The 69,793-nt window shown below is 43.3% G+C and overlaps 2 protein-coding genes across 2 annotated transcripts; both read left to right on the top strand.

The window, feature by feature from the left end:
- The first annotated feature begins 17,439 nt into the window (after positions 1–17,439).
- On the top strand, positions 17,440–58,694 carry itga1 (integrin, alpha 1). Its single transcript, XM_079734967.1, has 30 exons — positions 17,440–17,904; positions 34,035–34,155; positions 36,286–36,395; positions 37,696–37,784; positions 39,397–39,511; positions 39,785–39,912; positions 40,801–40,949; positions 41,934–42,084; positions 42,242–42,416; positions 42,966–43,039; positions 44,846–44,993; positions 45,594–45,739; positions 46,026–46,169; positions 46,838–47,092; positions 47,457–47,587; positions 48,711–48,889; positions 49,256–49,395; positions 49,740–49,850; positions 50,845–50,921; positions 51,248–51,374; positions 51,706–51,786; positions 51,873–51,949; positions 52,123–52,212; positions 52,350–52,452; positions 53,776–53,892; positions 54,209–54,307; positions 54,393–54,497; positions 55,379–55,471; positions 55,663–55,776; positions 56,058–58,694. The coding sequence occupies exons 1-30, from the start codon at positions 17,856–17,858 to the stop codon at positions 56,112–56,114; spliced, it is 3,555 nt and encodes a 1,184-aa protein (XP_079591093.1). The 5' UTR covers positions 17,440–17,855; the 3' UTR covers positions 56,115–58,694.
- Positions 58,695–59,144: 450 nt separating this feature from the next.
- LOC307074634 (E3 ubiquitin-protein ligase KCMF1-like) lies at positions 59,145–66,592 on the top strand. The gene is given in 8 exon segments (XM_079734875.1): positions 59,145–59,285; positions 60,973–61,140; positions 61,921–62,060; positions 62,515–62,616; positions 62,994–63,180; positions 64,230–64,611; positions 64,970–65,125; positions 65,127–66,592. Coding segments are annotated over 8 exon segments (1,302 nt in total). The 5' UTR covers positions 59,145–59,269; the 3' UTR covers positions 65,278–66,592.
- The last annotated feature ends 3,201 nt before the right edge of the window (positions 66,593–69,793 follow it).

Genomic DNA, 69,793 nt, shown 5'->3' with positions numbered 1-69,793 from the left:
CACGCCTGCACTTTCCATGACGCGCTTGGATGGCTCTGAAAAGTGAGGTGACTGGGGTCAACCCCAAATATTTGAAATTATGGTTAAAAATCATAGTTTTATGCAAGTTACATTCTGTTTAAACGTAATGTTTATTTGGGTTTGATTGAATTGACAAACCCAGACTGGTATTATACAATTCCATATTCTGTGCAGAATAAACATCGTATTTTGGTCAATATAGTCATGCTTTGTTGCTTTTGTTTATTATATATAATTTAAATAAATAATTTATAAATAATTTATGTTTATTTGCGCTATAATGGACTCTTATCATTAATTGCTTTTTTTACTGTCTCACCGAGTGTGTTTCCATCAGCAACTTTGCTAGATTCAGGAAATTATTTTGGCAAAGCTACAAATGGCCTTTTGCCAATTTCTTTCTTCCTTTCCTTGTTTTTATCAAATAGGGAGTGACAGTACATACATGCATTCTTTGCCTTTAAGCCTTTTACCCCTTAAACATCGCTGATGCTTCTCGATTTGCACGACTTAACCTTCCTTCTGGTTAATTCCTCTTCCTTGTGGCTATAAAACCACTAGAGCCATGCCCCCCCCCCCCCTCTCCCTCTTGCATCACAGCCAAGTGGAACAAACCAACTTTAAGACCTTGTATGTAGAATATTTGCAAGCCATCCAAGAAAGAGACAAGATACACAAGGTGCCTTCAAAACGACTCTGGAAACAATCCATGAGGAAATATCTTCCTACTGACTTCTGTGTTTGGATTTTCAGAAGTAAGGCTAAATGTTTGGAAAATTGTGGTGCAGTTGTTGATTTTGTATGTTATATATATTACATTTATTATATTTATATTTTTGTTGATTACAATTCCTTTTTATGGAAAAATCTGATAAAAATGACAAATATGTGAGCCTATTTATTTTAATTAGTCCAATGGATTTCCTCCACTTTCGATGCTTTTGTTTGTTTGGTTTGCAGTCGGAATGACGTTCATATTGTTTACCGAAACTAAAACAAAATAAGTAGCTACTTTCTTTTGCCCAAAAAATAAAAGCCTAGAACTCAGTCAAATATTGACACAGTCTGTCAGTGCATTATTTAGCGACGCTAATAATAGACTCAAACATCTGTACGATCTTGCAGGCTCCTCCTACAGTCCCTCCAGAGCAGTACATCTTCGTCGGTGTGTTTCACTTAACTTCATTTCTGCTCAATGAACCTGGTTTTCCAGCGCTGAGAGGAGGCCTGAATCAGCCCCTGGGGATTCAATAAGGCCTCACTCACAGCCACGTTGGAGCCATTTCCTGTCTCTGGAGTGGACACGGGGGTGACCCGTAGCGCCTGTTCTCCTCTGCCTGTGGAAATGTTCAGGACTGGAACACACACACGCACACACAAATTCACACACGCACGCACATGCACACGCATGCACGCATGCACACACACAAACACACACACACACATACACATGCATGCGCACACCCTCAGTCACACACAAACACACAAACACACACAATCACACCCACACCCACGCACACTCATGTAAACACACTCACACACACACACACATGTACGTGCACATGCACAAAAACACATGGACATACACACGCATGCCAACACACACAAACACAGACGTAAACATAAACACACATAAACACACACATACACACAGAAACATACACAGAAATACAAACACATGCACATACACATACACACATATACATAGACACACACACACAGGGTAACACAAAATGTGCACGGAAATGTACTCAAAGGGCTTTTTGTTATGGGAACTATCCTTTCGGTGATTGACCTTAGCCTGTGTCTTTCCAGGAGGATTACAGAAAAAACTCAGAATTGGTTATAGTTTGAATTTATTTCCAGGTTTGTTCGTATTCACGGCATATGACCCAGTTTTAGCATCTTATTTTCCAAATAATGAAAGGAAATTAAGTCTAAACTCTGAAATCTAAGGAAGGGGGCCTGAGTTGGATGGTGATGATGGGGGAGATAAGTGGCCACATCTGGGGTGTTCTGCAGGCTACCCGGCCCCCTCAGAGAGGAGCTGTTATGGAGGCTGAACTCAAAGGTCGACATGGAAGCAAAGCTTGTGTGGTTCTGAAATTTGAGGATAAGAGAGGGCATTAGGATATCCATTTCTTGTCCTTTACCTTGAATATGAGTACCTATGTTGTGTGTGTGTGTGTGTGTGTGTGTGTGTGTGTGTGTGTGTGAGTGAGTGAGTCTAATTGGGCTATGGGGCTGAGGGAGGCTGCACACCTGTTGCACAGGTTAAACCAGCCATCCACACACACTCGGAGATGGAGCTCCTGCCTTGCAACAGCGAGTGCCACATATCATTATCTACAAACTTCTTCAATAAACTGGCTTTCAACAGCACCACCCTGTGTCCTTTGTCTGGAGCAGCCCAGTAAAAGTCACCTTAGTGGAGTGAGGCTATGTGGCCTGAAGCAATTGACATGGCTACACAGTGAAACAACAATATAGCAACGGAGACTAAGAACAAAGATACATCTAAAGATTGTGGGTTTGTTCCCTGGTGCATCCTAATCTGTAGGAATCCAAGGCCAAGATGCCATAACCTCTTACCTAACTCCTTAATGGAATATAGCAGAATTCACGGTAAGACACTTTGGATAAAAGTGTCCCGTTTATGGCTGAAGTGTGAAGAAAGAATGACTGTGATGTCAGACTGTTCTACCGCTGTACAATCAGAGGAAGTACCACTTCATTGTCCCCCACACTATGTGGCCTAAATGATATCCAAAGAATTGAGGTCACACATGGCTCTAATAGAACTGTACACATCATGGAGAAAACGTTCTGAAAACGTACTGAACGCCCTCTACTGTGTGTAGATGAATGTTAGACATGCGTAAAATGCATTAGTTTGAATGACATATGTGTCTTTCATTTCTAGACTTGGTCCTGTTTAATACAAATTGAAAAATTAGTAATGCTTCTCCCTTAATTAGTATGTTTAAGTAGAATGTTAATTTATTTTGTAAATAATGTATCATAACAATTCTTCTAACCATAAAGTAATCCAGACTTGCTAGGGTAGTTCTTGGGTAGAATGCTTATTGTAACTTATTACGTTTATTTTTTTACTTTGTGTAATTTATGGTAACTTATTGAAACTTACTGTAATTTATGGTATCTTTCAAGCAAACAAGAATATAAACAGAGAGCCTCCCCTTCCTCTTCTGTCCCCCAGCCTATAGCTGCAGGAAGCATTTAACAATGGGACCTCTTCAACACACAAACACACACACACACACACACACACACACACACACACACACACCCACACACACACACAAACCCCAGAGTATTCTGAAGTTCAAGCTGTCAAAATGTGGGCATATTTTGGTCTATGCAACAAACCACAACACAATATGACACACACATAGCACAAAGAAAAGTAAAGTGAAATGTTTAAAATCGAACACTACATTACACTGTGGGATCAGTCAAGAAGGTATGAAGAACAAATGATTGGTCTTAGAGAAAACTCATATGGTACACTAGTATATGAACATATATAAAAGATGAGACAAAAGTTCAGTGACTAAAATAACTAAACAAAACATACCACAATATTATTCGGGTCGCAGAGACCCACCCTGATTCTTTCACTGCTCCACCAGAAGTCGTATTAACAAATTGAGCGGAGAGGTCAGCAATGTCTCTGAACACAAAGCAAGTGAGGATCAAGCAGATCACAGGGCATTGACCTCTGGCTGTGGTGTATTTTCTTTAGCAGCGTGGGTGGGGCTAGCAGGGGTGCTAACCGAAGCTAACTGGAAACATTTGATTCGGGTCAGAAGAGGTCAAAGTCATGGCCATTGATAGACACGCCATGTTCTCCGGAATGAAGAAAGGTGGTAAACGCACACATGGAACACTACATGCCCACACGCATGCACACACTCACACAAACACGCCACACACACACACACACACACATTCACTGTGTTCCTCATTAGCCATAGTGGAGACACCCAAGGAGATGCACCCATTTGTTTACTTTTTTATTTTGTGTGTGTGTGTGTGTGTGTGTGTGTGTATGTGGAGGGGGGGGCATGCAGAGACCCTGCATTCAAGATTTGAGAAAGCCCAACACAGACATGTAAACCAACCACCAAGGTTGGTAAGTTAGAGTACGGCTCATAAAGATCCCCAGGCACTAGAATTTATTGTAGTATATTCAGATACACTACAATATCTCACTTCATGTTTCATGTTCTCTCACATTAATACTCTATTTTAGGCTTTCTTTTATGTACTTATGTATTTATGCTCTGTGAATGCCCCTGAAAGGAGAACTTATTTTAAAGGTTATATTGCACAATAATAACATGTACTGTACATCATTTCAGGTATTGTACAGAAGATATATTATTTTGAATATATATTTTATTTTATTTTGCTGTTATTTGACAGAGTTGTTGTACAATCATGGCCCATGCCCAGTACTAAATAATCATCATACATTTTGAGTATTTCAGGTTAGGAAAGTTAATGCTCATACTGTCCATAATCATCAATGGAAGCAAATGGGGAGGTTTCCAGGTTTTAGAGCTGAAATTGTCCAAACTCAATGAAAGATAAACACGTCTTTTATGGATTTCGCCAATAGTTGGGGGACAACAGAGAGACAGAGAACATATATTTGAACAACTATTCTCTTGGCTTAACATACTATCTCTGGTGCAGGTGATATACACAATTCATCATTGCACTTTTATTGCAACAAAAATAAATAAATCAAATAAACTTAACACACACCATGAGATCATAAGCGTATCGCCGTGCATGACGGGGGAGAAACCAAACAAATCAACCCAGGCCCTTGTTACGGTGAATGGGAATGACATGACCACATGACCGCATCAGTATTAAGGATTCTTCCCCCACATACATCTTTTGCAGAAAAAAAGACAGGGCATCAGAGGTGCCCCCCCCAGCTTGCCTTTAGGGGACACAGAGAACTCAGTCGCCGGGGGTTGAAACCCCAATATCATGAAGGGCTTTGTTGACTGAGTCAGGAGTCATGACCTCTGTGGTAGACCTCAGGAGACAGGCAATGGGGAAGGTGGTGGTGGTGGTGGTGGTTGTGGGGTCAAGCTTCAGAGCTGAAGGCACTAAAGAGGTCTCTAATTGTCCTCCATGTTTCGGATTAGCTGCCCTGTCTTGGGGATGTGCATGTGAGTTATATTGAAAACAGGCTCTGCCAAGCTAAACGCTAACGCTGCAGCCTTATTTGGAATTAGAGAGGGGGCACACACACGACACACGGATTTGTGCGTGTGTGCACGTGTCTAGCATTAAGTGAATTGGTAAATACTCTAGCATGTGAGTCTAGCCCCATAAATTATAAGGCCTGTGTCAAACAAGCATCCACTATTTACGAACCTAAAGGTCGTTAGTCTTGATATGTATTATAGGATATATTATGACACATGACCACTTATTTGGTTCAGAATATACATATGAAAAGCAAAGGGCTGATGGAGAATTTAGTTGGGGTTGTTAGGTTAGGATGCAGCGCTTTTTTAGATTGACTGCTACGGCTGAAACTCTCAAACTAAATGTTCTCACCCCTTCAGTGCTGAGGGTATGTTACCAATTTCTAGATAACAAAAAGGGGATATGATCAAAAAGATAAAAGGGAACAAGACTGTGAAGAGAAGGCTTAGCTATATACTTTTGATCTGAATATTTCCGAAGAGTCTGGTTAATGTTAGAGCGTGATCCCTATAGTCGGGAGCTGTTCTCTTCAAACAGGAATAAGCAGGGATGGATCTGTTTTACCTCAGACTTGACAGCAGAGCTAAAATACAGCAGAAATGCGTGGTGGTAACGCAAGGTCAATTCTACGGCACACAACTGTAAGGCTTTAGCTCATCATGCTACGGTATCATTTTATACATGAAGGGCAGTTTTTTATATTTTGTCAACAACTTCCGTGTCAGGATGCATGAAGGAAGTTGTAAGCCAATGTTAAAGATGTCCTTATTTGGCAAGCAAAGCAGCTTTTTATTGGTCAGAAAAGATGCTCTTCTCTTCCGTAAAAATAGATTGTTTATATTTATATTGCCTGACATGGAATTTTTAACGTTATATCTCGATATAAACATTACATTTATTTAAAAGAGCTTCAATGTAACAATTTCTAGAAGTCTTAAAATATTTGTTTGTGTATATGACTATGATAACCTATAATTATGACCAAAATGTAAACTTAATAAATGTTATACAGTCAGTTACTCTTGAAATATGAACTGATTTCTTTCAAGGGAAAAGGGAATGGCATCAAGTTGATTTGGTTGACATGTTTATCAATTGAATAAAAACTAAATGGAGAAAATCATTTAAAGTACACTGGAAAAAGGTTTTTAAGCCGTACTTCATCTGATTATTATTTTGTAATTCAATTCAAATAAAGATTTTTTGTTTTATTTTTAAAATAACTTTTTGTTATTTCGAAATGCTGTTAAATATAGATATTTTTAATTAGGAGCGCAATTAAGAAATATCCATTTTGACAAATGTAAAATTGTAAGGTTGTGTATTCAACTGATTAATAATTAGTCAATCAATCCAAATAAACATTATTTGTTTTCTTTCTAAAATACTGTTAAATATAAATATATTTGATTAGGAGCCCAATTATGAAATATTTGTTTGGACAAATGTACAATTTCAAGGTTACGTACAAGCCTGCGCATGCGCATTAAACACAATGACGCTTGACTACTGGACCAAACCGGATTTCTTTTATGGAACTTGAGGGATTTATGGAATTTGAGGGAATCAAGTTCCATAACGGATACATTCTAGTAAGTTAAATCAACAATAATGCTGCTGTGTATGTAACCTGTTAATTGTATACAATATATTGTCTCAATACTGACTTTCTCTTGTAGATAAGTGTAGTTTGAAACATTACACTAGGTGTTTGCTAGCTAAGTTTGCACTAGGTACCACGTGAGGTCGGAGTTAATAGGCCTAAATGTCTAACCTGTTCCAAAAATGACCGCATAAGTTAATTCATTTGACACATGAATTATTTAACATGGGTTATTAAAGGACAATTCCGGTATTATGCAAATTGAGCCCCCTTTCTCGTTTGTTTAGGATGAAATAGAGTGGTTAAGACCGAAATTTCGAATATTGGTCCTGCCTGCTTCACTATGGGCATAGAAAAAAACACCCCTAAACGTTCGTTTTCAGAAATGTGAAACTCGTCGAGTGGTTAGTGGTGTTCATTGATGTTCCTTATCAAGTATCGTAGAGAAATACAGTTTCTGTCGTGTTTTATTTAGCATTTTGTAAATCGGCATTTTGAAACGGAAGTGTAGGTTGGTTGTAGTCTTTTCGCTCGGTTCTCCCTATCAACAGTAGGGCTAGAACCGAGCGAAAAGACTACCATACATTACAATACACTATAATACATCCGTTTCCGGTTCCGGTTGGCATTTTGTAAATCCCATTGAAACGGACGGCTTCGGTGGGGGGGCAGAAAGGGGGCTCAATGTTCAAAATACCTGTAATTGTCCTGTTTCTTTACCGTTGTCTTTAAATGTAGACGTTTTTTGTGTCTACACAGTAGGCTGAGATGAAAAGTTACATTCTTGCCTGAAGTAATATTGACACTGGGATACCACCTGTCTAATAGTGGACAATTTACATACAGTCTGTAATTCCTTTGCAGCTTGCCACAACAATTATTTAAAAAAAAATTAACTGTCTTCAATGTGAGTGTAATGTAAATCAACTGCCATTAGTCAGAAACGTAGAGTAACATTAGGGGGTGAAATTGGTGAGATGGGTCTGCTCTGATCTGAGCATCTCCAAATAATAAAAACAATGATGCACAAAGCTATTTATAATGTGATATTAATTGGACGAATGTGATATGAAATTGTATTAATATTTTTTTATATATAAATGTATTTTGCCATTGATTTGAGCATTTTAATTGCTGATGTTTGTTAAGAATATGAGATAATCTTTCTCTCTTTTTTTCTGTCCCTCTCATTCCCTCACTTCTCTCCCTCTTATGCAGAATATCGGATACCTGTCAGGTGGAAGCATCTCTTCAGCCTCAAGCTTGTCATAGCAGCTGTTACGGTGGGACACAAACAAAGAGAAACCCTAACCCTAACTATCGCACATACCTGAAATCATACAGTTCGTCATCTGACGAGCTGACTGTCAATTCCGTTAAATGAAAGTCCCCGATGGATTCCCACACGGCAAAGAGCATAAAGAAACCCAGGCGAGCTGAGTCTAACCATTATCCCTCTCAACGAGACCCCAGACTCCATGAAGCAAGAGAGAATTGTCCTCTTGTCTGAGGTAAAGAAAAAGAACAATGTCAAAGCAATAAGAGAGAAGATGGCTCAGACGTTCGCCTTTCGGAGGCAAGAAAACATCTTTGCTCACTATCATTGAGAGATGGCCAGCACTTTTCGACATTCAAGAGGTATAAGAGCATTATTCATCATATGGATAAAACATTTAATTGAATATATGTCAATCTAAATCACATGCTTTACTTGAAACACATCACCCATACCTTTACCACCTATATATTCCAGGTGAATGCAGAGTTCCTGAGAGTAAGTACAGTACCACTCGAAGCAAGATTCATGCAGAAACTGCACAGAAAGTGCAGTGAACTGATGCAGATCGTCAGGAAAAAGGGGGGAGCCATTCGGGAGAAGACAAACCTGCTGCCAACATTACAAGAGGTATATAGAGGTATATACTTTCCTGCTCTCCCAGATGTCCTCTCAAGTCCTCAATAATACAGTAAAAGATACATTTTCCAATACATGTTCAATATGCATTATTTATAGTATTGTATTAACAGTAGTTTTCATATACTTGGCTCATTCATGTTGAGATATATATATGTATGTATGTATGTATGTATGTATGTATGTATATATATATTTTTTATTACTTTGAGAAGTGCATACATCTGTGACGTACATGAGATTTCTTGGCCATTGTTTCTGGTGTTGACACACAAATTGAATCATATTGTAATTATATCAACTGACAATGTATATTGTGATATATATTTTGGCCCTAATGTCCGACCCTACCCTTATGCAACATTATGCTTACTGTCTTAATTCAGGATACTGACATCGCTACAAAGAGGGAGATTGCACTCAAATGTCTCATTCTTAACATCGGAGAAGCAGTGGAGGACCTCATCAAAGATTTCCTGGTAAGGAGAGATTACTGTAAAGGTGTAAAATGCTAGCTATGGCTGTACACTTTATAAGGCACATGATGCATTTTATAGTATAACATGACATGCTCTTATCCAGAGTTACAGAGTAATGAAGTGAGTTTACAAGTCCAATTCAAATATCTCCCACACAGGGAGTAACCAATAAGCAGTCCCAGAAGCATTTAACCCTCATCCTACCATTATTTTACATACATGGACTACCGATGGATAGTCCATGTATGTAGAGACCCCAAGAATCAAAAGTAGTGGAAACAACATTCATAGCAAAATGTGACCTTATTTCTGCCCACACCAGAATTATTTACTTAACTTAATTCATCTGAGTAAAAAAAATAGTTGGATGGCTATGGAAGAGGTCAAGATAACTGACTTCTTCGTTCCACCTATGGCCAATAATGGCCTTTCAGGATATCCAAGATATGACTTAACAGTAAAGCTTAATTAGCAATTATATCTTTATTCATGTAAAGATGCATTTCCTTGCCACTTAAATCAGAGTCCCATATTCTGGTAAATGTGCAAAACCGTAGGGGTAAACCCAGGCTGAATCAATTTTATTGTAATTCTAAATTATTTTCCAGGTGTCGGAGAAGGAAGAAGCTGAAATGGTTCTTCAGCAGGAAACCATGGCAGTCTTTGTCATCAGAGATGCACAAGCCTTACCTCAAGGCATTGGCATCATACTTGAGGGACAACAGGTTCAGAGCGAGTTGCCTTCTGTGCAAATGCTGTTGCCATTCTTATGGGCCTCCTTTATGCTCTCAATCTGGAATATCCCAAGACTTTGAAACTGACATTTGAATATATCCAGAAAGTCCTCATGGAGCTGGACCCGAAAGGCATGACCAACAAAGTCAAGAGACTGTATGACCAGCTCTACAATAGAGCTTAGTTCAGATTTACACAAACATCCCAGATGACCTAGTAAGTTATATCACGTTTGAGTGGCTGCCTGTTTTGGAATTATTAAGTACTGAGTTCAGTATTTCAGTAGTAGAAACTACAGCTTTAAAGCATGTAAGAAAACATGCAAATTGTTTGAGCAATTACTGTGGAAACAGATTGAACACTAGACTGCAATGTGTATATATATATTTATGTAATAATATACTATTTTGTAATATTATCCATATTATGTTGGAATGCCAGCCCTAAATTAGTTTAAGTTAAAAATCTGACCTTGATAAATGGATGTGTGGAAATAATGCCTGATGTGAAGGAGGCTAATAAATATTGATTTAGTCCATATGTTTGGGGGGAGGGGGTAGATTAACCTTAAATCTGAATTCTGTTAATCATTTAGATTTTTAAAACTCATAATTGACAACTTTCTTTGAATAATTTCTAATGCATATCGTTTCTTAAATGAGAAACATTTGATTCGATCTATTTTAAATTGGATAAAACAAATATCGGATGCATATGACTTAAATGAGAAAAACTTGTTTGACTACATTTTCTTTTTGATTGGATTAAACAAATTATTTGATAGATATTTCTTAAATGAGAAACAATTGTTGGAGTAAATCTTGTCAGGTTTCACCAAATGGTAGACGAGAACCCAATAGCACAACAAGAGAAACAGTTCAGGTGAAGAAACTGTTTATTCCAAGCAGAGGTCAAACCAGGTAGTCAATCCGTGTAGCATACAAATCCAGTAGGAGCAGGCAACAGGGAAGGTCCAAAGTCCAAACAGGCAGGTCAATCCAGTAGGAACAGGCAAAAAGGAAGGTCAATACACAAGCAGGCAGGTTCAGGATCAGAATGAGCTAGTTAAACACACTAGACAATCTGGCAAAGAACTGAGGGAAATGGACCAGTACATATACTGAGGGGCTGATTAGCTGATGAAGAGTATGGGGGTGGGGCAAGCCAGGTGAATGAAAACAGCAGGTAATGCAGAGCAGGAGGGAGTGGCAGAATCTGAAATGACATGAGTTAGTGTGGCAAAACAGGAAACAGACAAATGAAAAACTAAAGCCTTGCTGAAGTTGTGACAGAACCCCCCCCCTCTAGGGACGGCTCCTGACATCCCATCGGGGTGATCAGGATGGTCCCTATGGAAAGCTGGATGAGGTCAGGGTCCAAGATGTTACGAGCCGGAACCCATGAGTGCTCCTCAGGGCCATAACCCTCCCAATCGACAAGGTATTGAAAACCCCTTCCCCGCCGTCGCGACTTGATGAGGCGATGGACAGAGTAAGCAGGACCCCCATCAATGAGCCGGGGGTGTGGCGGGGGTCTGGAGGAGGGCTGGAGCTGGCTTTCCTTAACGGATTTGACCTTGGAGACATGGCAGGTGGGATGAATCCTCATAGAGCAAGCAAGGCGGAGACGGACTGCAGCAGGGTTGATGACCTTAGTGATGGACAACGGGCCCGCAAACCTTGGGGCCAACTTCCTAGACTCTACCCGGAGTGGGAGGTCATGTGTGGACAGCCAAACCGTCTGACCAGTAGTGTAGCATGGTGCAGGGATCCGACGGCGGTTGGCATTTCTCTGGTACCGGTTGGACGTACGCAGGAGAGCAGAACGGGCCCGCAACCAGGTGCGCCGACAGCGCTGGATGAACGCCTGGACAGACGGGACACTGGCCTCCTGCTCCTGCTCAGGGAACAGTGGAGGTTGATATCTCCGAGACCACTGGAAAGGAGAAAGCCCTGTTGCTGAGCTTGGAAGCGTATTGTGAGCATATTCCACCCACAAAAGCTGTTTGGACCAGGAGGATGGTGTCTGGGACGCGATGCAACGCAAGGCAGTCTCCATTTCCTGGTTCATCCGTTCAGTCTGTCCGTTGGATTGAGGATGGAAACCGGAGGAAAGGCTGACCGTGGCCCCCAACAGTTGGCAAAAGTCTGTCCAAAAACGAGAAGTGAACTGTGGTCCCCGATCTGAGACAATGTCACAGGGGAGGCCGTGCAGACGGAAAACATGATGCAACATAAGTTCAGCGGTTTCTTTGGCAGATGGTAATTTGGGCAATGGAACAAACTGAGCAGATTTAGAAAATCTGTCCACAATGGTTAGAATGGTGAGGCAGTCCGGTGACATAGTCGAGTGAGATGTGGGACCATGGGTGATGAGGAATAGGCAGTGGCTGAAGAAGACCAGAAGGGGCATGGCGAGCAGTCTTGTGCTGAGAGCAAATCTGGCAAGCAGCGATAAACTCCTTGGTGTCTTCTTCAATGGAAGCCCACCAGAAACGTTGCTTCAGCAGAGCTAGGGTGCGCCTAACCCCCGGGTGACAGGCAAGGCAAGAAGAATGTCCCCACTGGAGGACCTGAGATTCACAGGCACATACAGACGATTATCAGTGCAAGCACTGGGAGTCAGTTGGTCGGCCTGAGACCGTTCTACCTTGTCCACAATATCCAAGGTAACTGCGCCGATGACCACCTTAGTGGGGAGGATACTTTCATATTGTGTGGGACAGTTGTCGGACTGAAACTGACAGGACAGGGAGTCTGATTTGACATTCCTTGTACCTGGGACGATAAGACAGGGTAAAGTCAAAGCGATTAAAGAACAATGCCCATCTGGCCTGACGGGAGCTCAACCGTTTGGCTGACCGTATGTACTCGAAGTTTTTGTGGTCTGTCCATACAACAAACATGTTTTGCCCCCTCTAACCAGTGCCTCCACTCCTCGAGAGCCAGCTTGACAGCTAATTACTCCCGGTTTCCGACGTCATAATTTCTTTCTGCTGGGGACAATTTGCGGGAGGAAAAAGCACACGGATGTAACTTTTGGTCCTCTGCTGACCGCTGAGACAGGACTGCCCCCACCCTGGAGTCTGACGCATCCACTTCCACAACAAACTGGCAGTCTAGATCTGGAAGGATGAGAATGGGAGCAGAAGAGAACCGTGATTTTAACTCACTGAACCTTTCTTCTGCAGCAGGGGACCATTGGAAGGCTACCTTCTGGGAGGTGAGGGCTGTCAGGGGAGCTGCCACAGAACTATAGCTGCGGATAAACCTACGATAGAAATTGGCAAACCCCAGGAACTGTTGAAGCTTCTTCAGAGTGGTGGGAACTGGCCAATCCACCACTGAATTAACTTTGGTGGGATCCATGTGAATACGTCCGACTGAAATGATGTATCCCAGGAACGACACCTCAGTGGCATGGAACTCAGACTTCTCCGCCTTCACAAACAGTTGGTTCTCAAGGAGTCTCTGGAGAACACTGCGGACATGCTGCACATGTTCCTGTTCAGACTTTGAGAAGATTAGGATATCATCAAGATATACAAACACATTGAGAAAATCCCAGAGCACATCATTCACTAAGGCTTGGAATATTGCTGGAGCATTAGTAAGTCCGAAAGGCATAACCAGGTACTCATAGTGGCCTCTTGGGGTGTTGAACGCCGTTTTCCACTCATCCCCCTCCCGAATGTGAACAAGGTTATAGGCATTCTTGAGATCAAGCTTGGTAAACACAGAAGCCCCTTGCAACAGTTCAAATGCAGAAGCGATGAGTGGGAGGGGGTACCTGTTTTTAATGGTGACATCATTCAGACCGGGGTAATCGATGCAGGGTCGGAGGGATTTGTCCTTATCCACAAAAAAAAAATCCAGCAGGAGATGAAGAGGGACGGATGATGCCTGCTGCCAGTGAGTTGTTAATGTATTCGTCCATGGCCTTGGTTTCAGGGGCTGACAGAGATGAGTCTTCCCCTTGGTGGTGATGAGCCAGCGAGGAGGTCAATGGCACAATCATATGGGAGGTGTGGGGGAAGCGAGGTGGCCCATACTTTGTTAACACCTCCTTTAAGTCAAAGTACTCGGATGGAACACCTGAGAGATCTGAGAGCTCATTAGAGGAAGAGGTGTTGAAGGCAGGTAACAAAGCAGATTTCAGACAGACCGCATGGCAATGTTCACGCCATTGTAGAATTGAACCAGTCCTCCAGTCAATATGTGGATTATGTTTTACTAACCAAGGAAAATCCAGGATGACTGGCTGCTGAGGAGCATTTATCAGGTGAAAGGTAAGTGATTCAGTGTAGTTACCTGATATGCCCAGATGAAGAGAAACAGTGCGCTGGGTAACTGCAGAGGAGGCGCTCATCCAGAGCAGTAGCCTCGATAGGCTTGACCAAGGGTTCCTGGTTAATACCCAGCTGCATGGCAAGACCATGATCCAAAAGGTTGGTGTCGGCCCCGGAGTCAATGAGGACAGAGACAGTGTGTGATTGTCCATTACAGTTGAGCTGGGCGTGAAGTAGTGCATGAGAGAGCATTTCAGAGTTCATGATACGGCTCACCAGCTTCCTCTGGATTCCTGGGGAGCCCTGTCTTTTACCTCCCTGCCCGCAGTACATGCAGCAGTTCTCCCTTTGGCGCCGCTGTCATTCAGCTGCTGACAACCTGGTCTGGCCAAGTGGCATCGGCTCAACCGGGTCTCTAGGGTCACCGACGGGAGGAGAAAACATTGAAGTCGGAGGTGACGCTGGAGACCGTGGAAAGCTCCGGGGAGTATCGGTCAGCGCTCTCTCTCGTCTTCTTTCCTGGAGACGTCCATCGATGCGGAAGGCCGTGGCAACGAGCGCGTCTAAATCTGTCGGGGGTCCTGAGCCGCCAGTTCATCCTTGATATCATCAGAAAGGCTGTAGTAGAAAGCGTCAGTCAGGGAGGAAGCGTTCCAGTCACTCTCCGCAGCAAGTGTCCGGAACTCAATGGAATAATCAGTCACTCTCCGGCTCCCCTGAACCAGATTTAACAGTCCACGAGCAGCCTCTCGCCCAGGGGTAGCATGGTCAAACACCTTCCGAATACCCTCAGAGAAGGCCATCACAGAAGAACAGAAAGCCGACTGCTTCTCCCACTCAGCGGTGCCCCAGTCCCGAGCCTGCCCCGTAAGCTGGGTGATCATGAAAGCCACTCTTGACCTCTCAGTGGGATATGTGAGAGGCTGAAGTTCAAAAGTCAACTTGCACAAAGTCAGAAAAGAGCGGCATTATCTGGAGCTCCAGAAAAGCGCTCCAGAACATTTAAGCGGGGTTCTGGACCCGGGGCAGTGGGAGGTGAAACCGCTGGCGGTCGACTGGCCTGTATGAGCTGCTGGAGCTGACCGCTCAGTCTCCAAATGTTGGTTGTGGCGTGCAGAAGCCTCCCGGAAAGCCACCTCCATAGCGGTGAATTGCTTCTCATGATGGTGTAGATCAGCAGCTTGAGCTGCTATTTCTTGATTCATTTTCTCCATGTCGGCTGGGTTCATTTTTGGCCAGATTGTACAGTCAGGTTTCACCAAATGGCAGACGAGAACCCAATAGCATGACAAGAGAAACAGTTCAGGTGAAGAAACAGTGTTTATTCCAAGCAGAGGTCAAACCAGGTAGTCAATCCGTGTAGCAAACAAATCCAGTAGGAGCAGGCAACAGGGAAGGTACAAAGTCCAAACAGGCAGGTCAATCCAGTAGGAACAGGCAAAAATGAAGGTCCAAAGTCCAAAAAGGCAGGTCAATACACGAGCAGGCAGGTTCAGGATCAGCATGAGAAGACGTGGGAGAGCTAGTTAAACACACTAGACAATCTGGCAAAGAACTGAGGGAAATGGACCGGTACATATGCTGAGGGGCTGATTAGCTGATGAAGAGCAGGCGAGTATGGGGGTGGGGCAGGCCAGGTGAATGAAAACAGCAGGTAATGCAGAGCAGGAGGGAGTGGCAGAAACCTGAAATGACATGAGTTAGTGTGGCAAAACAGGAAACAGACAAATGAAAAACTAAAGCCTTGCTGAAGTTGTGACAGAACCCCCCCCTCTAGGGACGGCTCCTGACGTCCCACCGGGCTGATCAGGATGGTCCCTATGGAAAGCTGGATGAGGTCAGGGTCCAAGATGTTACGAGCCGGAACCCATGAGTGCTCCCAAGTTGTGACAAAATCAGTATTTTTTTGTTAAGGATTTAACATACAATTTAAATGTATTACCTTCATTCAAAGAATAAAATTATACTTAGTGCCAAGTTGTATTATTTTGTTTTTGTGAACACAGGAAATATTGTTTGAGGCAAGCTATATATTTGTCATTGGCTCAAGTTATGCACTATAGATGTGAACCAATTTTTTTAATTGGTTCAATGAAAAACTTTTTCCAGAGTACCAATGTTTTAAATGGGCAGTGTAGACAGTGTATGTTACTCCTTCGATAAAAGGAAGGAACAATCTGTTTTGGACAGGTATACTAGTTGTTTACTGAAAGCTGTAAGCTAACATACGTTCACGCACGAACAGACTCAGTTTGTATACATTAGAGATTCCTTAGAAGCTGCGTGTTGCCTGAAGAGAGAAGACTCAATCGGGGACTATGTCTTGGCTTGGACAAGGCTATGTATGGTGTACTCCATAAGAAAACTACAACTTGTCTAACGCACTACAGTACCCAAGTACATTAGAACATACTGGGGCTTGATTGCCCTTATAGCCACAGCCCAGTCATCCTTGTGGCGTCCAAATTGTACTCCGTGTGTGTACACATTCACATCCTGTAATCAGAGAGAAAAAGAGGTAGGGAGAGAGAGTAAGAGAGAGAGAGGGGGAGAGAGAGAGAAAGGGGGAGAGGCAGAGAGAGAATGTTTTGTATGGCAGGATCTGTCAACCTCATTTAAGTAAATTATGTGTGTGCATGTGTGTGTGTGTGTATAGTTGGTACAGTAGGACAATAAACAAGCAATAATAAAAATACTGACAGCCAAGAGGGAACAAAGCTTTTAATAGAGAGATCGTTATTACTATTTCCTAAAAGAAGCACTTTGTAAAAATGGGGAAAATCAGACAATTCTACAGGGAGAAAAGTTGTGCCTTGCTGCCTGAGGCACCATAACACATTACATTAGGCAAATGTTTAACATTACACTGGATCACAGTTATTTTTGGATGGCAAAGAGCTGATTGCACTCTTAAAGGAAAAACTGACAGAGACTGGTTATTCATAAAACACCGAATGCCCACGTTTTATCCCCCCCTCCATATTGCCTAGTAATACAGACATTCGAGTTTCCACATATGTCAACCCTGCTTTTTTGTGACTGGTAAGATTTTCCCATGGGTTGGCAGAGACCAAGCCCTCCACTCCCTTCTGTAGTAGTAGAGTGCTCCTCATCATACGTCTCTCACTTGCCATCCCTCCTCTGGTCCGCACTGTAGACCTAGCCCTCTCTGGACAGCACATCGCAGCCTACACGCAGGATTTAAACGGGCCATGGAATAACGCACAGACCACTCAAGCTTCGTCTTTGGAAAAAAGGGATTTAACGGTCGGCTAGCTAAGAAAAGAGGGAAAGGAAATGCCCTGGAGCTCGTCCTGTCATCTTTCAGACGTCACGGCTTGTATCTGACGTTATAATAGACCCTGTCATTCAGCTAACTCACTTAAGACGTGCGTCTGGTGTTGAACACCCTCTCATTCGGCTCGACAAGGCTTGAATCTGGTGTTGGACACCGCTCACATTCAGCTCGTTAGACTTACAGTTTCTGGTGTCAACACCCTGCGTCATACGGAGAGCAGAAGCCCCCCTCGGTCGCCGGAGACCCGTGGTGTGTGAAAGATGGACCAGCGAAATGGGCATTTCGTTTTGACAACAATAGCAACAGCAGGTAAGAACTTCTTTAATATTTGAATGTTTGTTTCTCCTTTTGAGCGTTTTAAGTCGCTGACGTTTCGCGCCACTTGTAGTGACCGACTGCTCGTGTGTCTCGAGCGCATCTGTGGGGACCGCGCGCGAGATCGGCATCAGGGATGATGATACACATGATGTGATGTGTACAGTACACAGTGTTTCTGCATTATTGATGATGTACACTACACACTAGGCCTACGTTATTCATGACAAGCATGACAAAGCAGCTAAAAGGTATCCATTAGTTGAGTGGCTTAACTGTCGTGTCTCAATGGCCATCAAAAGTTTCTGGCAACTCCTGAGAGAGGCTCGTCTGGCACCCAGAGGTTCATTCAGGACGCTTCTGTCTGTGCCAACACGAGCACCGCATTTGATTTAAAACGACGACGGTAGAGGATAGGACTACTAATGCATTTATTTCAGCCTGAGCGGCCGACCGAGGTTAGAAATATATTGTATGATTCTATGAAACATTATAGAGGGGGGCCGAATGTCGTGGAGACACGGTTTGATAACATTACTTCCAAGCTAGACAATAAAAGGCAATTAAATACAATAAAAACACAATTTGAATGATTCTAATGATACATTAACAGAAGGCTTTAAGTAGTACAATCTGATGAATTAAGTGCTGGTTATAAATATTCATGGTGAAGGCTGGTGATAGCCTCGCTGACTCCTTGATTGTGGGTTCAGGGTTCATGGAGTTTATATCTCCAGGGGAAATACCGATTATTCTCTGGACAGCTTCCAAAGCCAGAGCATTCGTGCAAGACCGACCAAAGTGAGCAGTGTGTGTCTTTCTGTACCTCTGAGATTCATATGCCTCCATGTGATGCGGGCTTGTGACCGACTTTAGAGAATTGAGTTACAGATAAGAGGCATCTGGTGATAAATTGTGTGTGTGTGTGTGTGTGTGTGTGTGTGAGTGTGCGCTGCCGTGCGTGTGTGTGAGAGAGTGTGCGCTGCCGTGCTTGTGTGTGCTCCAATGCATGTCTGTGTGTGTGTGTGTGTGTGTGTGTGTGTGTGTGTGTGTGTGTGCGTGTGTGTGTGAATGTCTATTAGCATATCTGTGAGCATGTGTGAGTGTGACCAAAAGTATGCATGTGTGAATTTGTATGAGCGTGTGAGCAGTATCCATTTGAGTGTGTGTGTGTGTGTGTGTGTGTGTATGTGTGTGTGTGTGTGTGTGTGTGTGTGTATGAGCACGCGTGAGTAATGGGCATATGTGTGCGCATGTTTTTCATTATGTAGAACAAGAACAAGATGGGTTGAAGAAATCAATACAGGTTCACAAAGCTTCAGATCTAAATGAAATACATCTCGTCTCACTCACATTGGCTCCCAGTACACCAACGATAAGGAGTGAATTTTTTATGAGGCCCAATCATATTAATTAACCAATTGTCCATTACATTTCTTTCCCAAGCTCATAGTCTGAAAGCAACCTTGAGGTGCAAAAGATCCCTCATCTACAGCCACACATAGGTCAATGTTTCCTTGCTACTGGCTGGTTCTAAAAGTAATGCACTTAGCCGTGCGCATCTCGTGGCTACTCATCTGCCTGCAAGCTTTTTGTTTTTTTCAATTCAGGCCGGTTGATGTTATTTGACTGAAATGCTTGATGACGTCCTGCTATTTGTGTCCTGTCAATTTGGACAACAATGTTTTTCTTGTGCTTCAATCTATATCAGTGGCTTTCGAACTCAAGGGACACAAGGGGTCACAAGGGACTACTACTAAGTATTTTCTGCCTTGACTATTTGTCAATTGTATTTCATTAGTATGGTTGAACCCCTTCTGGACAGGGTAATGGGAATGAATGGCAGATTCTACTGCACAATAATTCCCTGGCTAAAATTACCTCCGCAGGGGGTTCAAGGCATGAAGACGCTTGGGAACTCTGTTATTCATAAGTGTGTAGATGTGAATCCCTACTCTATATAAGTGTGTAAACATGAACCCCTGTATTATATATGTGTGTAAGGTGAACCCCTGTTCTAAATAAGTGTGTAAACGTGAACCTGGCCTGTTTTATAATACGTATGTAAGGTGAACCCCTGTTCTATATACGTGTGTAACAGGTTTGGTGTTAGGACCAAACTAAGTGATTTTGTGTGGTGCTGTTGGCTCTGAGGCTCACATGTGGATATTGCGGTGGTGGTGTTTGAGCTCTGTAGAATTCCTCACTGAGAGAAAGAGAGAGAGGTGCACAGGTGGTTTTGGTTTTGCTTCCTGCAGAGTGAAGGCAGCCATCTGGATTGAATCAGACTTGGGTCACTAAAAAACGGACTCTGTGACTGGACACATGAACACCATGTAACGGTCTCTCTCCATTCTCTAGGTGTCTTTTTTCATCCACCCCCCCACGCACGCACACACACACACACACACACACACACACACACACACACACACCCACACCCACACACACACACACACACACACACACAAACACACACACACACAGACACAAGTGTAATACCAAACAGTGATAGGAAACCAGACATGATTTTAATATTCTTTATGGACCACTTAGGTTAGGTTTGATTCTCAGGCTTTAGTTATGTGTAATAGTTTATAACTCATCGAATAGGTAAAGGAAACTAGATGTTGGTCTTTAGGTAGTTGTACCATCAACCCTTGCAGTGTTATGTTTTTTGAGGTACAGTTTCTTTCATTATAGCATCGGACAGCAGACTGAATGGGTGTCTGTCTCCCCATTGAATCCTAAGCAGAGCAAACATTTTACTCATTCATTGACTCACATTGGTGGGGGATGTTCCTTAGAATTTTTTGCCATGAAGTATTACTTGTTATGACTTGTTGTTAATTCACAATGCATTATGTATTATGAAATTCCCCTTCCTCTCTTTTCAGGTGCTCACTCCTAGGTTACGCCAGTAAAAGGAATCAGCACTCATTTGATAACACACTTTCAAACACACAAAACACCCTTCAGTTTAACAGGTTCTTTATTATATTCGGTTTCAAGTGTCCATTCTTTATTTATTGTCAGTATCTATACAGCATATGTTTATAGTGTGAGTGCATTGAATGTAATTCTGCACTATTTTACAGTCAATGAATCGTTAATCTTTTGAGGAAGATCTGAAGATTATTTTTCAGCCTCTTCTTATACATTTACACATGTGTCACGCACACATGCACGCACACGAACACACACACACACACACCATATTCAAACTTTGCCTCATAAATCCAGAAAGCATATGCTTCTGATCTTTCGACTCCGATCTGTTTCTCCTCTCCTCCTTTGCTCCCTCCTTTTTTGGAGACTTTAGAAAGGCATTCCATCAAAGGTTTGTCTTGTAATTCTTCTGTGCACTCTATGTAAACGCTTGTGGAGAGAAATATCGACGGCCCAGTGCACAGGTTGCAGGCACAATGTGGAACTAGGAGGCTAACACTTACCAGACCCCTAAGGTTAGCATGCCTATGAAATGACCTGACAAATTAGCAATACAGGATTTGATTTTGATCTATTGTAGTGTGGGGCGGTGTTGTGTAGAGAAGTGTGATGTGCTCTGGTTTGTATCAGTGTTTTGTAGTGTGGTTTGATGTCTAGCATTTTTTTAATTGTTATCAGACTGATTCACATATCATTTTGGAGAATATGATCAACAAACAACAAATCTAGGATGGAATTCATGATGTTTTCTTTTGCGCTTAAAACAATGTTTACCAACCAGTGATATGCTGCTATTAGGTCTATGACCTTTTAGAGCATAGCACGTATTATAAACATTACTCATGTTGGAAGTGAATAGTTGAGCCACTTAATTCTACGTTACTTGAAAAATGTGAAAGCTTGGCAAATGTGTCACTTTGCTTATGAAAAGATAGATGCCAGAGAAAAATAGCATTTAGGTTAAACAAGTTGTGCCATTTACTTGAAATGCTTCAAAGCTTTTGTAGTGAAGCTTATGCTCAACAACTTTCTCCTCATCAGAGCGCTATCGCCATCACAAGATGTTATTCGGGGACATTTTTCTCTAAACGTCTAAATTAGGGGTTTACAGCCAGGTCCATATCTGATTTGGTCAGGGAGGCTAGATCCGTCTAGTCTGTAAACAAGCAAACGTTTGAGTCGCTCTAACCTTTACCTCTTATCCCAATAGCTCTAACAAACAAACACAACTTATTAGCACCATATATAGACTCTTTCCAAATCCTATTACGACTGGATAAAGATTTGTTTTTGTTTACTCTGGAAATGTGGATTTCATAAGAAACTTGAGATATCACATTTGGTTTTAAATTCACATTATTAGTTAACGATATTGAAAAATGCATGCATTTTGCAAAAAGCAGTTGAGTGTTGGTACCATTTACTACCCAACATCATTACATAGTAATCCGGCACAGATAAGAATGCATTCAGTACATATCTTTTTTGCACTTGATGCATCAGCAGATTTATCAGGAAGCAATCTGCAAGCAGCAAGAGCAATAACACAAAAGTTCACCGCTAGTATCACAATAAATGAAAAGATTCACCACAATAAGGTTTTTCAACCAAAGTGAAATTAGACAAAATTGTCTTATTTTATAAAGATTGACGCAATCGCCTTATTCGTGACATCCCCGCCCCACTTTGTGTTCCCATTTTGTAATGTACTTGAGAAGTTCTCAGTCAAGACCCAAGAACAGTGTTGTCTTTCTCCCCACGTGTGAGAAGTGACTTGTAACCCATGCACTTCATTGCTGCAGAGGGGTGACTTCCAGTTCACAATGCAGAGATGTGTGAGGGGGTGGGGGGGATGGTCTGCTGGTAGTGTGGGGGTGATGATTGAAGACTAGGTGAGATTATGGCATTTTGACAAACATATATACATTTCCAGGAAGGTTCTCTTGCTGTGCTGGTTAGAGGAAGTGTCTAGAGGCCTTGTGACTAAACACTAACACACACACACACGTACACACAAGCATGCACACACCCACGTGTACATACTAAAACAAACACACACACAAACACACTTGTTTCAACTCTTCTTCTTGAAACCACCACCACGGTAAAACACTTGGTAGACTTAAGTTTTGTATATTGTTTTTATCAAGTCTTTCTCAGGTTTTTCCCCTCGATTCTCTGGGGAGCTATAGGTGTTGATTCTGTTCCTGTTGTTCTGGGATACGTTTACTCATATGACCATGACAGAAATGGAATCCTTTACTAACCACTAACTAGACACGTTGTTTGTCTTGTGAGACGTGCCACAAATGCATTTGAAGTCCATGTGTATGGTCAAATGTCCAAATAGTCGATAGTGATAGAAAATTTCCAAGTGCAATTTGTATCTCCTTGTAGTCTAACTACTAAACATAATCTTACTACAGATGATAACCGGATATGTATGGGGAACAAGGTATCTCACTGTTGACATGATGATACTTTGCAATGCGTGCACATCATTTATCATTTAAGCATTGGAGTATTTTGCTACTTTGCTATCAGAGAGAAGGAATTAGGATTTTGACCACACGTCATGCACTGTTTACCTTATGCACCTTTTAATCTTACCTTTCTAGTGTATTCTCTTCCATAGCCATTTACAAGTATACTGGTGTGTGTTTATCCTGTTTTGTGCTTCCTGCACTGTCATGTCCCTGTTGTTCATACCCTCTCTCTTTCTTTTTTGTATCTGTCTTTTGTTCTATTACAAAGTAATTAAAAAAATATTCAAGCCTGGATGGTGTTAACCGTTCCTCAAACCTTTGGAGTGGACGAAGCGTTGCATATGGCCACAGCATGCACTCGCAATCCGGCTTTTGATCTATTCTGCTCTCTATTGTCTCACTTTTCCCCCAACTGTTTCTCCGGTTCCAGAACCAGAAGATGGTAGTCTGGCTCTATGCTCTGCATCTAATCCCTGGGGTCCACATGCCTTATCCCCTGCAGGAGCCTTGGCATCTTACCCCGAAACTCCCAACTCGCGTGATCTTCCTGAGCTGTCCCAAATGCCCCAACACCCTTAAAACCCTTCCTCTGGCCAGCTTTCAAAATAACTCTTTAATTCCCCATGTTTGAGTCGTTACTTATGTCAGACCTGCAAGGATACCTCCATACGTTCATGGTTCCTGCCAGCAAGTCGGATCTCCCTACCCCACCCCCACATTTCAGCACCAGCTGAAGGTGGGCTGGGGACCCCTATAGGGTCGGAAGTTCATCATGGAACCCCGTCGACCAGAGGAGAAACCCCCTGTCTGGTAGTGGAAATGACATCCCCCCCAGTACCTGGGTGTTTTGGGAATGGTAGCAAGCTGTTTAAAGAGGAGGTTTTTTTTTGTTTAGTTTTACTCTGCATCAGTGGCCACTGCTCATGCTTCCTGTGTTATCAAAGGTGGGAGTTTCCATTTGATCATTTATGACTCAAGAATGTTGTTTAACTTCACTGAAGGATAATCTTCCCTTGGATCATTATCGTGTGATCTTGAATTCTCCTCGGCCTTATCTTCAGACTCTGACACATTTTAAGACAGAGTCATGGTCTTGGACGGGACTTTCACATTCTCACAGTTCTCCCCTCCCCAACACTGACTTCAGATCATAATTTGGTCCAGTGGCCGTTTCGCTAAAAAGGCAATTTCTGTTTTGAAAGTATTCAGGATGTAACCAATTATATAACCAACAGATGGACAGATGGTTGAAACTTAAAATATAAAGATCCCTTTCATTTGACTTACATGGGCTGTACATTTTATTTTCAAACAGGTAAACCGTTTAGCATTTCCCATGGGCTGTGTCTGAAGTTCTCTCTTTGATGTAAACCACCTGGGTCAACAATGATTTCAATTCCGTGTGAATTGGAAGACCTCTCCCTTAATTGTCCAGACCTAAACTTCCTTAAAGTCCCCTTCCTTCTGAAATAAGTTAAACACCATAAAAGCGCCCATACACAATTGCTTAATTGACCATGTAATGTAATCTGGGAACGATTACAATACATGGAACTGCATGTTATTGTTGGTAACCACCCATATAGATGTGCCCTTACAATTTGAGATATCATGAGCTTATAAAAAACAAATGATCTCCTAGTCTTAGTCATAGCCATGGCTGTAGAAACAAAATAGAATACATTTTGAAACAGAATCTATAAATACCAATGCAAAATGAAAGTAGCTAGTTAACGTCAAAAACACAGACACACACAAGGCACACACCCAAGCTTAGCAAAGCACACTTTGCACGTGTTCCATGTTTCCTTTCTTTGTTTGTCTTGGCTTTGTTTTGCTTCCAGAAGCATCCTTCAGAACCCCTGTAGGCCACGGTACATAGTTGTCATGCTTAAGAAGCACATTCTATTCTTGACTTAAGGGATGGAGAAGGAAGAATTTACAAAGTTTCTCCCATTTACAGATGTGTGTGTGTGTGTGTGCTTGTGTGTGTGTCTGTGTGTGTGTGTGTTTGTGCCTGTGCGCGCGTGTGTGTGTATGCATGTGTCTGTGTGTGTATGTGTCTGTGTATGTGTTTGCACGTTTGCATGTGTCTGTGTGTGTGTGTTGTGTGTGTGTGTCTGTGCGCATGTTTGTGTGTGTTTGTATTCCTCAGTCCTGCAACTTCTGGCATGGCACAGTTGTTTTGAGGCATTAAGTTCAGGGGACTGATTGAGAGGATATAGCTGTAGTCTACGAGGTTTAGAGAGGACAGAGCAGTTGTCTAGGAGTTAGTCTAGGAGATAATCGAGGGGGCTTGAGAGGACAGACCTGGTGCTGGCGTCCAGGTGGGAGTTTCCTCTGCTGCAGGAGAATGCTGGGGGAGGAGAGAGGCTTATCAGCAGTTTAACATGACAGCATGGAGAAGACACGGCAAGGATAGGATAACAAGAGGGCAGAGGCGCCACCCACACACTGTCTTCTGTTTCATAGTTTAGACAAATAGACAGTGTTATTGTTATGGTATTTGGATAGGGTTCTGTGTCAGGTGGTTGGGCAGATGTGAAATCTCTATATTATGTATATTTTTGACCATTTTGTGTCTTTTTAATGAATTGGCAATGCTTGTCAGGTACTAATTACTTGTTTATCTTTGCAAGTTAACACACACACACACGTGCGCATGCACTCACACTTACACACACACTTATACACACACACACACACACGCACGCACGTGTAAACACAGACACACACACACACACACACACACACACGTACACACACACACACACACCCTTCCATGCACCAACATAGGACAATGGACTCTCATAATCAACCCTTCAGAACAGATAATGTGTATGTGTATCCGATGCATACGTCTGTGTGTAGACATGTGTATCCATCATGTCGTTGCCATAGATACGCTACATCTGGGCACCAGACCTCAGCCCGACCATGCCCCGGCCGGCACCGCCAGCCCCTCCTCCTCTCAAGGCTTTCAAGGCTGACTGGTAGAACTGCAGAGAACAGGACCCCCTCCCTCCCCAACCCTTGTTTTTGCCTCTGCAGGTGTCCCCCATAAGGAGGCATCGCAGGCGTATATGTGTATCATCATTGTCTGTTCATAAAAGTATTGGACCTTGTATCTATAGAACTGCTTGTTTAACATCCATGAGATCCTGCAGTGTGGGCAATGCTACGCTGTTTTGCATGGGAAGTTTCAACATCGCATACTTCTGATTGGCCAAGCCGCAATTCTGTTCCGACAAGGTCCGAGTATGACCGTCCCGTGACGTATTTTGACCATCTTTGGCAATTGTATTCGCCTGGATGTGCATGGGTTGCAGTGGGAAAACGATTCTATATTTTAATAACTACTGTATATGTTATAAATATGTTGATGTATAATATCGATGTAATATGTAACAATTGCAAATATGGACAAAGGATGCCACATCGCTGCAACAGCTGGCCTGGCAGCAAATGATTGCCGTCTGTGTGTTTTCCCTGTGCATCGCCGTCTCTCTGTATCGTTCTGTGTGTCTGATCTCTGCAGACCGCTGCTCGGCCTTCCTTATTGAAACCGTTTTGAGACCGCCCTTGTTGTTGCACCCATGCCATGCTTTATGTTCTGGCCGGGGAATGCATCTTCACGTGTGAAGCTTTAAGTGGCCGTTAAGTGAAATGTAATTTTCACTTGATCGTCATGAGTGCCGCCCTTAAGTTACGGTCGATGGAAATGTCACTGTGCTGCCTGTCACGCATCATCTCAGATGCTGCTGTAGTCTGACCCCCCCCCCCACCAGGCTTGTTTTCAATTGACAACATGGGCTGTAACTCTCCAAAGAATATCTGTTTCTGTTCTCCGGGGAGCTGGTGGGGGGGGGGGGGAGGAAGGGGAAAGGCTGCTGGATAATGTCCTAGGCGGTGGAGGACAAAAAAAAGGAGCTGACAGCCAGAATGACTCATCAAGGGACGGACAGGCAGGCTTTAAGTTCAACAGCAAAATGAAGAAGGAGAGGAGAATGGTGCCAACGGGAAATCATGGTTTCCTGGACAAGGGGAAAACGAGAGATTTCAGGGTTTTTTTATCTGTGAACAGCTGACATATGACCGTTTGTGTGGGAAATGTTAATAAAGAATAATAAAAATAAGATCATGCAATAATAAGGAATTACGTTTCTGTTGACATCGATTGGATTTTGCTCATTTGAAAATGGACAATAAACAAATAAAGATATAAATAAAAGAGAAAAGCAATCAAAAACACAAGAACGTTGTTTCAAAGTTGGTCTTCAAGTTCAGACCAATATCTCCCCACTGTCCTCCTGACCTTTGGTCCTATGCTACACGTCATTACCTCTCTTCTTCAACCCACTGTCCTGAACCTGTGGTCTTTTGCTACAAGTCATTACCTCTCTTCTTCCCCCCTCTTCCTGACCTGTGGTCCTATGCTACACCTCATTACCTCCCTTCTTTAACCCGCCTTCCTGACCTGTGATCTTATGATGCAATTATATATGTTACTCAGTCTTTTCTGCAAAACGCTGTCCCATCTCTATTCACTGTCATGTCCATCAAGGCAAAAAAATACCCATTGAACAAAAATACATAAATTTTGATCTCTGCATCTTAAGAAACAAATGTCATCAGAAATTTTGTGTTCTGTTGACTGGGTGAGTTATTGGTCAGGTCTTGATGGATTGGGTTAGGGTTTTCTTGGTGTTGAATCGGCTATTAATTGGTCATGTCTAGAGGGATTTGGTTAGGGTAGGGTTGTCTCGGTGTTGACTGGGTAATTTATCGGTCTCTTCTTGCTGTTGACTGGGTTATTTATGGGTCTCTTCTTGGTGTTGACAGTTATTTTTTTATTGGTCATGTCTTGATGTTTTGGGTGGGTCCAATCTTACCAGAACTCATCTTGGTGTGGACCAGATTGATTCATAGGTCTTTTGGCGTCTCGGATCATCACTGCTGTGGCCTATGCTTATTTTCAAAGCTGTTCCCCATTGTGCCGTGTCCCTTGCAATTTAGGGCTCAAGATCAAGCTCATCATTATAGTAATTTCTCTCCCCTACTAAAAACAATAGTAATCATACACTCTGTGTGCTCATAGGTAATGAAGGTGATTACCCTTCAACCTTTGGGTGTATGTGTGTATATATATTTAGCCTCTCTTGAGAAGTCTTGATCTAGCCCAGAATCTCCAGCCGTCCAGTAGTATAAACTGTTCGGTAAGTTTCGACCTTGTGCGTGTGTATGAGTGTGCATGAGTGTCTCTGTGTGTGTAGGTGTGTGTTTATCTGCTGAACCTACATGACAGGGTTTTCATTAGCCCACCGAACCGGGATGAAGGTTTTGGCAAGAGTCGGGGGGGAAGGGTGATGTCATTGCGGGGTCCAGTCTACATGGCTTGTAAGGCTTTTTTTCTTAGCCAATGAAAAAGACCGCTCTCATGAGAGTACATCTGGAACTTCCAGATATTGGAACCCGATACCGCGGCACAGAGGACCTCACGTCCGTACAGTCCAGTCGGTGATGAGGAGGCATGGGAACCGGAACCCCCCCCCACCCCTTCCTTCCCCCCCTCCCAACATGTACACTGATGGGACAGCGGTGGAGTGATGGGGACTGGGGGGTTGGAGAGAAAGCCAGAGAGGGAGAGGGATAGAGGAAAGGAGACAATGCAGTCGATGGATGGAGGACGGGCCTGCGGGACAGAGAGTCGGAGGAAGGACATGATGAATGGGTGGACGAGGACGAGGGGAGAGGAGGGGTTGGATTGCAAGAGACAGGGCGTGGAGGGCAGGGGAAATAGGAGGTTTGTCAATCAAGCTGTGTCGGTGTTGATGTAGCTCATGGCATGCGATGGTTCTGCATTGCAAAGGCAATAGGGCGTTACTCAGTTTTTGATCCAAGTTCATTTGTTTTTATGAATTTATGACCTGCGGATGTGTGTGGATACCTATCCTGGGTCAGATCTTTTGTTTTCTTTAAAAAGTAATGGGATTGAGTAAACCTCAAGCTCAAGCCAAGGCTAAAAGCCATAACTTCACTTAACGTATTCACAATAAAAACAATGGAAAAGAGGAAGGCGACACATTAAACAAAGAGATACTATGGAAGTCGTCCAGCAACAGTTTCGTTTTCACAACGTCTCCACCTCCATGTCTCCACCTCCTATTGTCCAGAATAATACCTTGCGGGTACTGTGTTTGTTTGTTTTTATCCCCATGTTGCACGGAAGTCACGATTCTGTCGACCAATCAACGGAGGGCGTGTGTAGCTCGAAATTGCCGGCACCCTTTCAGGCGTCTCAGTACCCCAACGGAGGAGTACTGCGGGACGAGTACGGCCCAGTACGGCTCAGCCCGGGTCATGCCCTCTTTTGGCGGTGGAAACGCGATCCGTGCCGCACCTTACGAACCGAACCGTACCGCACCCTCTGGTGGAAACGCGCCATTAGGGTTCACTGGCTCTGTTTCACTGGCCTTTGGAGAGCTCAAGGGAACTTACAGTGCTTTGTTGAAGCTGTTATTACATAGAAATGTTGTTTTGTTTGCTTTAGTAACTAGAATCACATAATTGGCCTATATGTATTTCACTTAGTGGCCAGTCTAATAGGGCAGTTCCTGAAGCCAAAGTTCAGATATGCACAGATAGTGGTTTGGATAATTATTTTTTCCAATCCAAACTTTCAAGAGTTATTCGTATGCTGTAATAAAATGTAATTGCCCTGTGGAAATATTACATTCAATGCGCAAAGTTAGATCAAATGGAATCGATTTTGCCTTGTTTCAACCCTATTTTTTTAGCGCACACAAAGGCCAAACATCTTACCTCCGAAATAAGGGTCAAAGGTCTAGTTAGAAGTCAGGATAAATGTGCACACTAGATAACTTCATACATGAGAAACTGCCACACTTCCATTTATCTACCTAAAATGTAATTTGGATGGACCACAATACAGCCTCAAAGTATTTTTTCTCACTTCTAGGCCTTCAGTTGTCCTTTGGTTTCTTGCCATGGATCAGCCAACAGAGTTCCTTGAATGACATTGCGCTCGTAAATGTCAAATATATTGTATTATCTTGTCTCACCCACACTACTTTTTTCCTACACTATCCAGGACAAAGTAATACAATTATTCTTCAAGTTAAACCTAGTTATAATCTTCTGAAAATGTCTTATCTTCAATGTGAGACAGAACAGATATCATATGCCAAGGATGCAGAGCAGAAACTTCAGTGAGTGGATGAAACATTGTAATAGAAAAATAAAACCATTGTTATGAACATGGTCCATTATGTTATATATTATGCATCATTGTACTGGGACACAATATCAAGGATTCCTTCACTTGATAGACTAGGTACACCCATTGTTCCAGCATGCCAACACATTACAGAATGAGTTGGATCGGAAAGTGCTAAAAAAGCTAAATTCAGGCTATTGTCTAAACAGAGGTCAAACATGATCCTTGAATCTCCAAAGCATTTTGTTCATTTGCAGTAACGTAGCGCAGTGTTTTTCTAACTTTACCACCCCTGCAAAGTTTTTCTTAAGACTTGCTTAACAACATATCTCGGGTTAGCTCTACAACTGACATGTGTTTAGCGTTAACCACAGTGGCTAAATCCTCAGGCTTACTTTAATGACTCGGTTGTTTACAGGTGTTAAGACTTATAGCAGGTTGTCGTTGATGAATGGTTTGGCGGTTTCCAGGTGTGGGCATTTGTGGGTTTTGGTTGTCGTGTCTTAAGGGCTTTGATGATTAGGCGTGGAAATGTATGGGTGGCTGGTTAGACATTGTTGTTGTTATTGGTTTGAGATATAGGGCATTTGTTGTGTACATACATGTTATTTTAGATTATTGATGCATTTTTGTTTGTGGGAACGGTGGTTAAGTAGGGATTTCATTATTGTTGGCTGATAGATTGTAGGGATAGGTCGTAAACATGCTGGATCTTGAGCCAAAACATGACTTAATGTGGTAAATGTTATAAAAAACACTCACAAACACATGTGATGTTTGATGGAGCTTAACAAATATGCAGTTTAAACTATGAGAGAAATCTTGAGTTACTAAGTATCAGTATTCTTATCAAAATGGAACATTAAAGTAAATAACAAAAAATAATTCACACTAATAGGTATCAGTCATATTCATTCTTCAGGGTGGGGGTTGGAGACTGTGAGGCGAGAGGCATGCTTCATTGAGTTAATGGCAGCCATCCTCAGAATGGACCAACATGGGTTGAACAAAATCTTGTTCTTTTGTTTTGTATTCTGATATTATAACATTGTTTGAATACTTTGTTAGAATGTTGACATCTGCGGTCCAGTGTTAGAATCAACAAGACTGACAGAGACCAACGTTCAGATTACTGGTTGTAATAAATATGATATTTATTAAATGTTCTCCCTGGGATTTTGTTTTCCACTGTGGCGATCCCACTGGTCAGTTGCGGCCATAGAAATAAGAGAAGAGGTTGCGGCTAGATGGGGGTTTGTGTGTGTGTGTGTGTGTGTGTGTGTGTGTGTGTGTGTGTGTGTGTGTGTGTGTGTCTGTGTGTGTGTGTGTGTGTGTGTGTGTGTGTGTGTTTGTGTCTGTGTGTGGGGGTGGTTAGGGTTAATGGTTTTAAAAGGGTTTTAATGATGAACATATTAAGCATTTACATCAATATTTAAACAAGGCGAAAAGAAACCAGACAGCTCTATCTACGAATAATAATGGGCACCTGTGTGAATTCTCTTCGGGTGAGTAGTGCTATTCCTGCCATGCAATTGTACTATGTTCAAACCACTTTTTGCTTTGAGATCCTTGAAAGTAGGACTACTCTCATACTATTGACGCTGTTGTTATTGTATGTAAACTTTATTTTTTTTTCGTTTTTCGGGCCAGCCCTAGTATATATTCAGATTCTTATTTATGTTTTGTATTAAACAGCATAGACTACACATACAAATATTTGCCTTTCCTTTGAAATAAACAGAACTTCAGAAGATGGTGTGTGTTTCTGTGTGTGCATGCATGTTGGTATGTTTGTGTACGGGTCTGCAAGTGCCTGTAGGCCTGTGTGTATGCATGTGTGTGTCTGTGTGTGTGGGTGTGTGTGTATGTGTGTGTGTGTGTGTGTGTGTTCCTGGGAGGAGGGAATGTGTGTAATCACGTTAATAGGCAGAGGAAGTGGAAGTTCCCCAAGAGATGGAGAGGAATGAGCGTGCTTTCTCTCTCTCTCTCTCTCTCTCTCTCTCTCTCTCTCTCTCTCTCTCTCTCTCTCTCTCTATCTCTCTCTCTATGGCTCTTTCTGTCACTCTCTCTGACTCTCAATCTCTTTCCCCCTCTCTCTCTTTGTCTCTCTGTCTCCCTTAATCCCTCCCTCATTTTTCGCTTTCTCTCTGAAATAACTAAATCATGCCAGGGCTTATGTGTACACATTCAGTACAAATACAACATATCACTGTGATAGAAAGCTGTATGAAAAGAGCACCAACCGTTTAGTGGTAAAAGTAATTCAACACCATGAATTACTGGTCCCTAAAGATCTTTGGGAAAATCGTAAGTCAAGGACACACACACACACACACACACACACACAAAGTGTCCTTCTGTTTTGCTTATTATTACACAAACTGTACCGACATGTACAGGGGACCTCACAGAAGAAAGGATGTTTTATGTACTCGTGGAGTGACCCATGTGACCTGTGAACTAGCGGAACTACGTTTCCCACCATACACACCCACCCTGCCCTATGTCTATCACCATCAAAAAACCAAACCAAACACCCTTGTCCAATGTCGTACATGCATGTGCCTCAACGGTTTTATAAAGTTGGCCGTGTTGCCTGGGTCACTTTTTCCCTCCCTTTGCGTCTTTCTATTAATTAGGTCTGCTCTCTTTCCACTGTATCACAGACGTAGAAATGAATAAGTTACACTGGGAGGAATTTCCATGCTCTGGAATAGATATAAAGGGCCTCATTGTGACAAGGGGCACAGTGAGACACAGATAGATATATATATAGAGCGTCTGTGATTTAGTCAGCTCCATGGCAGACTGAACCACATGTAGGCACTGGCGCTGAGAATCAGCCATTGTCCCCGGGTCAAGTCCTACGACTTACCCACCTCCTTCACATTGATGCTGCAAATTCCTCTGGTTTCTTCCAAAATGGCTTTTGTGTGTGTGTGTGTGTGTGTGTGTGTGTGTGTGTTTTTGTATGTGCGTGTTTATATGTGTATGTGTCTTTGTCCTTGTGTCCATTTTTCTGTGTGGGTGATTGTGTATGTGTGTGTTTGTGTGCATGGATGTGTGTCACTGTGTACGTTTTTGTGTGTGGGTGAGCGTGTGTGTGTGTGTGTGCATGTGTGTGTTATCTTGCAAGTTTTAGTGTGTGGGTGTGTGTAGGAGGGGTGTTTGGCTATGATGTATGATATCCTTTATCTGGGTGTTGCGTGAACATTCTAGCCCACGCCTTATTCAAATACACTGTATTTCTATATGATTAATATGATTTATTATACTAGTATGTATTGCTATACTGTATTGTGCTTCGTCTATGCTGTTAAAATGGCCCCTAGTCTAGCGATCATAGCAGTACATCACAGACAAGAGCCAAACAGTCCTTGTTTCAATGTGTTCATTGGGTAAACCATTAATTGGTAAGTGGTCTGGTTTTCCTCCTTTCCTTTCCATTACAGTGCTGCTGCCCTGCCTGCTGTCCTTTAACGTGGACCAGAAGACCGGCCTGTCCTTCAGCGGGCCCCTGGAGGACATGTTTGGCTACTCCGTCCAGCAGTTTGTCAACGCTGAAGGCAAATGGTGAGTGGCTCTTACTCTGTACGTTACTCTGTGCTTCTATCAATGAAGAGCGTCTGTGTAATATATCGTATGTGCTTATCTGTACAAATGCAGTACAGATATACAGTTTGACCTTGACCCCCCCCCCCCCCGACTCCCCACCCCAAACATCACATTTTACACAATAGAAGGTTTTGATTTCATTTATCATTAATTCTTAGTGATTATTTCCAGGTCTCCTTGAGCCTGTTTTTTTTCATAAGTATGTAACCTGATTGTTTCTTTGTAGCTCATTTGATTATGTATTCTAGAAGTTATGACTAATGTCCCCCCTAGCTCCTAATGTCCCTCTTAGCAATACTAACCTGTACCCTTGTTTCACATTTGTATTCCAAATCAATTCAATTAAAGTACAAAGGATCGAAACTACCTCAATATTAAAAAAAATGAAGATTCCCCCTAATGCTCATCACTTTCAAACCCTGAATATGTTCTTTGAAATGATTACCCGTTGTTATACAGACAAACCAACAGAGCGACAGAGACAGTAAGTCAACTCAATCGCAACACAACCACTCAAGTAGCAACAGAACAGCCAGGACAGTGACCCTGTGAAACGGTGTAATGGTGTCCACATGCCTACTGATGATGGAACAGGACCCCCACCAGTGCCCCTACCAGACCCGCCTGTAAACTCACTCAAGACAAGTATGTGTGGCTCTGTGGTGCTAAGCTGGTTGGAAACACATTTTTAAAGCCCTTGTTAAGTTCTATTACAGTGTGGGTTTCAGTCCCGCCCCCACCACCCGCCTCCTCTATGTCTCTCCACCTATGAAAAGGGACTCTGGGTTTGCATTCATTTCATAGCTTACACTCTAATCCACAACGCATTATCTACTATCGGAGCTGAACATTCTTGCTTGATATCCATCATTCTGGTGATTTCCCTAATATGACTCCGTAGGATTCAATCCGTACCTCACCTCTCTTCCCTGGGTTGTTTCAACACTATAGGTGCCTCTCTCGCTCTCTTTTCCAAACAGATGTATAGCTATCTTACTGTGTGGAAATGGTCTTATTAAGCTCCTATGAGATCGGTTACAGTCAATCACTCGATGGGAGTCAGTCGAACCAGATGTGACAGAAACTGTCTGGCTCTGCTGCTGCGATAAAAACAAATAGAAGAGCGAGAATTAAATAAAGAATTAAGACCCAACGATAGATACTGGAGCGTGAATGAAATAGTGAAGAAAGGGTAGGGGGATTTGCTATGTCAAGTTTGCCACAACCATAGAGTGACTTATGAGTCACAGATGTCCGCCCCACACAATGTCTCAGCTGCTGTAACTGTAGCTGAGCGGCTGCATTAGGGGAAACACAGCGGGAAGCAGGCCTGGTGAAAGGGGAGAATGCTGCTGTCAAAGTTAGTTACAGGTCATAGGGGACTGGTCTTCATAACTTTGTTACTCGCTGAACCTCCTTGTTTGTTTTCAAGATATGTATCGGTAGTGTTAACCACGTTACAGGGGTAATAGGGTTACTATTAACCTGGTTTTTTTGGTCCATTGCAAATACACATTTACATTTATTTTATTTACACTTTTAATTAGGAGCTCAAAATGAAAGTGAAACCATGTTTCCAAAAAACAACAACAGCTACAATCTAGGATAGCTCTCCATTGTCAAACACTCTTCAATGTTTCTATTTGATACTAATGGTTAGGCTTTACCACAAATAGCCTCACCATTGATTACCACAGTCCAGTCCAGACAGTGTGTGGTGAGTAAAGGGAGTAAAGTGTGTTTTGTAGTGAGGAGGAGCATGTGCTGTCTCGGATCCTTGTGTTCTCTAGACCCCATTAGAGCAGAGGAATGTTAGCCACGGTGTTTAGACGAAGGCAGATAACTGCGACTGATTTAGCATCCATTTACTCACCGAATGACGCACTGTTTCTATCTGTTTATCTGTCCTTCTGGTGATCAGTATGACTGTTTGTCTGGCTTTCTTTTCTGTGGGCAAAACTATGTTTCAACATATTACAACAAGAATTCACTTTTATGTTTAACTATATCGGGAATATAACAATATATATATATATATTTAAAGTTTTAGAATATGTGATATATGACGCTGTTGCCTGTGTTTTGCAGGGTTCTCATTGGCTCACCACATGCTGGTCAACCATCGAAGAGGACAGGAGACGTCTACAAGTGTCCTGTGGGAAGAGGAGACAACACCTGCATCAAGCTGGAGCTGCCCCGTAAGGACACTGTGTGTGTGTGTGTGTGTGTGAGTGTGTTATTGCGTGCGTGCTTGCGTGCGTTTGGTGCGTGCGTGCGTGCTTGGTGCGTATGTGCGTGCGCGTGTGTGTGTGTGTGTGTGTGTGTGTGCCAGGGTGAGTGTGAGTGTGTGAGTGCACGTGTGTCTGAGATAACAAAGAATGAATATTGTTTGTGGAAGTTGGAAGTATTAAAGTCAAATCAGATCTGGTTCTAATTGGAAGGAACAGACACTCATTAGAGGGGAAGACGGCAAATAAACATGGGTTGGAGTTTTAATCCTTCCATCAACAAAAGCTAATATCCCAGACCATGGGGCCCCCTCCACTTGGGTAACAGTGAAACCTAGCCTTGTGTCATTCAGATGAACATGTGTTGCTGTTTTTGAGCTGTGAGTCCATGCTCCTTACACCGACAATGACTGCAAGCCATTACAGTGTGAAATCCATGCAAAGATATACGCAATAATTTCCTTTGAATCATCGCCTTACTGAGCAAACGCCCCTCGTTAGGAGTGAGACCTTGTGTGAGAATTCATAATAGTGTGGTCTTATGAAATGGAGTTTGAGGGGAAGAGTTTTTGTACTTACCCACTTATCCACTTATCGCCATGATAAACTGTTGACACTTAATTACTCTGGAGAATAAAATGCCATCGAACTAACTCAAAATTCAAAAAGATTGAATGTGATTTGCTGATGATTCCAGTAATTGGTGCACATCTGCAACAGAAAGGCAGGGATGATCCACATTGTCCCAGTATCTTAGGTCAAGAACAGTTCACCACCATATATGAAATACAATTATTTGTCTTTAGTGTTAGATATTAACACAAGTGGTTGTCCCTTCTCTTCGCTCAACGTATCCTATATGCTTGTGTCTGAGCAGTCATAGAAAGTATGGTAAATTAATTTAATGTTCTATAAATAGCTGCATGTCAGTAGTCATGAAAGAGGGACATGGAAAGATGGACGTTGAGAGAGAGAGAGGGAGAAGAGAAGCACCAGCCGTTTGAAAAGTTCCCATAGGAAGAAAAGGCCTCTCTCTCTCTCTCTCTCTCTCTCTCTCTCTCTCTCTTTCTCTCTCTCTACACTGCTCTCTCGCTCTCTCTCTCTCTCTCCTTCACGTCTCATTCTTTCTCTCTTTCTCTTTCTCTCTCTCTCTCTCTCTCTCTTTCTCCCTCTCTCTCTCTTTCTCCCTCTCTCCCTCTCTCTCTCTCTCTCTCCCACATTCTCTCTCTTTCTCTCACACACATTGTTTATTCGTCCATATTTTCCTCAGAAAACACAACGGTTCCCAACTTGCGCGAAGTGAAGGAGAACATGACCATGGGAACCACGCTGGTGACCAATCCCAGCGGAGGGTTTCTGGTAAGGAAACAATAAATACCACTACTGCAACACTGTTGTGTATCTGGTTCCTTAAGAAGAGCTCCCTGCAGAAGCTCAAGAGGCCTGCGGTCCTCCTTAATAAATACACTTTCACTCTGCGTTTTATGGGCTGTTAATATGCTGTTGCAAGGCTGTAAACAAGATATTGCTATGTTGCTATGTTAACTGGCTGACAATATGCTATATGTGTAAATAATGTTGATAAATGTTATTAGACTGTTAACATACCATGTTCTTAGTTTGCTGTACATGTGCTGTTATTGTCCGGTACTAACCTGTTTGCCCTTTTTGTATAATGGTAATGTGCGTTGTATAATATTCTCTCAGCATACGTAACATATTACATGTAATGTAATATGTAATATAAGATGTTTTCTGTTGATGGAGGAAAATGGCAGCCTTGTATTCCCGGCATGAAGCACAATTTGTCCCGATGGATTATAAGGTTGTACATGATGGGTGTGCTCATCACCTGGCCCCAGCATATTCCAATGGGTTCTGTGGCACGAAGAGATTCCTTCTGAATGAGGGTGTGTCCTAGATGCTGTTATAGTAAGAATGTACATTTATCGACCATACACATATGGTCGATAATTCCATGCATTAACATATGACTTGATAAAATATGTGCTCAATGCACTTAAGGAAAAAGTGAATTGATTATGATCGCCGCATCCCGCATCTGAATCACGAAATTCTTTGGGTGTGTCTGTACATATGCTTGCATGTTTGTGTGTGCCAATACAGGCCTGTGGTCCTCAGTATAGTTAGATGTGCGTGTGTGTGGTTGTGTGTGTGTGTGTGTATTTGTGTGTGTCATTACAGGCCTGTTGTACTCAGTACGTTTTCATGTGTGTGTGTGTGTGTGTCTGTGTGTGTGTGTGTGTGTGCGTGTGTGTGTGTGTGTGTTGTGGTAACCCGCTCCTCAATGTCTCGGGGTTCAGGGTACGTATCACGCTTCGGAGTCGGGATAAGCCGAACTCGGCATTTATTACAATGAACTCTCAAAACAGGGAACACATGCACTATACATAGGGTCTCCGTGAGCCTCTATTCGGGTGTGGTCTCGAGCGCTTCCCTCGTGCCGCTCGCTCCTGTTCTCCCCTGTCGTCAGCTCTCGTGCTCCTTTTACGATGGCCTCCTGGCCTTCTCCTCCCTCCGGCCAGGTGTCCCCTATCTCTGATTGGGGGGAGAGAAGTGATGCTCTCTGTCGCCGGTTAGTGGGTGGCAGCGGTATACGCCGTCCATGACTACACCTCGGACCCACCCGGGCTGAGGTTTGAGAAGCGGGATGCCACAGTGTGTTTGTGTGTGTGTGTGTGTGTGTGTGTGTGTGTGTGTGTGTGTGTGTGTGTGTGTGTGTGCCCATAGATGAATGTTGTCATCAGCATTGTAACATTTTTGTGTGTGTGTGTTTGTCTCTATACAGACCTATGGTCCTCAGCATGTTTACATGTTTGTGTGTGTGTTTGTGTCCATACAGGCCTATGGTCATCAGCATGTTTACATGTTTGTGTGTGTGTTTGTCTCTATACAGACCTATGGTCCTCAGCATGTTTACATGTTTGTGTGTGTGTTTGTGTCCATACAGGCCTGCGGTCCTCAGTATGGTTACATGTGTGGTCAGCAGCAGTTCATCTCTGGTATCTGCGCCAACGTTAGCTCCTCCTTTGAGGTCCTGAACTCCATAGCACCGGCAGTACAAGGTACACAGTACACCACTCTCTCTGAACACCTTCCCACTATGAAAATCAACCAGCTCATTGGAGCTACAATAGAATACAATGACATCAATGGCTTGGCTATATGAAGAGGAAACGAATGAATCCTTCACTTTCTGTCACTTTTCATAACATCCTTCTTTCTCTTCTTTAAATCATCACACACTGAAATAAAAACTGGAGAAAATAATGGAAGAATGTTTGGGTGTTGTTGCTTTCTTTTCTTTGAACATTTATATTTATTTGTCTTCTCTCCAGATTGTGCCAAGGAGTTGGACATTGTGATCGTGCTGGACGGCTCCAACAGTATCTACCCCTGGTCTAGCATCCTGGATTTCCTGCTGAAGTTCCTCGCCGACATTGAGATTGGACCTCAGCTCTCACAGGTCAGGAAAAGCACCAGATAAGTGCTTAGTTATATGGTCAGAATGTGTTTCTTATCGTTCATCATTTCTTTATGCGTTTTTTCAAACACCCACACCCAGGCTCTGTTGCTATTGTGTCTGAATGTTTGTTCTCCACAAAACAATCTGGAATGAATAATTATTACCATTTAAACATGGGTGGCCCCTAATTATTTTTATTCATAGTTTTTATGTTCTAAATGTGACTCTGGTTGGTGAGCTAGTGCAGTTTTCCAAAGAGATGCTCTGGAAACCAGCTTACAGTATATTCTTGTACCCTCTGGAGCCTCGATGGCTTGTAAGTCACATCTTCCATGGCTGCTAAAGTCTTTGGTTTGCCCTGAATACTGAGCGTTGAGTCACAGGAGTAGCACCACCAGAACCAAACCACATCCTCACCAGACTCCCGTCTCGAGCAGCAGACCAGTCCCCTCACAGAGACAGGAAGAAGATGGAAATATTAAGGCTCATGATTTAATATGGAGTCAGTTCGCTGCAGGCCCTTTCATACTAAATGATTTGTTATTAGTGGGCCCAAGGACAATCAAACCAATATGGTCAATATTGGAGCCACTGCAACAGTTCATTGGCCGACCAACAGAAGAGTGTAGGATATAGCTGTAGGAATCATAAATCAGTAATATGTGATTATATTCTAATGCCTACGAAGAATGATGTCATTATAGAAATATAGGAATTGTACATAATGTATGTGTGCTAAGAGAATTCCGAACGGTGTTCACCGGAGTGTGTGCATGTGTGTCTTTGCATGTGTGCGTAAATATGTGCGTTGTTCCGTGTGTGTTTGTGTGTGTGTGTGTGTGTGTGTGTGGGTGTGGGTGTGGGTGTGTGTATCGATTCAAATCCCAGGTGGGCATCGTATCGTACGGAGAGAACGTGACTCATCGGGTCAACCTGAGCCAGTTTGACAACAGGGAGTCGCTACTCAGAAAAGTCAGGGATCTACCCCAGGACACGGGCATCAAGACCATGACCGCCTCGGGCATCGAGACCGCCAGGTACCAGACCAGAACCCGTCACTACTGATTGAACTCTGTCACAACATGGCGGGTTTAGACCCAAACAAACAAATAATACAGAGAGCATCAGATGTAGGCAGTGTGTGTTAGTAGATGGACGATTTATGCTGCATGTCTATACAACCGAGGCTGAATTTATTACAGGTCTGGATGTTGGAGTCTATTCAAATCCTCTCTCTTCATGTGTCCGTTAAATAGATTTAAAACCAACTAACGTCAATCACACTCAAAAAACGATAAGAAAAAGATAAATTCTGAGATTTCATGCATATTTTTGACGTAAGTGAGTAATGGCTTGTGTTTGCTTGGTGAAGATGGAGTGTAATTCGAAAGCACAACAACGCCCATTGTTGAGAGACTGGAAGGCCTACTGGTCCCATGTCTGTTGTGGGCTAGGGTTAGGACATACTATGTTAACCTCAAGAAAGATGAACTCCTCATGGACATGCTGAACTTACACTTGACCCCGTGCCTGAAGGAGGCTAAGTAGTCACAAGATCCCAGGTTCACAGTTATTGGAGAGTTGTTTTCCTCATCTATGCTGCACTTAGATGAAAATCAGAGCTAGAAAGTTTCTCAAGGATAAACCGCACAATAAACCGTACATCCAGGGAATGCTTCGCTATAAACCCTTAGTTTCGTTTATTGTTGTGCTCTTTATTGTCCATCTGTGTTAGGTTTTTTTGTTTTTTTTGTCATGCTAAGCAGGGATTTTGTTGGTGTTCTAGTAGGCCTCTTCGGTGCTTTCACTCTGCCCCAACAAACACCCACGAACACCAGTGGCCATTTTTACATACTTGTTGGTGGTGGTTGGCTGCTAAATCAGATAAAGTGTTGCCGTTTCTCCAGTCAATTCAGCCAACTTTCTAGAGTTGGTTGTTGTTGTTTGTTGAGGCAGTGTACCTTAAGGACCTTTAATGGGGTAAAACGTGATATGATAAGAAACACGTTCTGACCAATCAGGAAAGAGGCCTTCATGGAGGAGCGAGGGGCACGGCCTGGGGTGAAGAAGGTGATGGTGATCGTGACGGACGGAGAGTCACATGACTCCCATGATCTGAAGAGAGTCATCAACGAGTGTCAGGACGACGGCATTGAGCGCTTCGGAATCGCCGTAAGTACACAGGTTGCTGTACTGGTTTCTGTGCACACTGGTTGCTGTACTGGTGGCTTTACACACTGGTTTATGCATGCAATGGTTGCTGTATCCACTGGTTCCTCTAGGCACCGGTCTCTGTACTTAATCATTGTAATTAATTGTGTATTTCCAGGTTTTGGGAGATTACAACCGTCAGAACAAAAGTGCTGCCGAAATCCATAAGTTTATCAACGAGATTAAATCCATTTCCAGCGAACCACTGGGAGACCATTTCTTCAACGTGTCCGATGAGGTGGCCCTGCTCACCATCGTAGACGCTCTGGGGAGCCGCATCTTTGCCTTGGAGGGTACCTATACCAACACTACACTCACATGGAGAATCATTGCCTAGAACGGTGGCCTACCTAAACTTTAACACTTCATGGAAACTCATTGCCTTGGACAGTAGCCTACTTATACTTTAAAACTACACTCACATTGAAACTCATTGCCTTGGATGGTGGCCTACCTAAACTTTAACACTTTTACCACTCATACAACTGTATTTTATAGGATATTATGTTTAATTAATGAAACTTATTTAAACATCTATAATAATATTCATCATAATCAGCTTCATCCTCATCATCTTTATTTCTATAGCACATTTCAAAAGCAATTGAGTTCTAGGTTGAGTATCAGCAGAATAGATCAGCCTCTTTATTTATAAAACAAGTGTTGCATAGTGCTTGGGGATTGTAAACAGATTACATCAGCATCTTTATTTATGCGTACCAAATGTGAGGGTATAATTTAAACCTGTGAAACCACAGATTAATATCATGTTTCTTGGTTAAAGCGTATTTTATTGTACTATTGTATTAAACATATTAAATGATGAACATCTCCTTTCCCAGCAACATCTGGCAACCACACCTCGTCATTTGCCAGGGAGATGTCCCAGGCAGGATTCAGCGCACACACATATGAAGTGAGTAACCTTGCGTCCCTGTGTTTACAGCGTTATCCCAGTTACAGTCTCTAAGGGCTTCACCGGCCCACGCTCAGATGAAGAGTGACAGCAGCCCATAACCCTAACCCACGCAACAGCCCGAGGATATTCTACCCAGAACCCCTTGGGGGATACAAAACCCCGAAAGCCTTCAAGGAGGGAAGCATGTGAAAACTGAAATCTAGGTCGGGTTGGAGTACAATAGCTGCCCTCCTAGCTTTCTAGGGGTGCGTGCGATTGGGCAAGTATAGGGGTGAACACCACAACTTTCTGGTAATATGACGCCCCCTATTTTGTGGAGGACTTATTCAACAGTTGCCCAAATATAACCCATGGCACCTTTATTATCACAATGAAATATGCAAACGTGATATTTGTGAGCTATAAATATGATATATTTTACAATGTTTCTCCTGCGTTGTACAAATAATTGTCATAAAGAACAACCCATGAGATGATCAACTGCAGAATATTAGCTAATAAATGTGTCTGCAGGCGGTCTACTTTATGTGTTGTTTCCTGTGCTTGTGAGTGTCTGTGTGTGTGTGTGCTTGTGTGGCTGTATTTCGAACTCAATGACACCAGTGTCTGTAGATAGTGACTGTAGATAGTGAAGACGGTGCATTCCCAATGCTTCTACAGTGAGTCAGACCGCATTAAAAGGGAACACGGCATCCGTGGCAGTCCTCTAGTTGCATTTCCCAACCTGATCGCACACCCATAAATACATATTAGGCTACGAAAAGACTCTCTCTACACACACTTCAAATAGTTTTCACAAATATGGGTGAATGTGTCTTAGGGTAGATCCTGGCCTTCAGTGAAATAAGCAGCAAAATAGTGAGCTTCTGTCTGCATATCGTGCTGCTGCTGCTGACTTTCTGTTCAACACCTCCTTATTTGCCTGGGCTTCCATAAACACAGGCAAAGTGATGTGTGACTGTATGGGCTCAGTCAAGTGAACCAAACCAAACATGACCCAAAATGTCTGGACTGTCTCACCCGGCTAAATAAAGAAACGCTCGACTTGGCTAGAGTCCGTTGTGACAAATCATTGCGAAATATTTCCTTCTGTGTTCTTTTTCGCTCTCTCGTAAGCAGCAAAATTGTTTCCTTCATAGGGCTGGGTAAAAATGTTGATTCATCAATGCATTGCAATTTATTTGTTCTCGATTCAATTTCGATTCAGATTTTTTTTTAAATCGATTATTTCCATTTTAAAAAAAAAGAAGAAAAAAAAAGAAGCATACTCAGTCTTGTAATCTAGAAGCGAGTATGCCTAAATGTACATGCCCTTTCACATTTGTCCATGTTATGATTATTACTTTTAAGCTGCAAGTTTATCTCAGAAACAATAATATACAATGGTGTATTCCCTTTTTGCTAGTTAAAGCAAAATGAAATGGTTAATTCATTTTGAAATGGTTAATTCTGAATAATATTTAGGTATTTTTGTCATCTGCACGTATTATTGAATCGATATTGAAGCAATTGGATCAATATCAAATTGAATCGAATCGAATCAATATCGAATCGAATCAAGACCTAAAGAATCGAATTGAATTGAATTGTGAGGTACCTGGCAATACCCAGCCCTAGTCCTACACAGTGTATATAAATCCGGCCTATACAGACTTCTGCTTTTAGAAAAGAGTCAGCTCTCAATTCCTTATAGAGTCATCTGGTGGTTCTCTCGTGCCCTTTTTTTTCCATTTTCAGCTGCACTTCTCTTTACACCTCACTTCTGTTTCTCCGCCCCCGGTTCACGCCCTCTCCTTCTGATAGGGCGGTGTGTTGCTAGGCGCCGTGGGCGCGTACGACTGGAACGGGACGGTGGAGATGCACTTCGCCGGACGCTCCGTGGCCCCCGACAACCTGCAGTTCTTCGACCCCGAGACGGAGGCCGGGTACGAGGGGCTGTCCGGCTACCTCGGTAGGTCAGGGTGTAACCCTCCCTGTTCCGTACACCTACATCACCATAACAAGCTCCATGTTCCATCTCCCAATGTCACAAGATACACTGGTGTGCCTGTGTGTGTGTGCATGCGTTTATGAGCGTGTGTGTGGGTGTGTGTGTGTGTGAGTGTGTGTGTGAATGTATGTGTCTGCGTGAGTGCGTTTATGCATGTGTGTGTGAGAGTGCGTGCGCGTGTGCGCGCATGCGTGTGTGTTTGTGTGTGTGCGTGCATGTGTTTGCATGTGAGTTTGTGTGTTAATGTCTTAATGGGAGGATGACTAAGAGGGATTCCCAGACAGTGGGGTGAATTGATTATTCCAGCTCTCTCTTTCTCTCTCCCTTTCTCCAGCCTCTCTCACCCCTCTGTGTGTTTGTGCTTATGTCTGTGTGTGTGTATCGGTGTGTCGTTTTGTGTGTGTGCATGTGTGCACCTGTTCCTCACACATCCCATTGCTATCCTAGCTAATGTGCATTTGCATGCATTTCATCCGTCTCTAAACCACCTGAACAAACCGCCCTCTACAACGACCGCCCTCAGCAGCTAACACAGGGCACCGTGTGCGCGTCGCCCCGCAGGTTACGACGTCCAGTCGGCGGCCACACCTGACGGGACACTGTACATAGCCGGAGCCCCCCGCTACAACCACACCGGCCGGGTGGTCCTCTACCGCCTGGACCAGGAGGACAAAGTGGTGGTCACCCAGATACTGAAGGGAGAGCAGGTGAGCCGTCTTGGGTGTGTTCCTCAAAGCTCGAACTGTACGAACGTCGTTGCTCCGGGACTCGTGCCTCGGAGATCTTAGTCGTCTCAATGTCGCGTCGGTGGTGGATGACGGCATTCAATGCGATGCGCATCTGGAACGCGGCGAAGGCGCGCGCCTTTACTGCATTTAATTCAGCTGACATGGCGACACGCGCTTCGGAAGTTTGAGGCACAATCCGACGTCCATCTGTCTTGTGTTCCGTCTGTGATGTGGTCTCTGGGTGTCTGTTTGGGTTCTCCCCCAGATTGGCTCCTACTTTGGGAGTGTGCTCCAGACGGTGGACGTGGACAAGGACTCCCACACAGACCTGCTGCTAGTGGGTTCCCCCATGTACATGGGCAGGGAGCGGGACGAACAGGGACAGGTCTACGTATACAAGTACAACCAGGTGCAGGCGCAGTGCCAGCGTGTGTGTGTGTGTGTGTGTGTGTGTTGAAACCTAATGGAGCATTCAGCATTAAAAGACTTTCATTGTCTTTGAATGCTTTTAAATGCCTTTAAAATAGGAGGCCTGCTCAAGTACTTTGAATGGTCAAAGGGTGCTGTATAATTAAACCGAATTGTGTGTGTGTGATGAGTGAGTGTGCATGTGTGTTAGTGTGTGTGTGTGTGAGAGTGTGCCTTTGTGTGTGTGCATTTGAGTGTGCCTTTGTGTTTGTGTGTGTGTGTGTGTGTGTGAGAGTGTGCCTTTGTGTGTGTGTGTGTATGTGTGTGTGTGTGTGTGTGTGAGAGTGTGTCTTTGTGTTTGTGTGTGTGTGCGTGTGTGTGTGTGTGTGTGTGAGTGTGCCTTTGTGTGTGTGGGTGTTTGAGTGTGCCTTTGTGTGTGTGTTTGTGTGTGTGTATGTGTGTGTGAGAGTGTGCCTTTGTGTGTGTGTGTGTGTGTGTGTGTGTGTGTGTGTGTGTGTGTGTGTGTGTGTGTGTGTGAGTGTGCCTTTGTTTGTGTGTGTGTGTGTGTGTATGCATTCAAGTGAGAGTGTTCCTGTGTGTGTGTGTGCGGGGTTGGTTATGTTTCATAGCCTCCACATTAAACCTCTACCTCAATCTCCCTCCCCTCAGGAGGCGGGCCTGTTCGAGCTCCAGTTCACCCTGAGGCCTGTCAATCAGTCCTGCTGCAACGCCCGCACTGCAAGCTGCACCAATAAGAACGAGCCGTGCGGCGCCCGCTTCGGCACGGCCATCGCCGCCGTGTCCGACCTCAACCTGGACGGCTTCAACGACGTGGCCATCGGTGCGCCGCTGGAGAACGATCACCGGGGGGCGGTGTACATCTACCACGGAGCGGGGAGGGACCTGAAAGAGGCCTTCGTGCAGGTGAAACGACAAGTGCGATTTAAGGCTTAGTTATGGTTCCACGTCGACGCAACGCCAGGGGGTTTATGGACCTACATGCTCCCGGCGGCCCCTACTTGCGTCCACCGCAAGGGCCTGGCGCGCACCTCCCAAAAAATCATAACCTTGGGTTGGTGCGAGACAGCAGCAAGGGCTCTGATTGGTCGGCTCACTAAAACCCGACGCAGAACCGGACGGGTTCACGACTGCGGTGGAGCGTCTGCGTGGTCATTGCGTTGGCGTGGAACCATAAGTGAGCCTTGAGTAACAAAGTGAATGTTCGGAGGCGGGCGGGCGTTTGAGAGGTGTTGACGTGGCGTCTGTCTGTCTGTCTGTCTGTCTGCAGAGGATCCCGGCCGGAGGAGACGGTGTGAAGGTGAAGTTCTTCGGTCAGTCCATCCACGGGGTCATGGACCTGAACGGGGACGGCATCACGGACGTCACCATCGGGGGCCTGGGAGGCGCCTCGCTGTTCTGGTGCGGCCGCTGGATGCCTTCCCTCTTTATTCACTTTCTCTCTCCGGCGATCGCTCTCTCTCTCTCACGCTCGCCAACTCTCTCTTCTTCTCTCCAACTCTTGCAACCGCTCAATCTCTCTTTGTTGATCCCTTGATCTCTCTCTCTCTCGTTCTCTCTCTCTCTCTCTCTCTCTCTCTCTCTCTGGCCCTCTCTCTCTTTTTCTCTCCCTTTCTCTCTCTCTCCCTCCCCCTCTCTCTCTCTGGCCCTCTCTCTCTTGGCCCTCTATCTAGCTTTCTCTCTCTCTCTCCCTCTCCGTCTCTCTCTCACTGGCCCTCTCTCTCTCTCTCTCTCTCTCTCTCTCTCTTTCTCCCTCTCTCTCTCTCTCTCTCTCTCTCTCTCTCTTTCTCTCTCTCGCTCTTTCTCTCTCTCTCTCTCTCTCTGTGGGAGAGACATTCTCCAACCAAAGAGACGTTCACACCAACACGTCTATAAAACAACTTAGTAGCAGTGGTTTTTCGCAACCCCCAGTATTCTCACACAACTACTCTATTTCATCTGTCACTGTCTCGGTGCCGCTTATACAGCTGTGTGTATCTCACGAGGTTCTTCTGGGATTGAAACCAGCAACCCTTCTAACGATCTCTCTGCCTGAAAACCCCCAGGGCTGTAGACCCTTTAACAGTTGGACACCGGCCCACTTCACTGCCCTCATTGGCCTTACTCAAAACCGCATTTCTAACTCCGTCAACAGTAACAGAAGTTCTCAGGCTGCCCTGCCGGCAGGGGTTCAGCGGAGCTGTGTGAAAAACTACATCTCCCAGGAGGCTTAGGATTTAAATAGGATTTGAACTGCTGAACTGTGAACCGACATGATTTAAATACATTCCTATTAGGAAACGATTGATACACTATTTTCGATTCTTGTTATTACTGTCCTGTACTCATCTGCACTCATCTTATTCAGTTTGGGATTAATTAGGTACTTCTTCATCAGCTAAAAGGTATGCTAATTAATTGTTTTAGATAAAATTGAGTCATTTATGATTAGGTTTAGCATCGGTATAAATGGTTAATTCTTATAATATTACCATCATCATCATTATCCTCATCCTCACCATTACCATCATCATCATCTCAACAGGTCAAGAGATGTCGGGGAGCTTCTTGCCAACATGACCTTCAACCCCTCGAAGATCAACCTCCAACAGACCAACTGTGAATTCCAGGACCGCATGGCGGTGTGCGTCAAGACGGAGCTGTGTTTCAACTACAGCATCAAGTCTGACAAAGGGGCGCCTGCCGCCAGCCAGACGGTCACCGGTAGGCATGACGCCATTTTTGTAGTTTAGCGAGCTGTTGTTGAAAAAAGTATTTTAAAGGTGACATATTATGCCACCAGGTGTGAGTGGGGTTAGCCATAACAAGCCGTTTTGAAACTCTGCCTCTTCTGACATCACAAGTGGGCGTGTCCACCAGATGTGTGCTGGATAGATCAGTCTACCAGCCCTAACCAGTGTACTGTAGCAAACGTTGCTCATCTATCCGTCACACATCTAAGTGGACACGCCCACTTGTGATGTCAGAAGAGGGCCGATTTACAAAACGGCTTGTAACGGCTAATCACACTCACCCCTGGTGGTATAATGTGTCACCTTCAATGACTTTTAATGAATTATTATGTGGCAGAAATACGCTACGACCTGACCCTGGACGCCCTGCGGGCCAAGGCCAGAGCGTCGTTCACAGGCCCGGAGGATAAGAGAAGGATCTCCAGGAATGCCTCCATGAAAGACAGGATGTGTTTCACGGAGCAGTTCAGGATATCGGTAAGTGACTTTGTCCTCTCCCGGGCCCACATTCACACATGTTTCATCTTCTTCATGTCTATGCATCGACAGCACAAGACGTGGTTTCACTTCAAGAACTGCTCTTGACGCTTGTGTTTTTTGTGTGTTTGAAAGTGTTTTGGCACACTATTACTTGCATCAAAATATCACATATAGTGCACATTTTAGAGGTAGAAAGATAAAGAAGGTTCTAGCCATCAAATCAAATTCTGTAATTAATTGAATTCAATTTAATCAGTAAACATGTTTTTTTAACTTTTGTGTTTTATCCACTCCCTTCCTCCTATTGTGTAATGCACTTTCTCCTCCATTCTGACTCATAGGCCAGGCCAGACTTCCGGGACCCTATCATGGTCTCCCTTGTATTTGGCTTGGCCAATGAGGACCAGGGGCCAGTCCTGGACGCGAACCTGCCTACCTCCATCAACAAAACTGTAAGATAACATATCCCTCTCTCTCCCCTGCTCTCTCTCTCTCTCTCTCTCTCTCTCTCTCTCTTTTTCTGTCTCTCCCTCCCCCTCTCTCTCTCTGGCCCTCTCCCTCTTGGCCCTCTATCTAGCTTTCTCTCTCTCCCTCTCCGTCTCTCTCTCACTGGCCCTCTCTCAATCTCTCTCTCTCTCTCTCTCTCTCTCTCTCTCTCTCTCTCTCTCTTTCTCTCTCTCTCTCTCTGGCCCTCTCTCTCTTGGCCCTCTATCTAGCTTTCTCTCTCTCTCCCTCTCTGTCTCTCTCTCACTGGCCCTCTATCTCTCTCTCTCTCTCTCTCTCTCTTTCTCTCTCTCTCTCTCTCTCTCTCTCTCTCTCTCTCTCTCTCTCTCTCTCTCTCTCTCTCTCTCTCTCTCTCTCTCTCTCTATATATATATATATATCTCTTTATTTGACTCCAAAAGAAACAGCAATCCAACCATCATCCCCAAACTGCTAATGTACTGTTGTTCAAACCCATGAGTGCAAACATAAAGTTCTTGTTCCAAGCATCTTAACTACGCTGGGAAAATGGGAATATTCCAACACACTAAACACTTCCCCTAAGGTTCTAAAATCCACAGCAGCTGTTTACCATCCTGCAGTGCGGAGTCTATCTGTTACAGGCTTATTCCCACACGAGGAAACTCCCACACACATAGTGAGCCCGACAACAAGAAAATTAAGTGTTGCCAGATAATTGTTGTGAAGAGTTAGTTATATGTGATCTAGTAAACAGTTACCCAGTTACCGCCACGGCTTTTGGAAGAGGACCTAAAAGCGATATGCACAGCTAGAGAGAGAAAGAAATATATTATATATTTATATAATGAATATATAGTTTTATAGATTTATATATTTATAACTATGGTTGCACCCTTTATTATGAAAAATTCAGTTAGGAACGAGCATGTTTTTTTATTCTGTTGAAATATAAGAAAATATTGCTTAAATGATGTGTTTCAGATTCCTGTAGTGGACTGCGGAGTAGATGCGAAGTGCATTGCGGACCTGTCTCTTAAAGCAGAGTCAAGTGTCAATCAGTGAGTGCTATCTCTATGGATTTTCTCACATAATGTTGCCGATATGTAGGGCTGGGCCATAATTTAATTTTTACGGTTTATAGTCTTTAAATGGTATTAAATGGTATTTTTATCGGCATGAAATGGATATATGAAGTCTTATTGAATTACGAGACATGAGGGACATGTAAAACCACGCATGGTTATTGTGATATTAATTATTTATTATCGTCAGCCGTACTTGACTTAAATAGCATATGACTGCCCCCTTGAGGCAGAAAATATGAATCACACGTGAATTATAATGACTTAAATATTGACAATATAACATCCTCGCTTCTCTTCAGAATGGTGATTAAAGTGTACAAGGAGAAGATTACTGTGTCTGTTGATGTTAAAAACAGCAAAGACAATGCATACAACACCAAGGTTATAGTGAACTTCAGCCAGAACATCAACTATGTCAAAGTAGAGGTGAGGATTTCATTTTTCTTGTCTGCATCATGTCCAAAGCAGAAATGTTTAAAAGGGCCTCTTATTTTTCCAATGGGTGTCATGTTGTTGAGCCTTTAGAAGCCATTTTGAAATATGGCCATTTGTGAATGAACAAATGGGAGTGTCCATGCAAATATACATTATAGCCAGTTGAACACCCCCACGTTGCGATGTCACAAAGGGTTTCTTAGATTTTGAAATGGCTCGTAATGGTTCATTATAGTGTCCCCTGGTGGTTAAAATAGGGGCCCTTTAAGCATGTTCTTTGTAATCATGTTGTCATGATGCGTTTCACTTTGTGTTTTGTCAGCCTGACATCAAGGAGTGCAATCTGAACCACACTCGGTTAGAGTGTGCTGTGGGGTATCCCTTCCTGGCCAGCAACGCAGAGGTCTGGTATTATCCTTGTGCACCACATCCACCGCGACCCAGAATGCATTATGCTTACAGAACTTTTTATTTTGCCACGTCTCACAGGAGCATTTTAAACTTACGTTTGAAGTCACCCCTGAGCATATTGGAGCAGAGATTCAAATAAATGTAACGGCTACAAGGTGAGAGCTTATAATATTATCACTTCAACTTTCTGTACATCATGCAAAAAATACAATTGAATGAAATAAGAAGCACAAACACACAATAATTTCTTTGTCTTTAGAAAAAAAGATACATAGTTTGTGATAAACAGGCGATAATATAAAGTACATTTCAAATTTCCCCACAACAGCGATAGTGACGAATCCCCTTCGACCTTGGGCGACAACATGGTGAAAATCAAAATCCCTGTCAAGTATGAAGCGGGGCTCATATTCTCAGTGTGAGTAGCAGAGAAAAATAAATACAATCCATTCTGCTGTCCACAGTCTAATCTGTGGGCACCCTCACGCCTAACTCTGCACCTTAAGAAATCACATCTGAAAAAACTGTAACAGCCGTCCTCTGTATGTTGTTTAGGAGGCCGAAGGACGATCACATCGTATATAAGGAGGGCGAACAGTACCCGGCCGTCTTCAACCACACCAGCGCCATAGGGAAGGAGCTCACCATCACATACACGGTAGGACGAAGGAACCCCTTTAGCTCCACGTTTAAATTGGATTCATGAAAACTAAACACACCTTATTAAGAATCGGTGCCCGAACGATCACTTTGGTCTCAATGGCCCAGCCCAAAGGTGGACCCACTGTCTACCTGTAAGGTGAAGCTGAATGTCATTGTAACAATGTCCATGCTACATGCCACATAGGTGACTTTTACTGGGCCCCTCCAGACAAGGATACAGGGTGTTGGTGTAAAAAGCCGGTTATTTGAAATGTTTGTATACAATGATCATCCATGTTCTGATACAGGAGATCTCTCCTTTAAGGCCCATTCACACCCTACGGTAAATACGGATAGGAACCCTTTCGTCCGGTCCCGGAGGTCGTTTCGTCCGTCAGTGGGTCATTCACCTCTGAGCTTACGAATCTGGACTGCTCCGGGAGAAACGGAGCAATAGAAACGGAAATCGAGGCGGAAGTATAGACTCAGAAGTTCAACCAGTCGCGAAAATAGATAGAGCAGTATAATATCTGATATGTATATATATTGTATTTAACATTTTATGCTTATATTATACTATACACCTGACCTTTTTATTTTATTGTTCGCCTGCTTTGGCAATGAGTTGTAACTGGTCATTTAAAAATGGCGCAACATTTTGAGGAGAGCATCTGCAGGTTGGTGAGGGGTGTCACATACCACCGCCGCGTAAGCCTACACTTTTTGCGCCTTTTTTTTGCCGATTTCAGATGACACAAAGCAAAATCACCTTCTCTACAGATGCCATGTTTGCGATTGTCGATGCCGGTAATTTGCGACACGACAGTCACTGCCCTCTAGAGGATGCATTGCGTAACATACATAACAACAGTGAAACCGGACGGAGGTATGAAGGGTAGTCCCAGAGACAACGTTTGGTATGGACAGACGAATTTCGTCCTGATCCGGAGGTATGAATCAGCCTTTTGTCTGTGTTGTGATGGCTGGTTTAACCTGTGCACACTCATTGCTCAATTGATTGCAACATTGTTTGCTAAATTGCAACCGGTGTGCAGCTCCACCCAGCCCCTGAGTCCAATCAGTCTGACTCAGGCCAGGTGGGGCTGCTTAAACCAGCCATCATCCACACACACTCCACAGTCATGAACCTAAAGATAATCCCTTTACGTCACGTTGGATGTTAATAGTAGCCATTGGGAATAATGATCATGCAGTGGACAGAGAATCCTAACGAGAACGTGACCTATTTGTACCTCTACCATATCTCTCATAGCTGTGTCCAGTCCTGTCTCTCCTCTCATCTCTCATGTTATCTGCATCCCCCGTCTGTCCCCAACAGGTGGAGAAGGCGCTGAAGGTGGCCACCCCTCCGCTGAAGCTGACCATCACCTACCCTTACCTGTCCCCCATGAACAACTTCCTCCTCTACCTCACCCACGTCACCTACAGCCCCCACGTACGTAGCATGCTTTTGCACGTGTACATCCCGCACTCACGACACGTCTGTGTTGTCGTGGCGATGATACGCAAGGCAATGGTTTTGGGTGTTGATCAGGGCTTTCCCTCCCTTTCTCCCTCTCTCTCCCCTTCTCTCTTTTTTTCCTGTCCCTCTCTGTCTCTCTCTCTCTCTCTCTCTGTCTTCCTTTTTTCTCTCTCTCTTTCTTCCTCTCTCTCTCTCTCTCTCTCTTTCTTCCTCTCTCTCTCTCTCTCTCTCTCTCTCTCTCTCTCTCTCTCTCTCTCTCTCTCTGTCTCCCTGTCTCTCCCTCTCACAGATCACATGTAATGCTGACAATCAGATCAACCCAGAACAGATCGGCTCTAGGACCCATACGGTCAAAACGGCAAAAGAAACACTGAGCGCTTACCTTGTGGTGAGTCCTTTGTCTGGTTATATGAATGAAGTACACTTTGCATGTTGTTGTTGTTGTGACCAACATGCCTGGTTGACTGTTACAGAGCTGTGGGACCATCCGTTGTAGGTTCTTTGACTGCATGATCTCTGAGGCCGTTACCAGTGAGGTCAACGTCACGTTTAGAGTGTGGAAACCCACCTTTATCAAGGTAAGCAGATGTATACACATATTAAAAAAAAAAAATCATCAATGGGAAATATATATATATATATATATATATATATATATATATATATATATATATATATATATATATATATATTACCGTATTTCCCGCACTATAACGCGCACCGGATTATAAGGCGCACCTTCAATGAATGACCTATTTTAGAACTTTTTTCATAAATAGGGCGCACCGGATTATAAAGCGCATAGCATAGAAGATACTGCAGTCAAACGTTTGACTGGGGATGCGTTATGCATCCACTAGATGGAGCTGTGCTAATTGTATAGCTCGTCACTCGCAACGCAATTTAGCAGATATAAAACTGGAACCTTTATGACAAAAAAGTAAAACACAATTACGCAGTTCCAAACCTTAGATTTTTTAAATATCTTGCAAACGTGAATGATACAAAGTAGAGCATCGCACCCTCGAATCTTGTAGTGTGGCCAGTCTTCCGCCCGATTTCCTGGCTCTGTGATCGTATAGTGTGACCTTCCGTGAGTAAGCGCAGTAAAATGCTGTGTGCACTGACTACGATAGCCGTAACGCAGCAAGCGGTGTGGCTTTATCGTAGTCGTAGTGAAACATTTTATTATTATTATTAAATTGTTTTTATTGGTTTTTCATACTGAAACATTTTGACAGAGCGCCGTTTACAACCAGTATGGATCAACCAATTAACCAATTGATCCATATATAAGGCGCTCCGGATTATAAGGCGCACTGTCGTTTTTTGAGAAAATTACCGGCTTTTAAGTGCGCCTTATAGTGCGGAAAATACGGTATATGTGTTTTTGTTTTTTTTTAATGTCTCCTCATGAGTTCTGAAGCGTTTTAAGTGTTAAGTGTTTTTTGCTTTAAAGGCTGAGTTTTCCAGCTTATACATGATGGTGAATGGTACCCTTAAAGCCCGGGATCCTCTATTTTTGCTGACCAGTGACCACAATGCCCGGAATGTAAGTAACGGTTTTCTTCCTCTTACAAGCACAGTGTGGTGTTTACGTCTTTGTCATCTCAAAAATAAGAAAAAAATTATTGTTTGTAAGTAAACTCACACCATATATATTTGTGTCTATTGCATCCGCACGTGTGTGTGTATGTGTGTTTAATGTATGTGTTCTCGCGTGTCTGCTAACCTGGGTTCCAGGTGAAAATCCAGATGTCCAAGGAGGCCGTAGGAGGGATCCCTTGGTGGATAATTCTGATCAGCATCCTGATAGGACTGCTTATCCTTGCACTGGTCATCTTCGCACTATGGAAGGTAAATATAAATGTGTATACCGTTATGTATACAATATATGGCCCTTTCAGTACCATGAATGCATATATTCTGAGCCCCGACAATACCATGGTCTGTCAATTGAGCTAAACTGGTTAAAGTGTATGCCAGGGTGTTTTCTTCTAAATGATTGTATTGAATTACAAAAATTTGAAAATACTCGAGGTACTCTAGAAACAGCTTATCAAAGATTCTTGATTGCATGCAATGAGAATATATATTGCGTCTATGGTTCTGTAACTGGGTTTGCCTGCTTTTCCCAGTTGAACTTCTTCAAGAGGAAAAGTCTGGAGAAAAGGAAGGAGGACATGATGGACTGAGTGGTGACCAGAGGCCAGCACTCGGTGGGCCAAGGTTACCGGGCCACACAGACAATAGAAGTAGGCCTACAAAATCAGCAGCTGGACGGACTGCGTAACATGCTTTAAAGGGGACATATTATACCACCAGGTGTGAGTGTGATTAGCCTACAAACCGTTTCGAAAAATCTGCCCCATATGACATCACTAGTGGGCCTGTCCGCCTAGATCTACGCTGGATAGATCGGTCTACCAGCCTACCCAGTGGACTGAAGTAAACATTGCTCATCTATCCAGCACAGATCTAGGTGGACACGCCCGCTAGTGATGTCATATGGGGCAGATTTTCGAAACGGCTTGTAAGGATAATCAAACTCACACCTGGTGGTATAATATGTCTTCGTTAGGTCACACATCTGCCTCACTGGTGTTTAGACAGACACAGACTGTACAGGCGATTGACTACTTCCACTCACTCACGCCTGGGCAAAGGAGTGGTGTCCCCCCAACAATAGCCATATAAGGACAATCCCAATAGTCTGGTAAGATTAAAAAAGAAATGTCTTCTTGATTGTTCAATTTGATGTATGTCGTAGTCTCCCCGCAGATTCACGTCACCGGGCTAAATACACGTTTGTTTTTTTTCTCCTATTATTTGAAGATGCGGTTGAAACTTAGTCAGCATTTACTCTCACCATCAACCTCCGGTCAGTTCTAAAATTAGGAAAGAATGGTAAAGTATACAAGGGGAGATGAGATGTAGCTGGTGGGTGCCAAGAATCGCTTTGACAAACCACATTGCTTGTAAAGATATAGCTGTTGCACTAATGTCACCAATAGTTGCATACACATCTAATTAACTAAACTGCTATTGAAATAAAACATATACTCAGGTGTTTAAATCATCCACCCTCAACAACAGTTTCAAAATGATTTATATATGTATATTATGTTGCTATCTTAAGAACAGCAAAGAGATGATTCTGAGAAATGATATGTAAGTGGGCTTAATGGATCAAACATTTATCTGGTGATTTGTAAAGGCTAGATAGACATTAATACATGTAGAATACCCTAATGTTCTAAACTAAATTATACATGTAAAATACCAATGTCCTAAACTAAACAGAGGTTGTTTAGAATCCTGTATTAGGTTTGCTTTGATATTTTAATTGAAACACTGTTCATTTCAGCCTTTTACAAATTTTGTTCCTTAAGGTTAGCCATTTTATATATGACAAATTCCTCATCCTCTTATTCCTAATGTTGGATTTCTACACTGATTTTCACAACGTTTTATTTTTTTCACAAAGTCAAGGTGCAGAATGTATGCTTTTATTTTTTATACCATTTTAACTAAGTTGATTTGTAAAGCAGGAAAAAATATTAATAATCTTGTATTAACTTTGTCTGTAATTATCGTTTTGGTTACTTGGGATATAGATAGCCAACAGACTGCACCTTTGAAAAAATATATATATATATCTTTGATTGTACTGTAAATGCAAATGGATGCTCAAATATGTAAAGCTTTAAATGTACAAAGTGTGTTTGCCACAACTCATTATTTAAGACAAAACTGTTTTTTTACAACTTATTCACCGACTTTCTTGGTCCTGAAAATGGACAGATATTGCTCAGGTGATACCATGATAAGAGAATGATTAAGAATATTTTATTGTATACAAGACTTGTTAGGCAGATATAAGCATTTCACGTGCTACAAAACTATGTAAATATCATTCTTATTTTTAGATAAATTCTGATTCTGTTAATTCTGTAGTCAAAGATAAATGAAAAAAGAGGGTGTGATTCCACTATTTCCCATCATCTTATATTATTTACGGTATATGTTATTTGTGACGTTTGTTAATTTCAATGAATATCATGTCCAAGTCTGATTGACAAAAAAAAGAAGAGCAAAACGTATGTGTGCTGTGGATTAACAAAGAATATTCCTACCTATAAAGGTGGGTATGAGCATATCCAAATTTTTTGTATTATTTGTAAGGTAAATTCTGATAATTATCTATCACTGTTCACCAGCAGTTGTTTTATGATCCACATCTTCTCGTCGCAGAGATTTGCATTTTAATGACACAAATCACCTTATATTTGGCACACAACCCCATTTTATCAGTCAGTTTGTTTGCACAGCTTTGCAGTTGGTGAAACTTTGGTGAAGTAATTTTACGATGTTTGGTAGTGATTCAGTTTTAAACCCTTCTCTTGTTTAATCTTCGATACCGATATTCAACAGCTAAAACCAAAATCCAAGAAGGAGACAGCCATTATTTTAATACTGAATTTTATAAGATAAGTCAAGTTTAACTTTCCACTGTTGAAATCAAGCACATATAAAATATACATGTAGAATATGTAGCGTTTCTAGGGACGGTGTGTGGCCAAAGTGGGCTAAGATGCCTCAAGGCAAAGGTCTTGCAGGTTAAGAATGAAGTCCAATGTTATTGTTGAGATTCCCAATGCTCTACACTGCTGTGAAGTTATCATTGTAATGCACTGGTTTGTCATGCTTTCTCATCAGCATGAAAAAACTGAACTGAGTCTGATGCAGAAAAAAATAAAGATTTTTTATGAGTATGTCTGTGGTGATTTTTACGATTTGGGAAAATGTGGGCATTTATGTTGTTATCAAATCCCAATTGCCTGCTTTTTTTTAATTCCCTTTCCAGCATTCCTTTTCACTCTGGTTCTTCCACTCCCTTCCAACTCGCCATTTTGTGTATGTTGCAATAATTTGTTTGTTTGTGTGAGTATTGTGTATAGCCCTATTTGTCATTAGTAAGGGTCCTCCTGTGTGTGTGTGTGTGTGTGTGTGTGTGTGTGTGTGTGTGTGTGTGTGTGTGTGTGTGTGTGTGTGCGTGTGTGTGTGTGTGTGTGTGTGTGTGTGTGTGTGTGTGCATCAGCCCAGCTGCACATATAGCAGTACCTTAGAAAAATGACATAATACACTCGATCTTGAGCAGCGTCCTGTAAACATCCCCCCCTAGTGTCGTTTCGCAGTACTTTAGATGACAGACGGCAGGGGAAGCGAAGGGATCCATCTTGCCAGACAGGAGGCGAGGTAGCCCGCCTTTGAGTTGTACCTCTGAACAGCTTCGTATTCCTCATTCTCATCCTGGGGAGCCGAGGGGCGCCGTGTCTCCGGCTGTAGGATGTCCCGACATGAGGGTGAGTGTAACCTGGTAACGTGGCCGCTCGGCACGCACGAGCTGTAACGTTTGTCCATGACTCGTAGTTGTGACCACCGGTCAAACGAGGCTGGTTCTAAAACGAGCCGTCTGGCAACAGATAGAAGTGTTATTATCGTGGACATTATCCTTATCATGATCATTTTCAAAGTCGTTGTCGTTATAATCATAGTCATTACAAACCGGTGCTGTCCCGGTTGGTGTCTCTAGTCTACTCCATCCAGCTTCTCTACAGGATCATTAGCTAACAGAGCTAGCACTTAGCCTGCGCTAACGTTGTTAGCACTTAGCCGGAGCAAACGGTGGTAGCACTTAGCTTGAGCTAACGGTGGTGGGTGCTAGCACTTATCCTGAGTTAACGGTGCTAGCACATAGCTGGAGCCACCACCAAGAACCTTTCCGAGGCTAGCGGACAAGCTAACGTATGACAACGCAAATAAGTCCGCTGTAGTTCCGCAGTTTAAAGTGACTGCTCGGCTCTTGTATACCAGGACAGTAGGTTCTAATGGGCTCAAGGACTGCAGGTACTGATTTGTCCATGGACACTAGGCTCTGATGTGTTACGTTACCAGGACATTAGGACAGTAGGCTCTGATGTGTAACGTTAACAGGGCAGTAGGCTCTGCTGTGTAACATTAACAATACAGTAGGCTCTGATGTGTAACGTTAACAGGGTAGTAGGCTCTGATGTGTAACGTTAACAGGGCAGTAGGCTCTGATGTATAACGTTACCAGGGCAGTAGGCTCTGATGTGTAACGTTACCAGGACAGTAGCCTCTGCTGTGTAACATTAACAGGGCAGTAGGCTATGCTGTGTAACGTTACCAGGACACTAGGCTCTGATGTGTAACGTTAACAGGACAGTAGGCTCTGATGTGTAACGTTAATAGGACAGTAGGCTCTGATGTGTAACATTAACAGGACACTAGGCTCTGATGTGTAACATTAATAGGACAGTGGGCTCTGATTTGTAACTTACCAGGACAGTAGTCTGTGATGTGTAACGTTACAACGACAGTAGGTTGTGATGTGTACCAGGAAAGAAGGTTTAGAAGTTGACCAGGACAGTTAATTCTGTTTGTCATACATATCATGATTCAGTTCTGTTAGTTATTAATGCTTCTAGTTCAATGTCTTTAGGTCCTGTCAGGTGAGGTAGACTTGTATTACTTATATATGTAAAGAGAATGAATGTCCTCAAGACACAAAGTGCTAGGCCTTGACAGGCTAACTACCAGTGAACAATTTAACACCAGGGGCCCAGAAGGTTTTCCATTACTTCATATTTGAGCTAAACGAGTCCATACTGTGTTCACACTAAATGCATTGCCAGCTAACAAATAAGCATAAACAAATGATTAACAGGTCAACTCGCCAGTGTTCCTTGGATTGCCACAGCTCTGTTAAAGTGCTGACGGACAAATAGATAAACTTTTGGTAGAATCAATGCGAAAATAGTTTGTTCAAAGTAATACTAGTCTTGATTAAAGTCCAATACGCAAGTTTAAACAACATACCCAAAAACTATCTAGCTCTTTAGTTTTATTGCAACTTGCAACTTCTTAAATGTTAAGAGCATATCGCTGTGTATCAGCCCACACATGATGTTTTGTTCACAGCCTAGCATCAGATCACTGAACATGTTCTCGTCGTCTGTCCTTCCGCAGGTGTGAGCTGTGATGCATGTTTGAAAGGGAACTTCCGAGGGAGACGCTTCAAGTGTCTGATCTGCTACGACTACGACCTGTGTGCTTCGTGCTACGAGGGCGGTGCTACGACCACCAGGCACACCGCAGAGCACCCCATGCAGTGCATACTAACCAGGGTAGACTACGGTAGGAGCCTGGCTAGACGTAGCATGGCACCGGCAGTGGCCGCGTCTCTTACTGTGGCTGCTGCTGGCCTAAACTGCAACACAGAGTGACATCAGAAGTGGCAGTGTCCTCCGAACAACTGGGTGGGACACTGCCACTTGGGTTGTCTCTAAGGTCGGTAAGGTTTAAAATGGCTTGTAATGGCTAACCAACGTCAATCCTGTGGTAAAATAAGAGCTTTTCTTAAAGTGCTCTTACTATGGAATATGCCGTAAGCATCAGTAACTGTTTATATATTATGTATATATACTTTTTGTATAAAACTAGAAAGTCTCAGGTCAGGATTGTTGTTTCGATTTTTCATTGTCACTGATATCATTTCATCATTTAGTCGTTTACCTGCTCTTCCTCTGCAATACTTAGCCATTGCTTTGATGCATCTTAGCCCAATTCGGCTATATGTCATTCATAGAAACGCTACATACTATACACATAAATCTAATTACGTGTGTTACTCAATTTCAACATTATATAAATATTAAAGACTAAACTATTCTTATCAATCTTGTATTTGGGTAATGAAGATAAATTAAAAACCGATCAAAGGACTAAAAACAATTTGCCACCAAAGAACATAATAATGACAGCTTAAGCTTCTGCCAAGCCATGCACACAAAGTGGAAAACCAAGACAGATGTGGCTCTGTCGTGATGTGCCGACCGACGATGTACCGCACGCATCTATTATTTCAAATGGGCTGGGGTGGTAAACCCACAAGCTTGTGTCCCTCTATCGTCCCAGACCTGTATTACGGAGGGGACAACTTCTCTGTGGAGCAGCCCCAGTCCTTCACCTGTCCCTACTGCGGGAGGATGGGCTACACCGAGACCTCCCTGCAGGAGCACGTCTCATCCGAGCACGCAGAAACCTCCACCGAAGTGGTGAGGGCTCCTTGGACTGCCGTACTCCCACACAATACTATGTTAAATCCCTTTTTTTTTTTCCCCCCCAAATGAAATTGATCTCAATGTTTGAATAGAGCCCGTTTGGATTCATTTTGCACCTTGTAACTAGTTTCCTTTTTTGATTACTTTATTGCGTTTTATAATGAGGTTTGTGTCTGTGAAATGGACAAATGCTAAACTGCGAGTATATTTTAAAATACTTTTAAGTATTTTTAAGTACACTCTGTGTGCATATAAACTGAGCCCAGTCTATATTTCACCATTAAATACGCCTTTTGCCTCAGACCTAGATTCTTCAACCTCACTGATCCTCCCTGTTCCTCCATATCAGCTCCTCAGTATGCCTCAGCGCATTCTGAAGGAACATTTCTCCCACCCTAGACTCAACGCGTTCTCTTAGTCTCTCTAACTCTCTCTCTCTCGTTTTTAGATCTGCCCCATATGTGCAGCGTTGCCAGGAGGGGACCCCAACCATGTGACCGATGACTTCACCGCCCATCTCACACTGGAACACAGGGCGCCCAGAGATGTTATATCCTTCCTGTGCGCTGCTTGCTGATGTGCCTGAAGCCCACTAGATGCTTTGACTTCTTCTTTTTTTTCTACATAAGCCAGGCACTGTATTAGGGCAGCAACTCAAGTCATTAATGCATCAATTATTTATTTGAGTAATGCTTTAGTCTATAAAATCCCATAAATGATGGCACCACAAGCCAAAGTGGGCTCGTTTAGCTGGCCGTGCCCACTGAGCAGCCAATGAAAACTCAATTATCCGTTTTGTATCGATCACAACCCGTGCTTGATAAATGTCCCGAGCGATGTACCGCCCCATCGGGGCGGCTCGGCTTCTGAATCGGCTGATCGTTGCCGTGGCGATAGTGACTCGAGTCCTTAGCGACCGCCTCCCACGACGAGTCCAGTAGCGTGCGGCACGTGCGGCGGATGTTCCACCCGGGCCGCGGGCTGGGCGGGCCCCGGGCGCGGCGCACCAACATGCACTTTACCAGCGGCTCCACGGGGGGCCTGTCCTCCTCCACCACCGCGCAGAGCTCCACCTACACCCCAAGCAACCGGGAGGTCATGGACCCCATTGCAGGTACTCTTTTAATGCAGTTTGTAGCCCTGTTAGTAAGGTAAAGCAGTGTCATTACACAGCCCTGCTAGTAGTTAAAGCAGTGTCATTACACGGCCCTGCTAGTAGTTCTTATAGTTTACAAAGTCCTATTAAGTATTATAAGTATTATAGGGTATTGCCAGGTACCTCACAATTCAATTCAATTTGATTCTTTAGGTCTTGATTCGATTTGATTTCGATTTGATATTGATCCAATTGCTTCGATATCGATTCAATAATACGTGCAGATGACAAAAATACCTAAATATTATTTAAAATTAACCATTTCAAAATGAATTAACCATTTCATTGTGCTTTAACTAGCAAAAAGGGAATACACCATTGTATATTATTGTTCCTGAGCTAAACTTGCTGCATTAAAGTAATTATCATAACATGGACAAATGTAAAAGGGCATGTACATTTAGGCATAATCGCTTCAAGTTTACAATGACTGAGTTAGCTTCTTTATTTTTTCTTTTTTTATGGAAATAATCGATTTCAAAAAAATTCTGAAAAGAAATTGAATGGAGAACAAATAAATTGCAGTGCATTGATGAATCGATATTTTTACCCAGCCCTACCTATTAGTGCAGTCTATTACACAGTGCTGTTAGTAGTAAATGCAGTCTATGTAGGCCCATAAATGCATTACACAGCCCTTTTAGTAGTAAAAAAATTCATTGTCCCATAACACAGCCCTGTTGGTAGTAAATATGTTCTAGTCCCATAAATAAACCCTCTAAATCAGAGAGGCTTTATCAAGTGTTTTTGATGGATGGATGGATAGATAAGCTGAGCTGCTACTTATACTATTTAATCCCGGCAGTGTACTTGTTGCTTAGGCGCCAGCCCACTCGGAGACTGTGAACTCCAGTCAGTCTGGTCGTCCGCGATGGATCCTTTTAATGTTCCTCGCGGTGCGTTTCCCCGTGTTGGCTGAGCGCTCTGTTTGGTGACGGAAGGCCATAACGCAGACAACGCAGAGGCCTGTGTCACTGTGCTCGACCCCCTCCTTCCCCCCCCCACAGAGCTGCTGTCCCAGCTGTCGGGCGTGCGGCGTGCGGCCGGCGGGCAGATCAACGCGGCGGGGCCCTCGGCCTCCCAGCTGCAGCAGCTCCAGATGCAGCTGCAGCTGGAGCGGCAGCAGGCGCAGGCCGCCCGGCAGCAGCTAGAGGCGGGCGGGCCACGCCACGCCGCGCGCCGCGGCAACCACAACAACAACCACCACGGCGGCGGCGGCGGCGGGCACCACCACAACCCGGGGAGCATCGGCTCAGCCGCCGCCACCGCCCTGCCCAACCCGCCGCACCCGGCCGCCGCCTCCGCCGCCATCCTCACCCACGACCACGCCCCCGGGGAGAGCAACCACAACGCCAACTGCCACGGCGCCTCCCAGTTCTTGTTAGCGCGGTGAGTGGGGTGCGCCTCCCGGCACGCGCACACATGCTCACACATAAACACACTTAGCACACACACACTTGGCGCACACACACACAGACTTAGCACACACTTAGCACACCCTTAGCACACAGACACACACTTAGCGCACACACACACACACACACACTTGGCACACACACACACTTCGCACACACACATACGGCACACACACACGGCACACACACACACACTAAGCGCACACACACACACACACACACATTTAACACACACTTAACACATGCAGACACTCACTTAACACACACAAACATTTAACACACACACACACACACGCCCTCCGGCCCCTGTAACCCGGCCCCCCGCCCTCCAGGTTATGCGAGCCCAAGCAGTGCGAGGCGGAGCGGCAGCGGGCGGAGGCGGAGCGCGCCGACCACAGCTTCTTCGTCCAGGAGCTGCTGCTGTCCACGCTGATGCACGACGGCTCCTCCTCCTCCTCCTCCTCCTCCTCCTCGGGGGAGGAGGAGGAGGGGGGGGGGCCGCAGAGACTTTGCCGGCTTCGGCGCCATGGGCTGCGTGGACGTCATGCCGCTGGACGTGGCGCTGGAGCGCCTGGAGCTGCGGGAGCGCGGCCTGCGCTCCACCTCCGTGGGGGCGGAGCCTCCGCCGCGGCCTCTTTGATGTCGCCCGCGCGGCGGCGGGCAGACTGTGTCCTCTCTGCTGCCACTGCCAGTGACGGGAGGAGGAGTTTGAGGAGCAAGTGGCAGATTGTTTGAGTTATGTTTTGGTTGTTTTTTCTTTGCCGGTTTGTGTTTGGTTCTGTGTTCTTTTTCTTTCTTGGATGGTTTTTCTGTATTTATTTTTTTTCTCCAGGAGGGGGCGTTTTTTTTTTTGACGGTGAGAACGAGAAACGGCGGTTTTGGAGTGTGAAAAGATCTGGTGGGGCGTTATGGGGGGAGGGAGGTTTGGGCCAATGTACGAATCTAATGGAACCACGATAATCAATCCCCACAGGGCTTTTATTTTGGAGGCCAGGTGACTGGTCAGACCTGCGCTTCCTGTGACAATGCCAAACAGGAATGCTTGCGCATCCCCCAGCGCGAGGGGGGAACGGTTCCCTGGGCGGAAGCTGCTCTATGTATTTATCACTCCTAATTAATAAGTGCTCGGAGGGTCTACCTTTTCACCGCATGCAGTTATTCGCAGCTTACAGGTGACATTAGATGAAATGGAAAAACTACCGGAAGCTTTCAACTGTTTTTTACTTCTGTTTTTATCCATGGCTATGGATAAGACGCTGTTACTAAACGCGCAAGCTGAAAAGTGCACTCGTGGAGAAACATGTGTGGGGTGTTATTTTTGTGTCATCCACGACGAAACACAACAATGTGGATCATCTGCGGTGACTGTCTCCGGTCTCTGTGTGTGTGCGACGCTTCTCTGTGGTGACTCTTTACGTGTTGACGGTTCAAAGACAAACGGTGGGATACGTCCGCGTACGGTTTGGATCGGCGCTGTAAAGCAAGCGCACAATCTCCTGTCCGTTTGCACCGATGCACTCTTCCACGACGGCACTGCACGGTGCGCACACACACCCCTAACCCTCACCCCTTCCCCAGCCACATCTTAAGGATATCTTTATGTTTTTTAATCGATTTTTTTTTATTAACTTGTAGAATGGAGAGGTTTGACTCCCACTTGCTAAGGATGGCACTTTCTATTTATTCAGTTTGTCGTCTCAATCTGTTGAAGCCTTGACCCGAGCCACGCCACCTCCATGCCTATACGATTACCCTAAAAAGAAAAAAAAATCAGTACACTAAGTTGTATAATACATCTGTGCAGGGGCGTAGGAATGAGTTTGGGGGACACATCGGAAACCTGACAGATCCGGTATCATTTTTAGGTGGGACAAATGCGCCTGTGTCCGATATTGGAGGGGACACGTCCCCCCCGGTTCCTACCCCCTTGCATCTGTGCATTAACTTTCATAACAGTTCTAGGTTGGGGGAGGGAGGGGAGGGGACTTTTCTAACTTGTAAATTTAGAATAAAATAAAAAACGAAAACAAAGCCTTTGAGGAAAACATTAACCCGTTATGTTTTTTCCGTTATTTATTTTACTGGTTTGTGTTGGGTTTGGCTGTTAGATATTAAACCGTACCAAATATGAAGTATCGATCCGGGCGTGTTGGTGATTATCTTGTAGTGACGTTACAAGTGGGATCGGCCACGGTCCACCCAGAGATGTGTGACTGCTAGATCAACCTACCAAGTGGACTGTACCAACTGCATTCATCATACGTCCGAGAGGAGGCCCCCACTTCTGATGTCACTACGGTATATTTTGAACTGCTTTATATAGCCTGAAACACAGCTGCTGTGTGCGTACAAATGCTAGATAATGTTATATTACATTATATGTGATCAGGAAGCGAGTGGAAAAATACTGCTCTGCTCCATTCCGGCTCCGTTAAAAACATGACTTTTTTTGGTCATGCTGCAAATAATAAGTTTCAAATCGTTGTACTTTTGGATTAATTGCCAATCAACAGTGGACCTTGTTTTATAATGGATTCCATTTAAACGTCAACGCACACCTCCGACCACATACCGGAACACCAGACGTGGTTGAGTGGCACCTACACGTCAACCACTAACCTTTATAACGTTTGACTTCTAAAAAGACACTGCAGAATTCCTCGTGTTCGTATACTTCTGTGTTTTGCATGATTTCCTTATCGTAAAGGCCCGTTACCATGGCTATACTCTGATACTTTGAAACAGGATTTAATCACCCACCCTAATTGGGGTTTATTTTGTTCAGATTAAGATCGTTTCCATAGAGGACCCGATCTATTAGATCAGCCGTCTCACTTACCGCACTTGTGTTCCTGCGGGCGACCCACTATGGAAGAATATTACGGGGACGTAATAAGGTAAAGTGATTGTAGATGCGCACAGCGTTTTGTAAGACATACCACCTTTATTAAATGCACAGTATTACAAGGAACATTTCCATTAATTGCGGATAAGCTACTCACATTTTGCACAAAGCATAGAATTGATTGATAGAATTTGTTGATATTAAAGCAGAAGTGTTAGATCTGCCAGTAGAGTGCACACACAGACACACACTTTTGCGCACTTGTGTGCACACACGCACGCACACATACATACACACTCAGGGTCAGTACCCACTCGCACACATTCGTACATTGTAGATTTTTTTTTGTTTGTTATTCACATAGTAATTAAAACTTTAATCTGCACAGAAATTAAAACTTATTCTGAATATTTACAAAGAAATAAGTGATCGTCCCCCAACCGCCCCCTTAAAGATAAATTACATTCAAAAAAGGTCCCAACCCTGCTAGATTACATTCAAAATAATATTACCATTCATGATGCAAAGTCACAGTTATTCATCTTGAAGAGAATCACGCTAGGCTACAAAGGTCAGAGGTGGCTGACCCCTGACCTTCCAGACAGTGACCACATGTCTCTCGAGACGTCAGTCGGGCGAGAGGAGAGGATCCTGACGTTTTTTGTTTTTCAAAATTGATCCGGAGCCTAGGGTCATTTTTTTTATTTTTTTTACGCAGATAGAAGGTATGTCCAAAAATAAATCTTCATATAAACTCCTCGTTACGCTCGGGAGAAAAGAGAGGAAAACTCGAATTATTTCGTAGAGAAAAAAAAACTGAAAGAAGAAAGGATTCAAAGAAAGTCCTTGGTGAAAGAAAACTGATTGTATTGTCACTGTTGTTATGAACAAGCACAAATAAATTATACAATATCGCACAAATAAAACTGTATTTACATATAGTATGTATTGCCGGTGGCCCATAACACATTTTCTTCAGTTGATGTCACAGTTTTTAACATGATACCTGTTTCAAACAGAATATACTATTAAAGATAGCCTAATATTCATAGACAAATATAAGAACTGTACAGAATGGAACACATGTATTTTTATATATATATATATATATATATATATATATATATATATATATATATATATATATATTTGAGATAGTATAATCAAAGAGACATTTTGTCTGTAGTCTGTCATGACTGTTGTAGTTTGGAACAACTTCCGCTGTAAAGCATTGGTCTGAGTTGGGTGTTAAGGTTGTGCATTTGTGTGTTTGGATAAGTACCAAGTGCATTTAAAATTGCCTATGTTTCAATGATCGCTATGTTATATATATATATATATATATATATATATATATATATATATATTTGTAGAGGATTTGGTTGGAGCAGGAATAACATGTTTAGCGTTTATCTTTTTTGAAAGGTCAGTAGTAGACTGAAGACACCTCAGGGTTTGTTTTTTTCGTCCCAGTTGTGTCATGGTTATATTTTGATATGTCTCGAGAAAACTACTGAGAAAGATTAAGAAAGCAGGGTCATATCTTTTTTTTGCCCCAGGGGGGACAGGACGGACTCCCCCTTCCCTTAGCATAAATGTGTCCAGCGTTAGAAGTATCAGTCATCACATGCCTGGGTGAACCGGTCCAGAGAGGAAAACTCTACACACTCAAACACCTCGTGGCCATCAAACTCTGGATACTTTAACTCTGCTGTTGGTCAGCTCGCGGCAAAAGAAGCAGCAGCAGTGGATTGGTTTTCAAGAACGAAAAGAAGCAAAAGTATTTTCACAAGTCAACCAAAAGGTTAAAGTAAACCTAAAAGCAGAATATCCACCAGTAAACAGCCACCTGTTGGCCATTGTCCTTCCCTTTTCGTTGCAAAATGAGTTGAAAGAATGTTCTCAACGTTTTTTCACAACATAATGTGGATTCTTGTTCTAATGAAACATTTAAAATATTTCTCTTAGTGTACATACAAACCACAGTTTACAGATATGGGCCACCTAATGTGAACAACATGGTCAGGGACATTGCTGGTGAATTTACAAAATAAAACAAAACAAAAAAATCAAGAACTTGGATAAAAAAAAGAAACGCAATAAAATAAAAAAGCATTGTGCTCATCTTTTTTTTTATAGACGTGCACAGCTTGAAACCCTCATTAACTGTGCTTTTGATACATAAAAATAAACGTAAGGACATGTATAGTGCACTCAAAGCATACTCAAAACACCACTGTTTTCTTAGTCGAGAATAAGAGACTATAGGAAAATATAACCAGATATCTACAAACATCCACAGATGCTGACC

This window comes from Pollachius pollachius (genome assembly GCF_949987615.1).
Source record: "Pollachius pollachius genome assembly, chromosome: 4".
Lineage (NCBI taxonomy): Eukaryota > Metazoa > Chordata > Actinopteri > Gadiformes > Gadidae > Pollachius > Pollachius pollachius.
The sequence above is the reverse complement of the archived record's forward strand: the minus strand, read 5'-3'. Positions and strand labels throughout refer to the sequence as shown.

Coding starts and splice junctions, on each gene's coding strand:
- itga1 (XM_079734967.1), top strand. CDS start 17,856: ATGGACCAGCGAAATGGGCATTTCGTTTTGACAACAATAGCAACAGCA. Junction 39,913..40,800: donor TTGGACCTCAGCTCTCACAG/GTCAGGAAAAGC, acceptor TTCAAATCCCAG/GTGGGCATCGTATCGTACGG. Junction 53,893..54,208: donor ACGTCACCTACAGCCCCCAC/GTACGTAGCATG, acceptor TCCCTCTCACAG/ATCACATGTAATGCTGACAA.